Below are 72089 nucleotides of genomic sequence, written 5' to 3' on the forward strand. Positions count from 1 at the left end.
TAGAAGAATTTTCACCAACAGTATTCTAAATAAATTACTCCAAGAATTACCACTCACTTAACTCCATTGCTATTAAAGTGAAGCCAGTAAGATTATGCCAGATGGGTGGAGAAACGGGAAAATTCCACAACCAACTGCAGCCAGTTAAAGTCTTGCCCAGCAAGGGGCAGGTTGCCACCAGAGTTATTCAATCAGGGTGATGAATTCAGGATCCAAAGAAGTACAGAGATAAGGAAGTAAGGATTCTGGTCTTCCTTTTCTAAGGTCTAGTGTCTTATTAGATGATGGTAGAAAGTTCAGTTCAGTTCAGTCGCTCAGTCCTGTCTGACTATTTGCGACCCCATGAACCACAGCACATCAGGCCTCCCTGTCCATTACCAACTCCCGGAGTTTACCCAAACTCATGTCCATTGAGTCAGTGATGCCATCTAATGATCTCATCCTCTGTTGTCCCCTTCTCTTCTTGCCCTCAATCTTTCCCAGCATCAGGGTCTTTTCAAATGAGTCAGCTCTTCACATCAGGTGGCCAAAGCATTGGAGTTTCAGCTTCAACATAAGTCCTTCCAATGAACACCCAGGACTGATCTCCTTTTGGATGGACTGGTTGGATCTCCTTGCAGTCCAAGGGACTCTCAAGAATCTTCTCCAAACCACAGTTCAAAAGCATCAATTCTTCATCACTCAGCTTTCTTCACAGTCCAACTCTCACATCCATACATGACAACTGGAAAAACCATCTAGCCTTAACTAGACAGACCTTTGTTGACAAAGTAATGTCTCTGCTTTTGAATATGCTGTCTAGGCTGGTCATAACTTTCCTTCCAAGGAGTAAGCATCTTTTAATTTCATGGTTGCAATCACAATCTGCAGTGATTTTGGAGCCCCCAAAAAATAAAGTCAGTCACTGTTTCCACTGTTTCCCCATCTATTTCCCATGAAGTGATGGGACCAGATGTAGCCCTTGTTTCTCTGACAGTCTCTTACAATAGATCAGAGTTAGAGACACCCCTCCCAGATGGGATTTCATCTGGAATTCCAGAAACCTGTATTTAAGATTGTCTTCCAAATTCCTAAGCTGCACAGCATGACACATTGGACCCTCCTTTGGAATTCACTTATCTAATATATGATGATAACATACATATGTCCCAAAATGAAGGTCTTAGGTATGTCAGGGGCACGTTGACTGAACTGAGTTTTCTCTTGTTATTAAACCCTGGTGATTATTTTTATTTTCTTCAGATTTATTAGTCGTTATAGTTTCTAATAATCATGCAATCACAGGAGTATCAGCTAAAGACAAAACTCATCAAAGAAACCCAAATACATAAAGATTTCCCCACTAGCCTTTTACCATATTTAAAATTTCATGGTTTGTTATATTGACCGCTCTCCTTCTTTTTGATGTGATCTTGGACACGTCACTTAAGCTCTCGGGATCTCAGTGATCTCATCTATCTAAAAAGGGGACCAGACAAGTTGTTCAGTAAAATAATATTATTCTACACCAAGGGTTAGCAAACTTTTTCATAAACGTTTTTGGCTTTGCAGGCCATATAGATTCTGTTGCTACTACTCAACTCTGTTGTCATACTGAAAAAGAAGCTAGAGACAAATGTGTAAACAATGAGCATGGCTGTGCCCCAATAAAACTTTATTTACAAAAACAAACCAGGCTGGATTGGGCCTTCTGGCTGTAGTTTGCCAACTCCTGTTCTAAACGTTAAAATTAAGTCCTTCCATTTACAAAGTTGGACCTCTTAGAATCACCTATATCCCAGAAAAGGTAAATTATGCAATTATTGCCAGCCATGATGTGAAGGGAGTCACAGTCTTTAGCCTACACACTGCAAATGAGAAAAGCAGAGAAGTACTAACTAAGGGTTTGTATTTTATGGGTAAACACTCTGGTTTTCTTCAAATGGTAGGTGCAAAAGAATACACAGAGAATCCAGTCAAACTTAAAATTCAGTTAGATCCAATAATTTAAACAATCTATTTTAGAAGTAATTAACATCTTTTGGTTACAAATTCCCATTATCTTTGAAAGCCTCCTTCCCTTGTGTAAATATATGAGTGAATGAGAAAGAGGAGCGTGACTTGTGGGATCTCAGGGTCCTTAAGGGAAGAACAGGGTCCTCAGGAGCAGTGCCCCTCCTTCTGCCTCTGGATTATCATCTGGGTCAACATGGGTGCCGCCTGCCCTGCTAGCATGCAGCAGTTGAGGGCTGTGGGCAGTACAACTTTGCATCTAGCCAGTCTTACCTTGGACTTGGTGATCCTTGTCTGTGGAGGTGGTGGTTTAGTCACTAAGTCGAGTCCAAATCTTGTGACCTCATGGACAGTAGCCTGCCAGGCTCCTCTGTCCATGGGATTCTCCACCCAAGAATACTGGAGTGGGTTCCATTTCCTTCTCCAGGGGATCTTCCCAAGATAGGAATCAAACCCAGGTCTCCTGTATTGCAGGCAGATTCTTTACCAACTGAGCTATGAAGGAAGCCCAATCCTTGGCTGACTCTGTGTCATCTGTGCTGTTACTGGTGTTAGAGAACCCTTTGAGGTCTGGCTGTGACTATCATTAGGCCCTGGGTTAAGAGGTCTTCATTGCAACTCTTGCTATAAAACCATTTCACTCTTTTCATTTCTTAGCCAGATTCTCAGCTCTTTTTGAGATCTGTCTACGCACATGAGACCAAGCATGGCTCAGAAAATATCAGCTTCGGAGCCTGTCTGCCTGAGCTCGCTGCATTATCAGGTCTCTGTGACTATGACCAACTTGATTTAAAGCAGCCACAAAGGTGGCTTCCTCTCCAATCCCAACTTGTTTCTTGGAGTTCCCTTCAACTTACCTAATGATAAAGAAGGAGAAAGGTGTCTGACTGCTTTACTCTCTCTCCTCTTCTCTTTCTCACAATCTCTGGAGTCAAAAAAGGAGCTGGTTCTCCCTAGACTGTTCTTCCATTTTACCCTTCTGATGCCGTTGTCGTCGTTGTTCTTTAGTCACTGAATCATGTCCAACTCTTTTGCACCTGCCATGGATCTGCCTAAATATCATAAGTAAAGACCTATCTTTTCTACACAGGAGGAGTAATCACAGTGCATAAGCCCTTTAGGCTAAGTTGTAACTAAAAGGGAGCAATGAAGAGATTTGGAGAAAACTTTCTTAATGCCAGGTTGGCCCTCTGGCCTAATGTTTTGTTCACAATCTATTTCGTATGTTAGAAGCTGACTGATTCCTATCTTTTTCACTGAATTCCTTATGCAAAAAATTAGAATCTCCCCTCAGGTTAATGGATGGATGAATGCATGCAAAACACTAGGATGAAGATCTTATATTCTAAGAGATAAAATGAGGAGTGCACATTTCCAAAGTTTTTTATTATTGTGCATTTAATTTCTTAATTTATTCAATATTTATTCAATAGCTTTTCCTATGGAGACAGCTGAATAAGGGCAGGTTCTTGATAAAGCTAAGTTTAGGATGGAGTTGGTATCAGTGCTGAAGAGTATGGAGAGGTACCTGGCAGTGTGTCAAGGGAGGCATGCTGAGTGTCCAGGGTACAGTCCATGACCACACAACAGAGGGAAAAGGGGGAAAATTGTAGAAATGTATTTCACAAACGTATCTAGGACCAACATAGGCAAATATTACCAAGGGAAGAAAAGAAACTGAAGCATGAATCCATCTGCAGTCCTGGGAAGAAAGTTGAAGTAATAAGCTAGAGCAACGATGTTGCATTAAGACCGGAGCTTTGAGTCAGTGTGTGTGTATGTGTGTGTGTGTGCATGTGTGAGTACTCAGTCATATCCAACTCTGTGATCCCATGGACTGTAACCCGTCAGGCTCCTCTGCCCATGGAATTTTCCAGGCAAGAATGCTGGTGTGGGTTGTCATTTCCTTCTTCAGAGAATCTTCCTGACCCAGGGATTGAACCTGCTTCTTTTGCTTTGGAAAGAGAATTCTTTACCATTTTCACCACCTGGGAAGCCGTTAAAAGTCAGTAGCTTCAATAAAATAGTGCCAAAGAACATAGAACCTTGTTCAGAAATGGGGCAGATTTATTTAGTTGATTGTCCTTAGGTGCTTCCCTTGACCATGGGACCTGACTCAAAACGGAGGAAGTATTAATGGTGAAGGGTCCATAAGAATGCCCCCCAAGAGAACAGCTCAAGAGAAACATATGTGAAAATATTTAGCAACTGGATAGAAAGTTTATATTTCACTACAGTTTGGATAATTGCTTATGGTCAGAAACCTTTACCTACAATTTAAATACCATCTTGCTACCTAAACAGCCAAGGAAAATGCATAGGTAATTTACTCTTGACTTTGAATTGTATTATATAATTTTAGAATCATATTTTTTCCTAATTTTGTCCTCCCTTGGCTGGTATCAGCATTTCTTGACATGCACTGACTAGTAAAGAGATGGAAGAAGGAGTGAGTGAAACAAGTCAATCTAGCATTAGAATGCTCCTCAGAGAGTAGAATGTGTGTTTCATTATTGACTCCAAGTACGATTCACAAAACAATCCCAGGCACTAGGGGATACAGAATAAAGATTACACTGATTCCAGTCCTCAAGGAGATTAAGGCCTAATGGGAGAGAAATAAAATACATAAAATCATCATAAATACATACAGATGTGTACAACAATTACAAGAGTGAGATGGTCATATGGAATCAAGAATTAGGCTGATTAGTAGGGGAATGATTAGGTAAATTCCAAAAAGATACATGAGGGAAATAGAGCTATAGTATTCAAGGTTGTTATCAATACAGTTTCACAGAAAAAATTTAGTTTCATGATACTCCTGGAAGTCTAAATCTGTAGCATGCTACCTCCAACATCTAAGAAACTTTATTTCTAGGACTTACCATCTGGTACCCAACATAACTGCAGAGTTTAAGGATCTGTTACCAACCCTCATAGATTACTATTTCTCTAGTAAAAACATCTCAGTTAAATATGAGAGTTTGCTATAGTGTGAAAACAGATATATGTATGTATATAAGCAACTCGAACTTGTCAGGTACCCACAGGTGTAGGGTATTTGCCCAGTGGGTTATCTCCAGTCAAAGAGCCAAAACTACTTCCTTTGGCCCTGCCTTCCTTCACCATAACACAGCGAACATCATCATGAGTAAATATTTGTGCACCAGGACAGGTGCAAAAAATAATATACTGTGACCTACTCTGAAGCCTGATATAAACAGGTTTTTAATACTCCACTCCCTGGGGTCTTCCGTTCTTCTTCTCCAAGTCAGAGGAATTCGAATTGTCTGCCTGTCGGTGAAGAATGCTTTAGATATAATTTTCAAGAAGAGAGGTATTAAAAGCAGAGGCCACTGAGAAATCATATTCTTTGCCCAAAGATGGAACCAGAAAAGATATCTCATTAGAGAAAAAAAGGAACCAGAAATAAAAAATACATCAATATTGCAGAGTCTAGAAAGTGCTTAGAAGGCTCTGGAATCCTACAGGCTGTTGCAGTCATTTGCCTTGCCAAAAACCCACCCAGTGGTTCTTTAAAAAAAAAAAAAACATAGCCCATAGGGACTGAAAACGTTGACTAATAATTCTTGAATCCATCTCCACAATATTATTCATCTCTGCCAAGGTCAGTTTTGGTCACTGCATGGCTGGAGGTCTGGGCTTGCTGTTGCAGTTCTATTTTTACAGTAGTTATGGAGCCCTCTATATTTGCAAGGGCCCTCCTGTCACTCCTTACCCACCCATCCAGACCACCCACCCACACTCCCACACAATACATCCAGACACACCCACAAATACCCAGATTCTTTAAACCTTATGGTGATTCAGGCTACAGGAAAAGTGTTTGCTCCAAATAACTTGTCTCTACATTCTCAGAGTTCCCCAAAATAAATGTTTCCCCTCTTGGGGACCCATTTGTAAGTCTTTCCACTTGGCAAACATTTACAGAACACCTACTGTGCGTCGGGTACCGAAGGGTGTAAGAGTTAAAGGAAGCTACCCAGGAGGCAAGGAAATGCAGGAGCTCCCAGCTGCCCGCTGTTTCCGGGTAACCAGATGGCAATGGGGGGAGGGGAGAAGGGGGAGTTAAGGCCACATCTAACTGGAGAGACCATTTCTTTCTTTCATCCACTTTTTCTCCTTCTTTTTTCTTCTTTATTCATTTCCTCTCTTTATCTCTTCAGCTTTCATGTCTCTCTTTACTCCCTTCTCACACTCTTTCTTTCTGTTTTTTCTACTAAGATAAAACCACCTCAGAGTTTCCATCAGGCTTGGGCGCTATCTCTGTGCTTCTCCTGCCTCTAAATAAACTACTCATGACAGTAGCAGACCCTGTGGCTGTACAAACTCTCAAAACATAAAAGTGGGTGGAAATACTTGTCCTAACTCAGAAAACCTGATTTTGGGGAAACCGCATTCCTCCACTCCCTGACGTTGGTGTCTGCCTATCAGAAAGGCTGGGAGCAAGAAGACAGGCCTGAGTATAGCCGGACGTCCAGCCTTCTGCAGCCTCCCGGGCCCTGAGCCCTTATGATAATTTATGAGGTGTCAGGATATTCTGACCACAAGGTCGGAATAGAATGGTTTTTACACTTCAGCTGCCATGAAAGAGAAACAATTTAATTCTGTTTCACTCTGGCACTGTCTGTTTTCACAATGAACAGGGGATTTAGGTCTCCTGGAGATTATTTGTCTAAGCACAGAGCGTGACTGCTGCTGCGACTTAAAATGTCTGATTTTGACTCTCCTTCTCCTTCCTTCTCGGTGAAGGAAGGAGGCACTTGCCTACCCTATTGTCCCCGAGTGAGCCAGGAATCCATTTCACCGTGGTAATAGTTATGTGCTAGCGACTAAACCAGACTTCAGAGTCACTCCATCCTCCTCTAACTTTTAGTGGGAAAGAGTGGTTGGGGTAAGTAAGGGGTATGAGATAGCCCTCTCCAAAATTCAGCAGGCCCCAGAGTCTTGGCCAAGTCGTGGTCTTGAGTCTGAAGCAGTGTTTCCCTTGGCCGGCAAGCACAGCCTCCTGGCTCCTCCTGAAGCTGCAGAACCAAAGACATTCCACGGAGCAGCCCGAAGCTCTGCCTGCCAGCAAAACCCAACGTCTCCTCGGAGAAATCACAGAGTAGGATTGCAATACTCCAACGACAGAGCAGCCAAGACACAAATGCAAGGCAAGTTTGCTTCTCAGGACCCCACCAACCCTCTCCTCTAAGCCAGACAGGGAAGGTCATCGAATGCGACAGATAATCACATTACAGAGCAGTCACCCAGGAAGCCCACTTGACAGAGAGGGGCTCCTGGATTCTTGGGCCTGGAAGCAACAGACCTTTCTGGACAAGTTCCTGTGATCTGCTCTGTTAAACTCATCTTCCAGGGTTTGGCCACCTGACAGGCACTAGAGGAGTACCAGAATGAAATAGAGTATATTTCATCAATCTTTTAAAGTTTAACTATAATTAAAATGAAAAAAGTAAAACTCTACATAATAGGCAATAATTTTAAAGAAACATTAGTGAGAAAAAGCAAGGGTACAATACAATGAAAATAATATGCTACAATGTTTTTTAAAAGAGGCTGTTGTATATTAACATATTTTAAAATAGATATTGTTTAGGAAAACAGGAGAAGCTTGTTTCGGGGTTCTTTAGAAAAGGGAACCAGAAGCCCGAGGGTCAGAGTTCAGATGGATATTTTCTTCTCACAATGTATTTTTTTTAATTTATCTAAGAACTAATTGTTATTAATTTTCCAATTAAGAAACAAAGTAAAATTCTTGAGAATAGTAAAGAGAGAGAAGCAAGAAGAGAAGCAAATGATTCCAGCTTAAAATGCAACCTACTGTTGGGCCAGACAATTCTCAAAAAAACCACTCCCCTAAATTTAAGCAATGAATTCTTAGTGGGAAGAGTAAAGGAGCTATTTGGTAAATAACCTCTTTGAGTTTCCTTAATAGTAGTACCAAAGTGCATATGGAAGAATTCCTTGCTTTCATGTGGGTGAGAAGATTACTCCCCCCAAAAGGATTTCAATCAATAAGATGGAGCCTCCTGCAATTAGCATCCAATAAGCTTCAGTTTCAAGCAAAGTGCTGAGTCAAACTGGTTTGCCCTTCCCTCTTCCCTAAGCCAAAGTTTCTGACGTCCTTTCTCTATACAACTTGTCCCAATAGTAATCGTTCTTTGCATTTCCAGAGAATGTCATTGACCCAGGGAGATGGGTGTGTGGGAAAGAGCATTGGATCCTGGGTCAAACAACATGTGTTCCAGTATTAGCTCTCTCTGGGGAAAATTGATAAATTGTTTAATCTCTCTAGACTTCAGTTTTCTCATCTGTAAAGAGAAAGATTTGAATGAGATACATTGCCTTAAATGTCCTAAATGCTACACATCTCTGGTTCTATAAAAACACAGTCATCAGACTGCATGCAGATGGAGCCTGGTAAGTATTGCAGGCCTGTCATGCGTTTCTATGGTTCCACTTGAACTTTGGGCAGCTGCATATATGAAAGTGCTTTCTGATTTACTTCTTCGTTAAAAAGGGATAATTGAATTGCTGTCCCAAAATGCTGTTCACCACCAGACCATGAAAACAAGATTCTGAAAGTACCTTCAGCCTTGCCATGTGACAAGCAGAAGAATCTGCTACATTATGAACTAAGCCTCAAAGGTATCTTGGTATTGCCTTAGGACCATGGCTAGCTGGCTCACTGCCCCATCCATCATCTGATAGGGAGAGGCTGTCACTGGGGGCTATATCCCCGGTTAGACAAGAAATGCTTCCAAAATGAAGACCTCTCTTCCCATTCGTCCTCATACAAAAGGTGTCTGGGCTATCAGAAAGTCCTTTCTCCATGTCAGGACAAAATACTCTTTTAGAACAGCTTCATAGTGATGTCGTGGTCATGTGAACCACTGAGTCCAGAGAGATGGTGAGAGAGAACGTATAAAAAAGTTGCCAGGACAACAACCCCATTAACCCACTCTACTCTCAGGTGGGAAACTTAAGAACTCAGTTGGTTAGCAGCCGACCTGAAATACATCCGATTATTTCTCTGTGACTTTCTCCTTCTGCAACATGTTTCCATTCAAAATATAACTGTTCATCATTTCTTTCCCCAAACCTTCTAGTTCTTCATTGCCATGTGTGTCCTATTCTTCTCAATCCCATAACACCATCACTGGTCTTTCCTATTTGGCTGTATTTTTTCATTTATAAACCTGCTACAATTTTAGTATTCTAATTTAGTGGTGAAAAACACAGATTTGGGAGAGAAAATATAGGGTAGGGGTTAAGAACATGAACTCTGGAGATAGAATACCTGGTTTAAAAGTCAATCTCTAGCCTTTACAAGATAGCAGTGGCTAGATGAACTGTTAGGGACTAGTAGCTTTGGAGGTACCATTCATGAGGGAACATGAGTTATTGTACTGGGCCCAGCTGTATCACAAGAAGGTTGTTGGTTATTCTAACAACAGAGGATTCTAACAATGAACAGCTCCTTGACAAGACATCCAAAAATGTTTGAACTAGACTGGTGAATGCTCCTGCTGATTGTAATGTAATGAAGTTATAGATTCAAGTGAATGAAAATGTAAAACTTACAACTGCAAGGTTTAAAATATTTGGTTGTGATTCTGAAATTGATCCAAGCTCATTAGTCTTCAAATCAGTGAAAGGAAAAGGGTTGAAGAAGCCATGACTATCAAAAGCATAGGTGCTGCCAAGGAACCATGCCTTCCTCTCAAGAAATTGCACTGCTCCATGCCAACTGAAAATGCAATCATGATGTCCCTGGTACACTCTAAACTGAAAAGTGATCTCAAGAAACAAGAGAGACTAAATAAGCCAGTGGATAAACCTCCAATGAATCAAGTCCTTTGTCTTCCTAGCCTCAGAGTAATCACCGTAAATGTCAAAAGGCCCATTACACTGTCATTAAGGATTATGAGATAATATACAACATTTTGCCATTCAGATTATTGTTCTGATACAAGTGAAATATATAGATTAATTGTTCAGAATAGTTTGATTTATTTCAGTCTGCCTGTATTGCCTTAACCCAACTGATGTTTACTTTGAATTATGTGATTGTGGTTGAAACAGCTCCTTGATAAAATCAGCACTAATGATTTCCAAAGCGTGCTTAAGAGTAATTATTCTTGTTGTTTAGTTGCCCAGTCATGTCCGACTCTTCACAACTCCATGGACTGCAACATGCCAGGCCTCCCTGTCCCTCACCATCTCTCAGAGTTTGCCCAAGTTCATGTCCATTGCATTGGTAATGCCATCCAGCCATCTCATCCTCTGTCACCCTCTTCTCTTCCTGCCTTCTATCTTTCCCAGCATTGGGATCTTTTCCAATGAGTCCGCTCTTTGCATCAGGTGGCCAAAGTATTGGAGCTTCAGCTTCAGCATCAGTCCTTCCAACGAGTATTCGGGGTTGATTTCCTTTAAGGTTGACTGATTTGATCTCCTTGCTTAAGATAAAGTCCATAAATAACCACATTTTCTTGTATCTGTTGTTAAGGAACGAGATGTTATTAGGCCTCTTGATGTGATTATTTGAAAGAGCCAATCATTGGACATAAAACATAAAACAGATGCACGTGAATAATACATTAAAAGAATGTAAGAAACCAAAAACAACAAAACACAAACTTGCCTTTTACTGTGTAAGCTTGGGAAATTTCTTACCCTGTCTATGCCACAGTTTCCTCATTTGAAAAATGAAATGATAATAGATACCTCACAGTGCAATGTCAACAGTTAATTGACAACATAGATAAAGTGCTCAAAACAATGCCTGACACATAGCACTATGTAATAATGTTGTTGTTGCTGGTGTTGATTATCTTAGATATTAGATTAGCCTTGAGGCCCTTGGCTCACTGTGTTGGGTTCACCAAAAAAGAATAAGAAGGCTATTACTGAATCTTTCAGGACTTTTCTGAGCCTCTGACTACTTCACCCCTTTGTCCTGACTGTCATTAGCTGTTTCTTCATGTGCTGTGGCAAATGTAAAGCTTCATCCATCTTTAGTGACACATGTTTACTTACTTACATACCTATCTCTCACTTGTCCATATCCTCTCAAAAAAATAAAATTTTGAATCATTCTCCTCCACCTTCCTGTTCAAAGCCCTCCTAGTATTTAGATTGGAATAAGAACAGAATAGCTGGAAGTTTGAAAGGAAGAGTCAAACTAACTATAATATTTCATGGGATTCTTGTTTCCTCACCATCTTTGTTTTCATTAGGCAAAATATTCCATTTGAGTCTGCTCTCAGTTGAGGGAGATTAAGGAAGGCATTTTTCCATGTGAAATAAATAAGGTAGTATAGCAAACACTGTTAATTATTTACCCAACATCCACCTCCCCACCCCTTACCTGTTAAATAAACTCCAAATGTAATTTTGGTAGCAAGCAGACTCCACACTTCCGAAGAAGTTTAGCCCCTTCTCCAGCCCCACTTGCTATTCCATTCCCTTTGCTAGAGATTAGAGGTTGTCATGTGACTCAGCTCTAGCTAACGAAACATAAGAGAAAGCCTGCTGGGGGACAGGTAGGGGGAAGTTTCTGGAAACTATTTTCTTTCTTAAAAAAAGAAGACAAAAATCACACAAGGAAGAAAACTTTCCTTCTATTCCTAAATGTAATAAGATGAGAATGTGAAGCTGGGAACTGTGGCAGTTATCTTAGCATAATGAGATACAAGTCTAAGGACCAAAAGCCAATATGCTGACAATGGTAGAGTAAAAATAGAGGGAAAAATGGGTCTTGATAACATAACTGAACCATTCCGACTGCCCTGGAAAAGTCTATCTCCAGACTTCTTTTAGTAAAGTGTAAAGCAGCTACAATTCGGTCTTCTTTTTTTTTTTTAATAGTTTATTTTTATTTAGCTGCGTCGAGTCTTCGTTGCAGCACACAGGAGTTGTGACATGCAAGCTGTTAGTTGTGGCATGTGGGATCTAGTTCCTTGACCGAGGCCCCTGCATTGGAGTGTGGACTCCTAGCCCCTGGGCCATCAGAGAAGTCCCTGGTCTTCTGATCTTGATAGCTGATCATAATTTATGCAAAGAAATTAGAAGAATTGTTAAGTCCTTTTTAATAGCACATTTATTCATTCTTGAGAATCTACTGTGAGATTTAATAAATAATTTTTTTTTCTAATTTTATTTTATTTTTAAACTTTACATAATTGTATTAGTTTTGCCAAATATCAAAATGAATCCGCCACAGGTATACATGTGTTCCCCATCCCGAACCCTCCTCCCTCCTCCCTCCCCATACCATCCCTCTGGGCCGTCCCAGTGCACCAGCCCCAAGCATCCAGCATCGTGCATCGAACCTGGACTGGCAACTCGTTTCCTACATGATATTTTACATGTTTCATTAGCCATTCTCCCAAATCTTCCCACCCTCTCCCTCTCCCACAGAGTCCATAAGACTGTTCTATACATCAGTGTCTCTTTTGCTGTCTCACACCGGGTTATTGTTACCATCTTTCTAAATTCCATATATATGCGTTAGTATACTGTATTTATGTTTTTCCTTCTGGCTTACTTCACTCTGTATAATAGGCTGCAGTTTCATCCACCTCATTAGAACTGATTCAAATGTATTCTTTTTAATGGCTGAGTAATACTCCATTGTGTATATGTACCACAGCTTTCTTATCCGTTCATCTGCTGATGGACATCTAGGTTGCTTCCATGTCTTGGCTATTATAAATAAATAATTATTTATACTTTTAAAGACCTTTCTGTATTTCAAGGTATTGTCGCACCTCTATGATTTCTTCTTTACAGTTTTTCTCTCAAAAGATACTTATCCTATAATGTTTTAATTATCTCAGCTCATTTTACTTCAAATTTTCATAAGTAAAAATGTTTTTATTTTCTAAAATTGCAAATTTAAATAATTATTTTTTATTTTTTTCTCCCCCCTATACTTATCATCCTTTCTTAGGGAAAATCTTGCTAAAAGCATTGACTTGGAGTCAAAGAGACCCACAGTCACACCTACTAGCCATGTGGGTGGGTAAACTACTTATTTTCTTTGACAATTTCTTCATCTAAATATCATATTTAGGACTATTACCTAGATGAAATGAGATGACATGGTAAAATGCTTCTCTAAATCTTGGCACAGAATGAAGACTTTACAAATCATAGAGTAAAAAAGGAAGAACTGGGGATGGGGAAGAAAAAGTGAAGGAGGAGGAAGAAAAGGGAAAAGAGGAAAAGAAAAATATAAAGAGAAGAAGAAAAAGAAAAGAAGAAGGAGGAAGGGCAAGAGAAGTAAGGGAAAAAAAGAAGAAGTGGAAAAAGAAGCAAGAAAAGAAAAAAAACAAAAGATGGAGGAAGAAGATAGAAGAGGCAAAATAAGGGGAAAAGACAAAGAAGAATAAGATGAGAGGAAAAGTGATGATGATGAGGATGGTGATAATGATGATGATTTTAATCCAAAGAAGAACTGAGAGTTTAAGGTAAATTTTACAGCCCAGACAAAACTCCCCTCATTCAAGTCTTAATACACTGTGATTTTTTGTCCTCTAAAGCTTTGGTATTATGTATGGCTGACTCTAACTCTCATGCAGCTTGAATCTGGTTACTCCAGTATCACTACAAAGAAAATTATAAAGGATTATAAATTTGGGCAGTAGTCCTCATATTTCAAAGAAGGGGTCGATTCATTAAGATTCCAGTGCAATCAAAGAACTTGAAGAAGTCCCTGGAGTTTGTTTTTGTCAAATGTGAGGTATTGCTAAATTAAATGAGTGAAAAATGAGTGATTCATTAGATTTCTTCTATAATGACCAGGTGTCCTTCTTCTTCAGTGATGATGGAACAGGAGGAAAGAGGCTTTTTTTCTGACACAAGAGAGAGGACTTCTTGACAGTGAGGGCTAATAAAAACCTTTTAGTTACCATCCCATTGGTTAGAAGTCATTTCCTACAATGTCTAAAAAACTGGACCGATTTTACATAGTCAGGGTAAAGTACAGGGCAAGTGATGATAGGTGGAGGACAAGAAAAAGCTCTCAGGGAACTTCTTTTTGTACTGCAGCCAGTTCCCATTTATTTTCTACTATGGGGGGTTGGGGAGAAGGAAATGGCAACCCACTCCAGTAGTCTTGCCTGGAGAATCCCATGGGCAGAGGAGCCTGGTGGGCTACAGTCCATGGGGTTGCATAGAGTTGGACATGACTGAGTGACTAACATGGGGGATTGGTGAAGGGGGTCTTCCTTTCACTTCTTTAGGTTTGTTTGTGAGCATCTGCTCTCTCTCCTCGTCTTCCTGTCTCTCTCAAATGCTGACATGGGTCCTACATCTGCAGCCCTCGCCTTCCTGCTATGAGAAACACACCCACCCTTCCCCTTTTGTCTGTCCTTCCCACTCTACCCGGTTGTGTTTCAAGCTTTCGTTGGTATGCATTCAAGCCTGAGACTGTCTGACTTTCCCAAGTAACACATTCCCACCCATATCCTCCTCTGTTTCAGGTTGTGTTGACATTAGCAACTGCTTCTCAGAAATGTCCTTTGATATTATTGCTATTTCTCATTCTCACCTCTGTTAGGTTAGAACTAAGGCTATCCTTCATCGCCATTACCCTAACCATCACCCTCTAGCCCTGATGCTCCTACCTTCCACATTTAAGCTTTCACTTTGGAATTTTGCTACCTTGCTTCACAATTCCAGCACAGTGATTTCACCCAAGAATGGCAATAGAAGGAAATGCTTGCATTGGCCTGAATTAATAATGAAGAAAAGGGAGAAGTCTAATGTTTTCAGTGCCAAAGATATGTATACTGTTTATTGTGAGTAGCCCTTGGGGAGAGACAGGTTTCAAGCTCAGCATTTATGGGCACATTTTTCAATTAGACAATATGCTGTATGGCATTTCCCTTCCTGCCCCCACCCCTTCCCTTTTATTACCACATGACTTCATCTCCCCATGTGACTGACAGAGCCCATTGGGCTCAACATTGATAAAAAACATCTGGGGGAGAGAAATTGCAATTTAGAAAACAATTAAGTACATCAATTTCAATTCATTTAGTCGGCCAGAGAAAGAAAAGTTCTTTCAAAGAGGTAACTTGATCTACAGTGGTCATGGATTAAAGGGCACACAGATCTGTTTTCACCAGGTCATAGTGTGGAGGAATGCATCTTAGCCCAGAGGTTTAAATGCAGACATAAACTCCTATTTGCAATTTTTAATGAAGAATAAACCTCTGAGGATTTCCTTAATTTTCTCATTTCTTCTCATTTCTAAGACATTTTCCCCCTACTCTTCCCAAATTCCCAAAACTTAAGAGTTTCCTCCATGGATGTGTGCTCCTCTCTCAAATGCTCACCATATGCTCATTTGTTATGGGAGCTCTGCAAGCGAACCACGGTTTACTGTTAAAGACCCCATTTGAGGTGGGGTGTTTATGACCTCCCCATCCACTTTCCTCCCTAACTCTATGAACACTCATGGGTCCATTAGGGGTTCAGAACCTTTATGAATCAGGATATACCTTTTTGTTCACAAACCTTAAAGAATTTTTTCCAGTTTTACTAAGAAATAATTTATGTTTATCACTGTATAAGTTTAAGGCATACAACATGATGGTTTGATTTATATCTATTGTGAAATGATTACCACAATAGTTTTAGCTAACATCCATCTTCTCATATAGACAGAGTAAAAAGAAAAGAATGGAAAAAAGGAAAAAATTTTCTCTTTATGGGTGAGGACTCAATATTTACCTTCTTAACAACTATTCTATGTATCATTCAGCTGAGTTAGTTACAATCTCATGTTGTAATTACACTGGAGGGTTGTGCATTTTGATCACCTTCCTTTAATTTTCCCTTTGTCAAACTCACTCTTCTGGTAATCACAAGAGCTTTTGCTATGAGCTTGGTTTTGTTTGGCTTTTTTTTTTTTTTTCTTTTTTTTAGATTTCATACATAAGTGAGATCATATAGTATTTGTCTTTTTCTGACTGATTTATTTTGCTTTGCATCATGCCCTCAAGTTCTAAATGGTAGAATTTCATTTATTGGCTGAATAATATTCTGTTATGTGCATATATACAGTTTCTTTATCTTTTTATCCATTGATGTACAGTTGGGTTGTTTCCTTATCTTGGCTGTTGTAGGCAGTGCTGCTATGAACATGGAGGTGCAGGTATCTTTTCAAGTTCATATTTTTAATTCCTTTAGATATATTCCAGAAGTGGAGTTTCTGAACTATATGGAGTTCTATTTTTAATTTTTTAAGGATCTTTCATACTGTTTTCCATAGTGGTATCTTGTCCTTGAATAGATGTTAGTCAGTTTCTTAAAAGGCGGAGCAAAGTTAGAATTAACCTATGTCATCATCTTGATGATGTCACCCCCCAAGTAAAGAATTTTAGTACCAATACGTTTTGGCTCTGGGTGCCTCCTCCCTTGCCAGAAACATATCTAGGTAAATATTATAACCACTACTCTCATTTATTAAGCACCTACCATAGAACAATCACTGTAATTCCCATCTTGATCATAATATCTAATTTACTTGTCACATCAATACCATTAAATACGTATTAACATTGTCAGACTTTACAGATGAGAAATTGATGACCTTATTCTAAGACATTAAGATTTTTGTCCCCATAAAAGAGGAAAAAATTGAGCACAGATTCCTCAGCTTCTTAGGTTCATGCTCTAAATATCACATACAGAAAAATAGCTGTTGAGGAAATAAATTCCAGAAGGTAGAATTCATTGGTAACTTTGAATTGTAAGTCTCTAGCCACATGTAATTAAGAGAATGTATGTAAAATAACTAGTTAGTGCCTGGCCTGAAGTAGTTCCTCAATAAATGAGAGCTTAATTATTACATAAAACCATCTCCACTTAGTCCCCAAACTTTACCCCCAAACTCTACAGTACACTTGGGATTAACATGTACACTGCTGAGATTTCCTTACAGTCTCCACTTAAAATCATCACCTATGTAGTCTAAGGACCTAAAAGCAAGATCCAGAAGCAGGTATTTTATGTGATCTGACAGAGAATTATTAACTATCAGGAAATCCCATTCCAAGTAGAGGCCAATGGGTGGAAAAGATCCTAAAGGTGACCTCGCTCATTTTCTATTAAAGTCTGCCTTGGGAACCAGCTTAAAATGTACCCACTCTTGGGATTTCCCTGGCAGTCCAATGGTTAAGGCTCCACCCTTCTACTGCAGGGGGAGCAGGTTCGATCCCTGGTGGGAGAAGTAAGATCATACATACCAGGCGGCAGGGCCAAAGAAAAAGCATCCATTCTTATAGCATGTGTTTCATTTTGCCTACTGTAGACAGAGAATGCAACTGTAATAATATCATGAGGCCATATGGAAGTATGGGGTTAGAACACATTCTTTTCGTGATGAGCCAGAGGTGACTGACAGGATCCCCCAACAAATGGCACTAGGAGGGCTGATGGCTGAAAAAACATGAACAAAAAGCGGATTTGATGTTAGTGAATAGATGGTAAAGTAACAATGAAAAGGATGTGTGAATTAGAGGCATTTGAAAGGCAGGGGGAGCTGGCCACTGGAGGGGTTTGCAGTTGAACCAAGGACCCTACAGGCTACTGAAATTCAAGGGCTTAGTCTCTGGTGTAGGAAATCAAGGGGTGATCTGGCAGCTCAGGAAAGTCAGAAGGTTTCTGTGGAAAGTTTATTTGACTTAATTGTAACAGTAGAGAGATGGAAAAAAATACCTAATTCCAACAGAGTACTTGGGTCCCTGGAAAATCTTTGCTCTAAGTGAGAAATGGGGACATCATGGTGAATTGGAAGGTTCAAGGCATACCTGTCAAAAGAGGTCTCTTGGTGGAATTTGATAAAATGAGAAGAAATCAGAATGGCCTTAAAGGTGAACAATTAAACAACAGCAGGAAAGCAAAACTGGGCACGGTGACAGCCAGGGAAAGATGGAACGAAAAATGTATTTAAAGATTATTGAATCCCTCACCATCCTCCACTCCATCCTGAGTCCAGTAAGTAAGCCATGAAGAAATCTTGTGCTTGGTTTCTTGATGAAAATAGGATGAGAACAGTTACCTCCTACTGGCTCAAATTTGCTTGCAGAGAAAGGAAAAGGTTCTTCATGATATCTTGGTTTCAGTTTCTGTTTTTATTTTTTGTTTCTTTTGGCTTGGTTTGGTTTTTAACCTCCCCAGGTCAGCTTGGGACAGTAAGGCAACTCGAATGGAAAGGTACTGCTGAACTTATCAGAACCACTTGTCTTCTTTGACTTTAAAAGCCAGGAAGAAAATGTTGCAAAATAAGATTTCCAGTCTTTCTGGCCCCTGTTCCTGCCAAGAATGCCCCATGACTGCCCTCTGAGAGGTAACAGCCTTTCAGATGGTCAGGGTACCCTGAAGCTTGCTAATAAAAAGAAAATGATTTTCCATACAGAGTAAACAGATCCCTACCGCACATCTGAAAGGGCTTGGCTTTAGATGCGCGTGAAGGTTTGCAATGGAGTTTTAATTTTTATATTACAGAAGCTCATTCTGAGCTTGAATAGTCATGTTATTCTTCAAAGCACAACAGAACCCCCTGTCAGGAGATATCCAGCAACTGCATTCTTGTGGAACAGCTGTACATTAGTCTGCTTTTCGTTTTCTCTTTCCTTTCCTCTTCAAGAAAGGAACTTGAGTTTCCTTTCGGGGACCCAGTAAACACCCTCTAGGAAGCAGGAAGTGAAATTTAGAGGATGCATGCTGTTACCTAGAAGCTTGTTTCGATGGAATCTAGTCTTCTCTAATTTCCCCCCGAAAGCTGAAGCCTACTTTTTAGCAGCAACAAATCATAACAGGCAGATTCTGAACCAGAAGAACCATCTTCCTGGGCCACATTGCTTTGTCATTGCACAGCTGAGCAGAAGGTTTGTACAATAAAATTTTCCATGTGAATTAAAAAGAAAAAAGAGAATAATTTTCTCCAACATCATCGTTTTATTTATAAAACACTTCTGAGTTCATTGGCAGAAAATCACAATCTAATATAACATACAGGGTGGTCCATTTAAAATAGTCCCCTTTAACACAGGATAGTTTTAAGTGTGGCCTGTTCTAAGTGGGTCACCAGATGTATTGTTATGTCACTCCTTCCTGGCATTGTAAAAATAGGGAAGGCTTTCAGGGGTTGGGAGTATATGTGGAAATGCAGGGAAGCTGACTGAGCTTTAGAACTGTGAGAAAACAAGGAATTTATAAGGAAGCCTGATACCCGGGATATAAAAGTACAAGAAAATAAATAAATGTGTTCAATCATAGGACCCTTATTGTCACATGCAAGGGTTTTGGTTGTTATTGTGTTTTGTTTTGATGTTTTAGGTTTTTTTTTTCTAAACTACTCTGATGGTTGCATTTCATTTACTCATTCAGAAAATATTCATTGGTCATCTATGTTGGGACAGCCCTGTACTAAATGTTGCAGATAACAATAAAACAGCTAAGGCAATGCTTTCCAGAGCCTATATTCTATTGTAGAGAGATAAACAGATATATCCATGGTATATTGCTGACATAATGTTAGATACTGATAATGCTTTGGAGAGTAATACAGAAAATGAGGAGGAAAGGAAAGAAAGAGGAGAATTAAGGAAATCCCCTTTAGTAAAATAACTTTATAGTAGAAACCTGAAGAAAGTAAAAAGTTAAGTCATGTGCACATACCAAGGAAGGGAAGAGTAAATGCAGAGGCCAATAGGCAAGAGTGTGCTTGGTCTTTTCAGGAATGGCAAAGAAGGAAGAACCTAGAGTATAGGTCTCTGGGAGACTCCAGCTTTATTTAAACCTTCCTAAAGTTAAAGGAGGGAAGTGGAATGGGAGGGAACCTGGGTTACTGTTACTCAACTGAAAGTAGAAATTGAAGGTGGTGCTAGTGGTAAAGAGCCTGCCTGCCAGTGCAGGAGACTTAAGAGATGGAGATTCCCTGGATCGGGAAGATCCCCTGGAAGAGGGCATGGCAACCACTCCAGTGTTCTTGCCTGGAGAATCCCATGGAGAGGAGCCTGGCTGGCTGTGGTCCATGGGATCACAAAGAGTCAGACATGACTGAAGCAACTTAGCACAGCACAGCACAGAAATTAAAGTAAGGGGACAACAACTAACCTACTTTCCAAGCCCCCCAGGAAAGTAATCACAGAGGATGGAATATGGTTAGTGGGATTTAAAGGGTGAGGGAAGAGAAAAGAACTTTGCCCACTAAAGCAAATGGGGGCAATCACAATTGGACTGAAAATGAGGTGACTGTCATTATGCTCTACAAGGAAGGCATCTGTAGAAGGGATCACATTTCAGATTAAAAGCAATGCACCATAATTTCCCAGGGACATTTAGATGTAAATATGCCTATTTGTCGGAGAAGGCAATGGCAACCCACTCCAGTACTTTTGCCTGGAAAATCCCATGGACGGAGGAGCCTGCTAGGCTGCAGTCCATGGGGTCGCTAAGAGTCAGACACGACTGGGCGACTTCACTTTCACTTTTCACTTTCACACATTGGAGAAGGAAATGGCAACCCACTCCAGTGTTCTTGCCTGGAGAATCCCAGGGACGGGGGAGCCTGGTGGGCTGTCTATGGGGTCACACAGAGTCCGGACACGACTGAAGCGACTTAGCAGCAGCATTCCTATTTGTATACTGAGTCACCCTTATTCCTGATCACCATGGTTTGAACCCGTGAGGTAAAGAGTGACACATGCATCATACACCCAAGCCCCAGATTACAGCCTGTGTTGAGTGTTCATCTTTCCTTAGTCAAGGAGCTAATCCTCCACTGTGGACAATCTGGGCTCCTGGTTCCTCAAACCATTTCTTCTGAAGCCAAGCTTATGGTCCCAGGACCTGCTCACATTCCACAGAGGGTTAAGGTTTCTCATTCATCTGTCTGGGCCCTGTCCTCAGATTAGCAACCACTGAAACATAATCCTTGTGATAAGGAATGGAAAGCCTTGCATAGAAGATGTGTGTTTGGCATTTGTTTGTTTACTTATTTTTTAATTTATATTTATTATTTTATTGAAGTATAATTGATTTACAATTTTATGTTAGTCTCAGATGAACATATATATATACACATATATATATTCTTTTCAGATTCTTTTCCATTATAGGTTTTTACAAGATATTGAATATAGCTCCTTATGCTATACAGTAGGTCCTTATTGTTTATTTTATATATCAGATCAGATCAGATCAGATCAAATCAGTTGCTTAGCCATGTTCAACTCTTTGCGACCCCATGAATTGCAGCACACCAGGCCTCCCTGTCCATCACCATCTCCCGGAGTTCACCCAAACCCACGTCCATCGAGTCAGTGATGCCATCCAGCCATCTCATCCTCTGTCATCCCCTTTTCCTCCTGCCCCCAATCCCTCCCAGCATCAGAGTCTTTTCCAATGAGTCAACACTTTGCCTGAGGTGGCCAAAGTACTGGAGTTTCAGCTTTAGCATCATTCCTTCCAAATAAATCCCAGGGCTGATCTCCTTCAGAATGGACTGGTTGGATCTCCTTGCAGTCCAAGGGACTCTCAAGAGTCTTCTCCAACACCACAGTTCAAAAGCATCAATTCTTCAGGGCTCAGCCTTCTTCACAGTCCAACTCTCACATCCATACATGACCACAGGAAAAACCATAGCCTTGACTAGATGGACCTTTGTTGGCAAAGTAATGTCTCTGCTTTCGAATATGCTATCTAGGTTGGTCATAACTTTCCTTCCAAGGAGTAAGCATCTTTTAATTTCATGGCTGCAGTCACTATCTGCAGTCATTTATATATAGTAGTGAGTATATGTAAGCTTCCCTCATAGATCAGTTGGTAAATTATCTGCCTACAATACAGGAGACCGGGATTCGATTTCTGGGTCAGGAAGATCCCCTGGAGAAGGAAATGGCAACCTACTCCAGTATTCTTGCCTGGAGAATCCCATGGACAGAGGAGCCTGGTGGGCTACAGTCCATGGGATCACAAGTGTCGGACATGACTTAGCAACTAAACCACCACCAGTATGTATATATTAATTCCAAACTACTAATTTATCCCTTCTCTCCACTTCCCCTTTTGGTAACCATAAGTTTGTTTTCAATGTCTGTGGGTCTATTTCTGTTTTGTAAATAAGTCCATTTGTATCATATTTTAGATGCCACATATATTAGACTGGTGCAAAAATAGTTGCAGTTTTTACATTGTTGAAATTTGCCATTTGATATTGGAATACATTCTTAAATGTGGTTATGTTATATATCATTCTGATGTGCATTTCTTGCTTTATGGTTTTTTTGCTAACAGCTTATTACTTGCTGTTTATTTTATATGTATTTTAGACTATGGAAATTATGTTAAAAAGCAAATTTGAGTGATTTTCTTATTCAAGTTCAAAATGGGTCATAAAGCAGTGGAGGTAACTCAAAATATCAACAGTCTATTTGACCCTAGACTTCTAATGAATATACACTGCAGTGGTGGTTTAGGAAGTTTTGCAAAGGAGACAAGAGACTTGAAGAGCACAGTGGCCAGACATCGGAAATTGACAATGACCAATTGAGAGCCATTATCAAAGCTGATCCTCTTAACTGCTATATAAGAAGTTGCCCAAGAATTCAATGTCAACCATTCTATGGTCATTCAGCATTTGAAGCAAATTGGAAAAGTGAAAAAGCTTGACAAGTGGGTGCCTTGTGAGCTGATCACAAATCAAAAAAAAAAAAAAATATCATCAATTTGAAGTGTCATCTTCTCTTATTCTTACAACAACAAACCATTTCTCTATTGGATTGGATTGTGACATGTGATGAAAACTGGTGATGACCAACTCAATGAGGGGGTCAAGAAGACACTCCAAAACACTTCTCAAAGCCAAACTTGTACCAAAAAAATGTCATGGTCACTGTTTGGTGGTCTGCTACTTGTCTGATCCACTACAGCTTTCTGAATCCTGGCGAAACCAGTACATCTGAGAAGTACACTCAGCAAATCAATGAGATACACCAAAAACTGCAATGCCGGCAGCCAGCATTGGTCAACAGAAAGGGCCCAATTCTCCACAGCAATGCCTGACACCACATAGCAACGCTTCAAAAGTTGAATGAATTGGGTTACAAAGTTTTGCCTCATCCGCCATATTCACTTGACCTCTCACCAGCTGACTGCATCTCAACAACTTTTTGCAGGGAAACCACTTCCACAACCAACAGCAGGCAGAAAATGCTTTCCAAGGATGTGTCAAATCCTGAAGCATGGATTTTTATGCTACATGAATAAACCAACTTATTTCTCATTAGTAAAAATGTGTTGATTGTAAAGATTCCTATTTTGATTAATAAAGATGCATTTGAGCTTAGTTATAATGATTTAAAATGCATGGTCCAAAACCGCAAATATTTTTGCACCCACTTGGCAAGTGATATCATACAGTATTTCTTTCTCTTTCTGACTTACTTCACTTAGTATGATAATCTCAGGTCCATCCATGTTGCTGAAATATAGATATATTTATATATTTATCATCTTTTGGTAGACATTTATGTTGCTTCCAGATCTTGGCTATTGTAAATAGTGCTGCTATGAACATTGAGTGTATGTAACTTTTTGAATTAAAGCTTTCATCTTTTTTAGATATGCAGAGGAATAGGGTAGCTGGATCATATGGTAGCTCTTTTAGTTTCTTAAGAAATTTTCATACTGTTCTCCATAGTGGCTGCACCAATTTTCATTCTCACCAACAGTAAGAATTTATCTCTCCAGCGTTTATCATTTGGAGACTTTTTAATGATGGCCATTCTGACCCATGTGAGGTAATAACTCATTGTAATAGTTTTGATATGCATTTCTTTAATGTTTGCTTATTTTTAAATAAATTAAAAAAGACTGTTTCCTATCTCACAAGACTGTTGAAAGAATTACATGAAATCACGGAAATAAAGAACGTACCATTCACTGAGTGTTTATTACTATTATTATTTTCCACTTCAAAGGAAATTTCAAAGAGTAGAATTGAGGAAGCGACAAAAGAAAAGTACTTCTCATATACCTTCTGAGCCAGGGAAAGGGCCGAAGGGCTAATATTCCAGAGACAGACTAAAATTTCACATCAAGAAATGGTAGCTTGACCCAGTGCAACACCCAGAGAGGCCTGATGAATGGGAATCAACAGGCCATTGGATATTTCATTGTTTGGTGGGCGGGCTCTCATAATTTAAATTCAGTTTTTAACAATATATATTGTCAGAGAACATCTGGCAGACACAGAAGGCCTGTCTGCTGCATTCCTTTTTCCTTCTTGACAAATATTCCTAGAGGGGGTGAGAACCAGACATTCTTCCATGACATCCTTTTTATCTTACAATAACCCAAATCCTTTCTGTATACAAATTTAATCCAGTGGTGCAGAAAAATTGCAGCCTTCTTCATCTGGCAAAAGTCCCAAGTGCAGGTGTTGGCTGCCTTCCCAAGATTCTCATTTTAAGAGTCCCTATCAAGAGACTGCTTCATTTCATCTCTAGTGCATAGCATGAAGATGTTACAAGATTTAAAATTTTCTTATTATTTCCTGATCTCAGTTGCTGAGGACACTCAGACACTGAAGACAATTTGGAGTATCTTCCCAGCTCTGCCCCTCTTTTAACTGTGTTCCACAACTACAGCCCACAGTTTGGGGTGGAGAGGATTGGATACCCACAGTCATATTTCACAGCTTTTTATAATATTACACGTATTACACACATATTACATATTACACAGGGACAAGAAGCGAGACTCTGATCTATGTCAGGTCATTGGGGATTCTTTCCAGTGAAATGAGAATTGAGAGCAAGATCAAGGGCTACTGAGATCCAGAACACAGGAGAAGCAAGAAGCAACGGTTGCCCATGTTTTCTGTTATGCAAGGAGGAAGCAGAGAATGCCACCCACAGGGAAACAGAAAAATGAAACATCGAAGGTGAATCCAGCCTCTGTACCTTGACACTCAATTAAATCTCAGAGACAAAGTTTTGAGTGAAGTAGAAAATAATAGCTTTACTGCTTTGGCAGGCAAAGGGGGACACAGCAAGATAATGCCCTCAAACCTGTATGTCCCAACCTGGAGTGGGAAGCAAGGATTTTTATAGCAATGGTTCAAATAGGGCATGATCAGCTCATGGGCATTCTTCTGATTGACTGTTGATGAAGTAAGTGGGAGTCAGCATCATCAACCTTCTGGTTTCAACTGGTCCGGGGTCTAGTTCTTATGGGCAATATATACAGTTAACTTCTCCCACCTGGTGGGGGTTTCAGTCTCTGCAAAAGAGCTCAAAGATATTGTTAAGTATATCCCTTGAGGGGGAACCAGGACACTGCCCCAAGGCTTCACTATTGTTTCTTTTGACTGTTTCTCCTTTGACTCTGCATCCCCTCCCTTCCCTAATTAGCAACTGTTTGAATTTGCTCTTTGGAATTCAGGGAAGGTCAAGGAGGCGGACTGAAGCTTATTTCCTGTTACCAAGAAATGGCAGACACAGAAAGGTTTTAGTGCCCATAAGCACCATAGGACCCTGGTGGGTTTCAGTGTATGTGTCTAGAGAAGCAGAGGCTAAAGGTGGACAGGGTCTATTTCCTGGTTCCCAGTGGCTTTCTTACCTCTGGTCCCATCCTGAGGCCCAGTTGTACTCTGCCTTGAGTTTTACAAGGCACCCTTGCATCCATATACTAAACCTTCTCCTTTGTAACCCAGCTAGGAAGTGATCTAGTATATTTCTTGAGTCTTCTGTCTTCCATTTCTCTCAGTGCCCTGACCCTGCATTTTGTATACAGGGAGGGAGAGGCACGTTCTCCTATTTAGTTAGAGCTCACAGATGACTAAGCTACTTAACCTGCATTTATATTCCCATTTTGGGAATGCTTATTATTCCATCCCTCAATTTGCATGGAAAAAAACATGCGTGTGCATGTATACTCAGTCTTCGTGACTTTATGGGCTCTAGCCAGCCAGGCTTCTCTGTCCATGGAATTTTCCAGGCAAGAATACTGGAGTGGGTTGCCATTTCATACTCCAGGGGGTCTTCCTTAGCTAGGGATTGAACCCAGGTCTCCTGTATTGCTGCATTGCAGGTGGATTCTTTACCAGCTGAGCCACGAGGGAATAGGAAGGCACAAATTTCCATTCCATTTTCAGGAGAGATCAGTAGGGGAGGAAGGGAGCATTTCTGCCCGTTATCCACTTCTAACTCATGCTTTCACACAGAAAGAGCAGTAACTTCTCTCATTGAGATTGGGAGAAGTGACTGAACTCCCAGTGTAGGCATTGTCTTCTCTTTTTTGCTCTAGTTTCACTATGGAAAGAAAGTGTAGAGGTCTGACAATCCTTTCCCATCAGTCCTGCATCCTCCCTGGGTCAAGGGAGACTGTAGATCTCCTTGCAAATGTTTTGGCAAATATCAACTCTTCAGATCTGATTCTTTACTGCTGAGGTGAAATGCAATGGGTAGATGAGGGCAATCAAGTCCCAAGATCTAGACTTGTGGAGGGGAGACAGGGCTTGTGAGGAGGGCTTATGTGGGCTGTAGATGTATGATACATTCTCTTGCTTTATACACAGTAAAGTAATATTTGGTTCCTGAGTCTATTCCTAAATTGGATAAGCCATTTAGAGGAAAGAATATGATCGGTCCCTCAGAATCCTCACCAGTCTTGAAGATACTTTAAAGAATGTTGAGTTCTATGAAAGAAATAAATACCTAACTACACAATAACTACACAATAACGCATACTCATTAAGGCTTTGCTTTGTGACTGCCTATTTAAAGGTGGGTAATCTGTCATGGTATCTTAGTTGTTCTCCTTTATTTCCTAAACTGGTTAAAAGTAACATATTTATATATAGTTAATAATTAAAGTCTTATTTTAATTAATATAATATATATTATATTATATTATATATATAATATAATAATTAAAAATCTTCTAGTCTTTCTTGACTCCTTTCTTTCTCTCATTGGTCTTATTGTTTATTTGCCAAGTGGTGTCAAACTTTTTTGCGACCCCATGGACTGTAGCCCATCAGGCTCCTCTGTCCATGGGATTCCCCAGGCAAGAAAACTGGAATAGTTTTCCATTTCTTTCTCCAGGGGATCTTCCTGACCCAGGGATCAAAGCCACATCTCCTGCATTGGCAGGCAGATTCTTTACCACTGAGCTACCAGGGAAGCCCCTCTCTCTCATTAACCGCATCAAAATCAACAATTCTTATTTGTTTTTACCTTCCGAGGGTTTCCTCTGTTCTTATTAATGGGCATTATTTAAGTTCAGGTCCTAGTTTTAATTACTGCTGAAGCTTTCTGGTTGTCTTCTTTGCCTCCAATAACTTTCACACTGTAGCAAGATTTACCTTTATGAACCAAGTCTGATGAGGTCAGTGCCCTGACTAAAAACTTTAGATAGTGCTACAACTGTTTGAAAGTGAAAGTGAAAGTGAAGTCGCTCAGTTGTGTCCGACTCTTTGTGACCCCGTGGACTGTAGCCTACCAGGCTTCTCCGTCCATGGGATTCTCCAGGCAAGAATACTGGAGTGGGTTACCATTTCCTTCCTACAACTAATTAGGAAGAATCTGAGTGTATCAATATAAGACATCACAATTTGCAAATTTAAGCAATCTACAAATTTCAGCAAGTTCATTTTCTTGCAACATGCCTTATGATATCTCAGCATCTTTACATCTGCAGCACCATGCCCCATCCTGATACCCCAGCCAAATTTATATAATTACCATTTCTTCGTACATGTTATTAAATACTCAACAACTTCACTATGCCTGTAATATTCTCTTGTTGGCAAGGCCATAAGAATAACAACTTACCCTTGAACTCTCAGCTAAAAGTTTAAATCTTATGTGAATTTGGTTCCATCCATGCTCCTCATTGCTATTTGCAAATCATTCTCATTCTCTTTCCTCCCTAGACATTCTCAGGATAGAGTTGCATATAAATAAATTATATTACTCATTATCTGTCATTGTTGATATCACTAATGAATCCCTAGAAAATATCCCTTTATTTTCCACAGATTTATGTTCTTTGTTCACTTTCCCTAATGTCTTAATTCTTTGATGATTGCAATATACACAGTAGATGACTTAAGTCAGCACTTCAGCCTCTCAGTTTCTTAAACTCCTCTCTTCAAGGAATCCAGTCCTCCACATCTTACAGGCCTTTCATTCATATATTCAATAACCCTATACCTTCTCATTATCAATAATCCCTCCATGATCTTAATTTATTTTATTCTCTGATCATAACCTCCATTCATCCTTCTATTGCCCCAATTCCAACTTCACCAGTATCTCCAATCCATTGATCTTTCTATTTTTTCACTGTCTCTAACCTTCTTAATAGTCTCTCTTTCTCCCCTACTTACTCATCTTAAATTCCACAATCAATCAATATACTCACTTCTTTGTATATACCCTCAATTCCTTGTTGTATTCACTTGACAAAACCACAACCCTGGTTAAATTCATCTTTTTACCTAATTTGTGCTTTCATTCATGCAAAAAAATGCACTGAAGACAAATGCTCTTGATTATGAAACTCAAGTGAACCCATATGCTGCTTGATGATCATATAATACTATTTTTCTCCCATTTAAAGTCAATTCCTTCACTTGAAAACTAGATCCCATCTTGTCTTACTTACTCAATAACATTGCTCTAGCAATTCTCCCATTTCCTCTCCTGAATCACAAATGTCTCCCTTTCTACCAAATTTTTCCATCAGTCTACAAACTCAATCAAACTATTTATCCCACCTTAAAAACAAAAACAAAATACCCTCCTCTTAGCCCTACTTCTCTTGCTTGATGTTGCCTTATTTGTTCACGAGTGTTTCCCTTTCTAGCAAAACTCCTTGAACGAGTTGTTTATATTCATTCTCTACAATTCTTTTCCTCCCATATTCATTAATAAATGCTCCAACCCAGCTTTTGTTCCTACTTACTTATCAAAACTGCATGGTCAAGTCTCAGTTCTCCTCTTACTTAAATTACTAGAAAGAGTTGATAGCCAATTCCTTTGTCTTCCTTGATATACTTCCTTTGCTTGGCTTCCAGAATGCTCCACTCTAGCTTTACAATATTGTTCACACTTTAGTCTCCTTTGCAGTTTTTCCTCTTCTTCCCACTCTTTTAATGTTTAACTGCTCCTTTGTCATTCTCTCTATTTTCACTCATTCTTTTATACTCTCATCCAAGATCACGGCTCTGAATATCGTCTCTATGCTAATTTTCCACTTCTCCTCAAACTTCTCTCCTGAACTTCAGACCTGCATATTCATTGGGCTTCTCAATATCTTCACTGGGGGTCACTGTCATTTAAAAACACACAAATGTTGAGCTTAAACTGTTCTAATTCCTGATCTCTCCATGCAAACTGTTTCACTATCAACTTTCCTTATCTCAAATGATAGAAACTATGTTCTGGTTCAGGCCAAAAAAATGTATACTCATCTTTGACTTCTCTCTATTACATTCCCACACACAATCATTTAGCAAATAGAGTTGGCTGTAATTTCAAACACTTTTCAGTATCATCAGTACTGCCACCCTGGTCTGAGCCACCATGACGTTTCTCCTGAATTTCTGCAATATGATAATTTAGGGATTCAGTTCAGTTCAGTCACTCAGTCATGTCCGACTCTTTGCGACCCCATGAATTGCAGCATGCCAGGCCTCCCTGTCCATCACCAACACAGGTTTTTTGTTTGGTTCGTGTGCGTGTGTGTGTGTAAAGGCCATTTAGTAAATTTTTCTGCTCTGCAGGCCATGTTGTCATTGTGGCAACTATAGTGCAATTAGGTGTAGCTGTACTCTGATATACATTTATTTACAAAAAAGCAACAAGTAGATTTGGACCATTAGCCATAACTTACCACATCGTCATCTATCTGGTCTCCCTTCTTCCATCCTCACCCCACTGTTACCTTTTCTCAACATAGCAGCCAGAGGAATTAAAAGCACAGGTCATATCATGTCCCTTCTCTGCTCAAAACTCTGCAATGTCCTCCATTCTTGGTCAGTACAAAAGTCCTTTCCATAACCTACCAGACCCTGTGTGATCTGGCCCCAGGCATATCCCTAAAGCTCCTCTCTTACTACATTCTCTCCCTCATCCACTCAGCTGCAGCTGCACTAACCTCATTGTTTCTCAGATAGCCCAGACACACTCAAAACTTGGAGCATTTGCACCGGCTGCCCATTCTTCCCCCAGATATCCATATGGCCAATGCCCTCACCCTCTTAACTTGGTGCTCAAATGTCACCTTTTCAGCAAAACCAATCCTGGCCACTATTCAAAATTACAGTCTCCCTCCATGACTCTCAATTCCCCTTACTTTCCTCTATTTTTACCTGTTCTTTTTCCAAAATTTGCCACTTTCTAACATTAAAAAATAATTTACTAATTTCTATTTATTGTAATACTATCTCTCCTAGAATACATGCTCCACAAGGCCAGCGATTTTTGGCTTTTACTCCCTGTGTATCCTGAGACCCTAGAGCAATGTGTGGCACATAGTAGGCATTCATAAAATATGTGCTGAATGAATGGAATCTGTGTGAACTCCTTCCAATCCTAGAGATGTAGTGAGTCACTCTATTCTCTATGTTATTTAATTCTTCGTACACACTATTATTTTAGTCTTTTTATCCTAATTTATTATTATTTTTGTATCTCTCTTGCCCATTACAGAGTCACATTCTTCTTGGACATCTCCTACATGTTTATTTGCAGTAAGTAATACAGCCTGTCACCTAGCAAAAGGACAAACCATGCCAACATGAACATAAAAAGGTGCTATATATGCGTAGTTCTCTGATACCAAATCACTAACTCTGCAAGTCAGTTACTATTTTAACAGTATCTCCTTAACCCCACTCCAGATGCATGTATACACACACTCTACTAATTGAGATAATTTTAAACTATTTTTCACATATTTGCTTAATTAGCTTGCAGTGACCTCTGTGAAAACACTGGCCTCTGATGATTATAAGAGGTATTTTTCTGGCATAGACACCAAAGCATCAAAGAATCAGCTAGAACGAAGGAAAGCAATAACACAACTGGTTTTAATTACTCCTGACAGGCAGCTGAATATATCTGACACAGGTCTTCTCCCCAGTACATCATTCAAAACAGGCCAGTTATAGGAAATGGTGGAGTTACAGAATGGGGCCAAAATGTGTCCACAATATAAAGCAGCTCATCTTTCATGTGGGTGACCTTATTCATTTTGTTTTATATTTTTATGATGATCCTGAATCCATAAAATTGTTGACCCCTTGAGACTTGGCATGCTTCTATACTATTGCTGAGGAGTGGTGGCTCAGGTTCTCAGAAGAGGAGGTAGGTGAAGACTGCACCCTTTCATGAATCACTGGATAAACTAAGGGGTCCTCCAAAGTTCACCTACAACTGCAGACATGTTTGTGATTAATTCATCTATGAAGTACAGGTGTGCACTTTCCACTTCTCTTCAATTTTCAGAAAAGGATTGACTTCCTCTAAGCCTAGCTGCTCCTTCGGACTTGTTGCTTTGCAGGAAGCAGATGAGGATTACAAGTCGCTTTGTTAAGACCTACTCACAATTTTAGGGCTTCCCTGGTAGCTCAGATGTTAAAGAATCCGCCTGCAATGCAGGAGACCCAGGTTTGATCCCTGGGTCAGGAAGATGCCCTGGAGAAGGGAATGGCAACCCACTCCAAAATTCTTGCCTGGAGAATTCCATGGGGTCTCAAAGAGTCGGACATGATTAAGTGACTAACACTTTCACTTTTTTTTTTTCAGTTGCACTCACAATTTAACATGTCTCTCTTATGAGGTATACCTTCCCACCTAATGAAACTATGGGTCTTTGGTTAGCCATATCCTTGAATTGGCTGCTATTGAAAAAAGAGATTTCCTAACTAGGCAGGATTTTGCCCCAAGACCTAACTTTCTTACTACAGTCTTCTCCCATACGTCTGACCCCTGAGCTTACTGCTGCCTTATTTCTGTGCCTTTCCTGGTTCTTGCCAGTTTGCATTGTTTGGTCACTCCTTGGACCTGTCTTGTACATTCCAGTGCTCATGGAACTTTAGAAGCTCTTGGTTTTTCCTGCTGCTTTGCTCTGATTCCTGTTTGATGCCTCTTAAAACAGACTGTCCCCTGAGTCTCTCTACTTAACATACTTTCAGTAAAACTTGGACTTCCTTCAGTGTAGTAGTCGGGCTTCCCTTGTAGCTCGGCTGGTAAAGATTCTGCCTGCCATGTGGGAGACCTGGGCTCGATCCCTGGCTTGGGAAGATCCCCTGGAGAAGGGAACAGCTATCCACTATAGTATTCTAGCCTAGAGAAATCCATGAACAGTATGGTCCATGGGATCGCAAAGAGTCAGACACAACTGAGCGACTTTCATTTCACTACTTCACTTCAGTGTAGTAGGGGATATAGGTTTCCCTGGTGGGTAAGTGGTAAAGAACTCACCTGCCAATGCAATAGACATGGGTTTGATCCCTGAGTCAGGAAGATCCCCTGGAGAAGAAAACGGCAACCCACTCCAGTATTCTTTCCCGGGAAATTCCATGGACAGAGGAGCCTGGCAGGCTACAGTCCATGGGGTCTCAAAAGAATCAGATACAACTTAGTGACTAAACAACAACAACTAGGGTGTATGCTAAAAACTGAGGCTCTAACATGAATGTCCCATTAAGGAGCTCAGAGTTAAATAGGGGAAATGACAGGTAAGCAAGTAATTACAGTGCCACACAATAAGTGCTGTGACATGTCAAGCAGATGGTATGAGGGTGGCACATAGTAGGGGCATCTAACCCAGCACCTGGAAGGAAGCTTTCCTAGAGTCAGTAACATTTTTGCAGTCTGAGACAGACAAAAAGAATGGGAGATATTCTGGAACTTCCCTGATGGTCCAATGGTTAGAACATGCATGTGAACTTAGTTGCTCAGTCGTGTCCAACTCTTTGGGACCGCATGGCCTGTAGCCTGCCAGGCTCCTCTGTCCATGGGATTTTTCAGGCAAGAATACTGGAGTGGGTTGCCACTTTCCTCCTCCAGAGGATCTTCCTGACCTGGGGATTCTGTGTCTCCTGCATTGCCCATAGATTCTTTACCCACTGAGCCAGCTCAGCTTCAAACAAGGGGGCAATGCTGGGTTCAATCCCTGGTCAGTGAACTAAGATCCCACATGCCATGTGGTATAGCCAAAAAGTTAAAAAAAAAATAAAACAAGAATGAGAGATAAGGAAGTAACATCAGTAAATGCCATGTCCCAAAAGTCATAGCTCCTTGAGAGATCTCTAAGTAGTTAAGCACAATTTCAAGAAATGTGGGAAAACCGAGGCTGGAGAGAGAAGCCAGGGCTGGATCACAAAAGGCTTTATGTCAGTCTACGGTGATGGGAATTCATCCTATCAGTGATGGGGAGTCATTGAAAGTTTATACATAACATGGTCAGTTCAGGTGTTAGAAAGCTAGCATTGGTGTGGAGAATGGATTTCTCCATCCAGCTACTTCCTTGAACCTGGCCTGCGTCTTGCCTGCCCTATCTTATCTTCCTTTGACTCTGAAGAGCCCAGCTCCACACCTCTTTTATCAGTATCCTCAAAAGTAATGATCAGAATCAGTTTGAGATCTTAAAAAATACAAGTTATTTGGTCTCATTTCACAGAATCAGATTATCATGGGGACAGGGCCTGGGAATCTCTATTTTATAAAAGCTGCCCAAATGATTTGGGGGCACTTGGACTATGAACTAATGTAGATTGTCACTTACCATACAACACAGATGTGTTGATAAACATCAGATATATTTTTGCCTTGTTGAAGACAGCTGGAGTAGGTCTCACTCCAAATGTCTTCCTTCTATAGCATCCTTGACTCTACTCAGAAGACCAGAAAATTCAGCCCCTTCCTTGTAACCTCAGATCTTTCCATTATTCTTTAAACACATCCTAACCTTCACATTAACTATCAGGCAGCATGCTCCGACTCTGATGGCCTCACCTCTCAAGCTACTCTTTCCTTTAGTTGCTAAATCATGCCTGACTCTTTTGCAACTCCATGGACTGTAGCCCAGGCTTCCCCGGTGGTGCTAACAGTAAAGAACCCACCAGCCAATGCGGGAGACATAAGAGATGAGTGTTCAATCCCTGGGTCAGGAAGATCCCCTGGAGGAGGGCATGGCAACCCACGCCAGTATTCTTGCCTAGAGAATTCCATGGACAGAGGAGCCTGGTGGACTTCAGTCCACGCATCCCTGCGTGCTGAGTCGCTTCAGTTGTATCCACCTCTTTGAGACCCTATGGATATATAGCCTGCCAGACTCCTTTGTCCATGGGATTCTCCAGGCAAGAATACTGGAGTGGATTGCCTTTTCCTTCTCCAGGGGATCTTCCAGATCCAGGGACCAAACCTATGTCTCCTGCATTGGCAGGCAGATTCTTGACTGCAAGGCACCAGGAAAGCCCACTCTTCCCTTTACCTTGTACTAGTTATTAACTTGTTATAGAGAGGAGATATTGGTATAATTTACTTCCTAATTTCTGCTTTATCAATTAAGTGAAAAATAGATATGGAGTTGGGAATTTTTGTGGCACAATAAAGATCTGGACGTTTTCTAAGAAGAACAGAAAATGACATAGGAAGAGAAAAGGGACTGCTGATCTATTCCAAAGATTCAGCTGAGTTAAAGATTATGTGTTCATATTAATGGGGCAATTATGTTATTTCCTCCTTGAGCTCAGGAACCAGGGTGCTGAGGAATGGACAACTGTGTCGATCAGCATGTGAGTACTTGCAAAGCAGAAAGTCAAGAAGTAAGAGAATAGGGTGCTAAGTGTAAAAGAAGCAGAAAATGCCTAGGATGGGCTGAAAAGGAAGATTTAGTTAATTTTTTCCAATACATAGAGGATGAAAACATGAGAATTCTTGTTTTGTCATAATAATTCTGTTTGGTAATGATTCATCATTTTATTTAATTTTGGTCTCTGGTTTCTCCAGCAATGATTTTAACTCACATTCTGTTACATTACCCTAAAATGTTATGAATAACATACTGCAGCTGGAAGGTGCCAGTGGCAGAGTGACATAATTTTCCAGGACATAAAATCAGACTACTAAATCATGCTATATCAACATAGTGTTTTATAATAATTATTTTCCTCCTAATTTAGAGCTATCACTTATAAACATGATTTTAGGGTGATAGCATATGCATTTAACAGACTTTCTTTACTTAAACTGATTGTATTTCATAGAAGACTCAATATATAATACATCAAAAGACAAATCCTTCACATGAAGACTTTAGAGCATTTTAAATAAAATAGAAGTTATATTTAAACATTCTGCTAATAGAAATTAAGTTACATTTTTGTTTTTGAAAGATTTTAGATATTTTTAATTAAACTAATGCAGTTAGTTCAGTTTTCAGGTTTACCATTTCCTATCTCTTTCCAGTGTACATTCTTATCAATCAAGGAAACAGGAGCGACTGCAATGAAGCAAGTTGTGTTAGAAGCCAGTGACTAAAATTAGATTATCAATGACATTCACTTACATGTTCACAGCTGAAATTTCAAGGGTAAAACATTTTCTCCTGAAAGGAGACACTTCCCCATCACTGAAATGCAGACTTCTGTTATGAAATTGCATCCATATTACATCATTGGGCAGCGAAACTGACCCAAAATAGAAAGTGAAACCACATTTTTTTTTTCTGCCAAAGACAAAATTAAGTAATGGAATTGTTTAACAAGGTTATTTTGACTGGTGCTTTCTTAATTAAGGGGAGATTTTTGTCTGAGAGAAGTAATATTCCCAAAGAGGAAGGAAGTATAAAGTATCTAGCATGAGGGCAGAGAAAGGTGGTCTAGACTTTATCCCACCCACCTTAAACTACTCTTTAATGCAAATCTTCAGAGACCAATGCGGTTTCTATTTTGTGACTGTTGCTCCCTTTCCTGTTTTTATGGGTACACTGGTACAGTTCAGATGTTTTTCCAGATGTCACATTCCATTTATCTTTTGGAAAAGTCACAGCGTGTGTGCATGTACTTACATAATTAGTGGAAACGTGACATCAACCATTTTAAAACATACATTGCCTCCCTTCTGTTCATTCCTCCGTGGATCACAAGGGGTGTAACTTGTGAATCAGAGGAGAGCCACTCTTCCCAATGCACCTTTGTGCAGTGCAGTCGTTCACTCCGGCAGCTGGTCAGGAGCTTCCATCGCTGTGCAGCGCAAACATCCACACCGGGACACATTGCTCTGGAAAGCCGTCCTGCTTCTGCTGGCCTAGCACCACCAGCCCACTCTTCCTAATGAGGGTCTGAAGGATGTCCATGTCCCGAGTCACGCTGCTGTCAGAGAGATCGAAGATGCAGCCCTTCCGGGCCACATTGTCCTTCAGTATGATGATGCCATTTTCCTTCAGGCCATCTCGGCACCGGGAAAGAAACGCAAGAAGGTCTTTATCGGTCAGGTACCCTACAGGTGAGGCCAAGTAAATGGGGGAACAGGATGAAAGGGTGGGTGGGGAAGGAGGTGAGTAGGCAAGACTGAACGGCCACAAGGCTACAAATCGGGAGCTTGTTTGTTCATTCATTCATGAATTATTTCATAGCCTGAATTGTTTTGTTGTGGGAGGCTTTGAGAATTTAGGTAAGAGGACAGGTATCCTCTTTGAGGAGAATCAGTGCACGTTCTGTAAAACAGCTATTATACCAACCTAGTCTATCTACCTCCCAGGCACAAAATAAACCACTCCTCATCCCTTGGATTCACTCCATGTCTGCTGAACAGCTCAACTCTGCCATTATTCCTCTGTGTCTTACACACACACACACACACACACACACACTCACACACACACACACTCACACACACACTCAGACCAAAATCTCATTCACTGCTATCTCATTTCCTGAGAATTTAAATCTAAGAAAGCCAAGGTTTGTCAATAATGGAGATACACTTTTTAAAGTTTTTCAAATATTCAGTTTTCTTCTAGGATTTAGGTTGGCACAAAGACACTCCATCCTAAGAATGGGAATCACCAGCCTTGTTCAGTGGATGTTAGGGGCAGAATCCAGAGGACCAGAGTTTGGGGGGAGTTTGCATTATATGTTAGACTAGCTAACTGTTCTAAGTGCAGCTAGAGCCAAATATCCCTTTGTGTCTTTGCTCTGCCTCCACAAGTCCTCCAGTTAGTGGGGAGAAGGGAAGATGCAATGCCATGCAGAACTAACCAATGACCCACTGAATCCAGATGACATCATATCTTCCCAGTGGGGGTGTGAATTCCTGCAGGCTATAGCAGTGGTAGCTTTCTACCTTGTCACCTTTGACCTGCAGGTAGTTCTGTGCTTCGAGGAGGAACGATTCCATCATGTCCACCAGTTCCACAGTGTTGAAAACCGGCAACAGGACATGCTTGCTCACTCTTCCTATCCCAGAGCCGCAGTCCAAGGCACAGTCCGTGCCAGCTCTCCGGGGCCCCTGCAGAAAGGTACCTTGTGGAACATTCCAATGACAGACATTCTCCCTGAGTCTTGACACTCAGTTACCTCTTTAAGTAAACTTCATTTAGGTCAAGTTCATATAATTAAATGTGGGTTTCCTTGGTGGCTCAGACAGTAAAGAATCTGCCTACAATGCAAAAGACCTCAGTTTGATCCCTACATCAGGAAGATCCCCTAGAGAAGGGAATGGAAACCCACTCATTATTCTTGCCTGGAGTATTCTTGCCTGGAGAACTCCGTGGACAGGGGAGCCTGGCAGGCTACAGTCCATGGGGTCACAAAGAGTGGGGCATAACATAGCAACTAACATACACACACACTTAAAATTTAATGTACTGTTTTAAATGTACCATTCAAGGAGTCTGGACAAATGTATACAGGTAGTACCCACCACCGTGGACTTCCTAGGTGGCACTAGTGATAAAGAGCCCCCCTGCCAATGCAGGAGACATAAGAGACATGGGTTCAATCCCTGGGATGTGAAGATCCCCTGAAGGAGGGCATGGCAACCCACTCCAGTATTCTTGCCTGGAGAAACCCTTGGACGGAGGAGCCTGGCAGGCTATAATCCATACCGTAGCACAGAGTCGTAGCACTGAAGCAACTTTAGAATGCCTGCACCCACTGCCAGAGTCAAGTTATAAAACATTCAATGACTTTTTTCAAAACATATCCAAACATGTCTAGTTTTTGCCTTCTTTATTTTATCCAATTATAGGTCTTTCAAATAATTAAAAAATAAGATTTTACAAAATGTCTTAGGTTTGAGAACTAGGTAATGTTTTATAAGAAGTGGGCCATTTAAAGTCCTATGAAAGTAGAACTTTGCTGCTGCTGCTGATGCTAAGTCGCTTCAGTCGTGTCCCACTCTGTGCGACCCCAGAGACGGCAGCCCACCAGGCTCCCCCGTCCCTGGGATTCTCCAGGCAAGAACACTGGAGTGGGTTGCCATTTCCTTCTCCAGTGCATGAAAGTGAAAAGTGAAAGTGAAGTCGCTCAGTCGTGTCTGACTCCTAGCGACCCCATGGACTGCAGCCCACCAGGTCCCTCCGTCCATGGGATTTTCCAGGCAAGAGTACTGGAGTGGGGTGCCATCGCCTTCTCTGAAGTAGAACTTTGTTAATTGCCAATTTGAGTCAAATCCATAGCAAATGGACCTGCACTGTAGCTTATTGCCTTGTAGAAAAAGAGAGAGAGCAAAGCAGAGAGAATCTTTCAGAGGTTTAAAATTGCTTTTCAAACTCATGCAGTGAACACATTTCAATTCATACTGGGGTGGATGATTAAAATTTATGTTTTTCAAAACTGATTTTGAGGGCTCTGAATTATCTACTATTCTTGTGTGGAAGATAATTTTTAGGACCTGAGCTGAGGAAACGCAATCTGTTCCATTCTCAGGCCAGAATTTCACTTCAAACTCAACCTCTATGGCATATAGCACATTTATGAGGATAAAAGGTAGTTGCAGCAAAGTCCCCCTGTCTCTTTTCATGCTAAAAATTGTTTCTGCTTTTGTATCAGAAATCACATGACTTATTGGACAAAAAGCCCTTAAACTTTTTAAAAGTAAAATTCTGAATTAAATTAACTGACAGTGAAAGATGAATAGTTAGTAGAGATAGGAGGATATCAGCCAATGAAAACCTTCTCAAATTTGCTTCTATAAAGTAATATACATACACACACACACACACAACCAGTATATATCTATGAAATAAACATGTGTATATATGTATATATATATATGTATATGTGTGTGTTTATGTTGTATGATATTTGACTGTAGCTATCCTTGAAACAACAGTTTCAAAACAATATACAAAACAATTGGCCTTCCCAGGTGGTTTTAGTGGTAAAGAACCCTACTGCCAGTGCAAGAGACATAAGAGACGCAGGTTCAATCCCTGAGTCGAGAAGATCCCCTGGAGGAGGGCATGGCAACCCACTCCAGTATTGACTGGAGAATCCCTATGGACAGAGGAGCTTGGCAGGCTACAGTCCAATGTGTCACAAAGAGTCAGACACGACTGAGGTGACTGAGCACATTTGTACGCACGAATACATAAATATACAAAAACTGTTATATAAAAACACAAAAGATGCCTTTTACTCAAATCTTGTGCACTTTTGCCCCTCACCGCTACCGCCTAGTTGTCTTTATTCCATGCCGTTCCCCATGTTTGGCACAGCCTCGCATATCCTGGCACCAAGTTTTTTCCTCTTTCTCTCATCCTCATGCTGTGCCTCTGAGAAGAGACATTTAAAGACTGACCTCTGGGACAACATCTCTACTCTCTTGGACACTCTGGCTGCTTATTACTGTGCTTGGATTGAAATTTGATGCACCTCCGTGAATGTGACCAAAACCACATAAATGTGTGATTTCAGAACTTTAATTATCTTATTATTTATTATCTTATTATTTATTATCTTCATAGTTTTGGATTTATATAAAATAGTAAAATACTCTAAGAAATTTCATTTTCATTTTGATTCTGCCTATGTCTTTTGTGTCAAAGAATATTATTTTACCTTCTTTCCATTGGAGTTTGAAAATAAAGTGTTAAATACCACTGTATAAAAACCGTGAAATACAGTTAGCCCCCAATTTTTCAGTCATCCGATCTCTGAGAAATATCAAGAGATAAAACCATCAAATACCAATTCCTTTTTATAAATTTTTACTTTCCCCTCAAAAAGCTAAAAGTAAGGAATGTTATCAGTTTTGCCACTGATATTATCTTGGTATCGTTTGTTTATTTGCTAAAGTAAGCACATTTGCAACAAGTTTAAAAGTGTTTTCCCACTGTCCCAGATCACTAAGTGTTGAAAGGAAAGCAAAACTTTAAATTAAACAATCTGCCTTTTCCCAGTTGACATAAGGATAAATCATGTCAGATACTCATGTTCCCAAACTCCTTGTATCTTGACCTGGATACTAATTTAGCATATTATTAAGGTCAAAGTACCAAAATATCATTTCTTTAAAAAGACTATGTTTGTACTTTGAGGTCACAGCTTCACAATGAGCCTTGTCTACTAAGAAGGACTCCTTATATTTGTTTGAAAAAAGCAGACTACTCATTTCCAACATAAATATGCCAGCAGAAGCCTGTTTCCTTTCCCAGGTCTGTGGGCCTGTGTATGGGCTCTGTCTGACCAGCATCCCTGTGGTCAGTTTGGCATTCCACATGGAGTGACAAGACAGCCGGATTACTAACTAAGCTTCTGAAATGCACTGGGATCAAAGTCAGCCTCACCTCGAGGCGAGCAGGAAGGATTGCTCTTCGCCAGATTGGGGGAGAGTTGAGGTCTGTGGTCCACACACACACACACACACAGAGCAGGGATTTTTCTGCTTCATGAGACAAATAGAAAAAATATGTCGTGGATAAGAGCTGGGAATTTGGTATCAGACAGACCTTGTCGGGCATGAGTCCCAGATCTGTCTCTTACCAACTGTGTAACCTTGAAAATGTACTTAATCTCTAGAAGCCTCAGTTTCCCCAACCATGAAAATGAGAAATAATAATAGTACTTACCTCCCAAAATTATTATGAAGAACAATAAGATAGTACTTCTAAAGTGCTCATCAGAGTGACTATCTCAGATAAAGTGCTCGGTGAAGTCAGTCAGTAACACTGATTTTAAAATATTCCAGGTTAACCTGATCTATAAATAACCCCAGCCATCATCTCTAGTTTTGTAGTCCTTTATGGCCACAGTTGATGTCCAGACACTTTGCCCCAATGAGTGCTCCATCCTGATTCTATTTTTCTATACTCAGGCAAAGGGTACTTCAGAGAAAGTTGGATAAAAAGTGAACCTCACCTCAACACTAGAGAAACTATTAATATTATGCTTCTAAATAGGTTGACAACTTAATCCCAAATATTTGTAATATTCTTAATGGTTCCTTCATCAGAATAAAATGGAGTCCAAATTTCAGATGAATAACTTCATAGTGAATTGGAACAAAACCTGTTTGCTAGTTAGGACTTTGTTCTCAGTAGAACCAACAGCAGCTTTATTATGTGGGTTGTCTGTTCTAAAAACTAAATGAAAAAGTGAAAGTAAGTCATTCAGTTGTGTCCAACTCTTTGCAACTCTGTGGATTGTAGCCTACCAGGCTCCTCCATTCATGGAATTTTCCAGGCAAGAGTACTGGAGTGGGTTCCATTTCCTTCTCCAGGGGATCTTCCCGACCCAGGGATTGAAACTGGGTCTCCTGCATCGTGGGCAGATGTTTTACCACCTGAGCCACCAGGGAAGCCCCAACTAAATGAAGCTCCAAAAAATACAATGACTGAATTATATGAAAGCTTGTTAGTAGTAGTAGCAATAAATGAGCTCTATTGCATAATAATTATGTGCACTAAAGTAAATATTTGACATATATTATCTCATTTGAGCTTCACATTATCCTACAAGATATGTTCTGTGGTTATACTCTAGACACAGGTAAGAAAATTGAGGTTTAAGAGAATTTAAGGAGTAAACCCAAGGTGGCTTACACTGTAAGAAGAACCATAATGACTCTGGGGCCCAAGATTCTGGCCCCTAAAGTATATGACCCATCTCCATGTGGCCTGAAAGTATGGAAGTGGAGTTTTACCCAACACCAAATCTATAAAGGGATCACAGTTTTTCAAGGCAATGTCTCAAGTGTGTAGAAAACAATATAAAGATATTCTACTATACTTATCATTTTTAAACTAAACATAAGCCTGCATTTCCCTACAACATTGAGTTTTTATTACAGAGACTCAATAAATCACCCCAAGATCCCAAATGGCATGATTTCTCATCGGTCATCTGAGTGTCAACTGCTTATCTATGGGATCTGAAAGAGAAGTCTTCTTAATCTACTACTTGTAATATTAACACTGCTAGTTCACCTTCCCCTGAAGCATAAGAAATAAGCTGGTGCTAGGAGAGTGATGCCAACTAGGATAAACCAGTCATTTAATGTGCCCCATCCTTTTTGAACCTCTTAAAACAGGCTTTCACACTAAACCCATGGCTCACCCATTTGGCTTTCATATGACTGAAGCAACAACACAGAAGCCTGTGAGCTCATTGTTTGCAAGAACTTTGCTTCCTAATCAAACTATAGTTGGATACTCACCCCAACAAATTTCCTGAGAAATTTCTGAGAGGCCTGGATATCTGGGTTGGACAATTCAATGAAATTTCCCATCATACCCTCTTCTGTAGCTGGTACTTCTTGATAGAAGAGTTTAGCTCTGGCATAGAACTGCATCTCACCATTGATTACTTGACTTGTTAAAGCATACAATTTCACTGAAAATAAAACATTATTAATATTTAAGTGACAGAACAAGTTCATTCTTATCATGCAGCGAATTTCCTCTTGGAAGCCTGCAAATCTGTGGTATGGAGGAAAGGGTATTCATTTGATGTCAGAAGATCTGGGCTTGAGCTCTAGCTCGGTTATTTACTTGCTATTTAACCTTGGGTAAACTTCTCAACCCCTATGATCTTCAGGTGGGTCATGTATAAATCACAGTCGTGGCATTTTCATGATTTAATAAACCTAGAGTTTAATTTTAAAAATAGCTTGTCACTGTGTTTAAAAGTATTCAATAGTGTTTGCTACAGTAGAATAAATAATTTCACAAGTTTCACAGTAAGTTTTATCTTTGACCTTAAAATATTTTATGGAAATTTGATCACTAATCCTTACTTCTAACCACAAGGTAGATTAGGGATAGGTATTTTTTTCATTTCTTTTTCAAGCAATTCATACCCATATATCTCTTTGTACCAACATGACAGAAAATGTGCTTGAGCCCTAAGTTCTGAAAATAAAATACTAAAAAGTATAATATTTTTTGAGCAACTATTTTGTACTAGGTATTATACTAGGCACATTCACATATACTACGTCATTATTTCAGAAAAGAAGTGAGGTATTATTTTTAAACATTTATTTTTATAAAAACATGTGTTCCCACTTCTGAAGGGTAAATGAGTATGCACTTAAATGTGATTTGTAAATTAAAATGCATCCTTGCAGATATAAAATATGTTCATTAGAGAGCATTCAGAAGGAAATGATAGAAAGTGAGATGAAAGGGAGAAATTTCTTGTTCAAGATTATAAGCTGAATCCATCCATTTGTCTTCTCTCATTCCCAATACTCCCCATGAATTGTTTTAATAAACTCAATCTGTAACAATGAAGAAAATGAGGAGGGACCGCCAATAAATTCATGATTTCAACAAATTTCTGGAAGACAAAAAGCAGATGGAACAAAACTATATAATTTACAGCTCAGGACATCTGCAAAGGAAGTAAAAGTTAATTTAAAATCTGCCTGCAGGCCAACTGGGAGGTGACCAATGTACTTCCTCCCAAAAGTGACAAGCAGCACAGCTATAATCTAAGGGGGGGTAAATAGTCTCTTCTCTAAAAAAAGAAAAAAAGGAGAACTAGACCCATTAGTGTTGGGATCCTAAAATAGTAATTCTGGCATATAGAAGGTTCCAGGCACCTCATCTGCTTACATTCATCAGAGTCTGGTAAAGTCAACTGGCATATGTAGAGCTCCTGGGCATCCTTTCTATTCAGTGGAGAAGTATGTAACACAGGAAATCTTCTCCACCACCTAAACTCCTTTACCTTGTCCTTCATCCCTAACCATGGATTAAAAAATGACTTCCAAATACATGAGGGTGAATGTCTGAAAAACAAAAGAGAGATAAACAATCAAAACTGACTTCAAAGGAAATAGAAATAATCCAGGAAATTAATGAGAATTTAAACCAAAACCAAGCAAAAATTTTTATCCATGAGGAGATATGAGAACAGGTGCATCATAAATTGAAGATAAGATGTCAAGAAAATGGCAATGTAAAACATAATAAAGAATTCTTAGAAATTAAAATTTTGATTACCAAAAACTTTGGAGTTAATATTGAGTAAACATTTGGAGGTAACATTGAGTAAACAAATCAGGACATAAAGGAAAAGGTAGATTCAGAAAACACAAGTAAAAATATTAAAGCTATAAAGATTTAACTCAGAAGACCCAACATCAAGCTAATTAAGATTCTCAAAAACAGAAAATGAAGAAGAATTACAGAAAAAAAATTAAAACAGGTTCCTTGCCTCTTTTCCTACTGGAAGATCAGATATTTTTCTCTTAGAAAAAAAAAAAAAGAGATAAAATTTCTCAAGGTCCAAGGTCCAAGAGCACTAAGCAATATGGATTTTAAAAACCTCGCTGATTCACGTCACTGTATGGCAAAAACCACCATGATATTGTAAAGTACCCTCCAATTAAAGTAAATAAATTAATTAAAAATACTTAAATATACTTTATTTAAATAAAAATATTTTTATTTATGAAAATTTTTATCAAAAATAATTAATGTCACATTCATACATATCTTTAGGAAATTTCAAAACACCAAGAGTAATGAGAAGATTATTAAGTTATTTACAGGGGAAAAGTTTGCTGACTTTCAAGTAGGGTTGCCAGAGTTAGCAAATAAAAATATAAGACATACAATTACTTTTGAATTTTAGATAATCAATGGATAATTTATTAGTATAAATATGCTCAAAATACCACACATTGCATGGGACATACTTTTACTAAAAAATTGTTTGTTGATTATCTTAAATTCCGGACTAGGCAATGGCACCCCACTCCAGTACTCTTGCTTGGAAAATCCCATGGACGGAGGAGCCTGTTAGGCTGCAATCCATGGGGTCACTAAGAGTCAGACCCGACTGAGCGACTTCACTTTCACTTTTCACTTTCATGCATTGGAGAAGGAAATGGCAACCCACTCCAGTGTTCTTGCCTGGAGAATCCCAGGGACGGGGGTGTCTGGTGGACTGCCGTCTATGGGGTCGCACAGAGTCGGACACGACTTAGCATATCTTAATTTCAAATTTAACTGACCTCATAGTTTACCTGGCAGCCGTATATTCAAAGGAGTAGACTCAGGCTTATAACACAGATCTCATCACAAACACTGAAAAACAGTGTCATCAATATTTTAAGGGAAAATTATTTTGAAGCTAAAATATATTACCATTCAAATGGTGAGAGAATATTTACCTCCCATATTCATTCTTCAGAAGTTTCTCAAAGCTATATTCCAGCTCAGTGAGGGTTAAAATTGAGAAGATATATCATGAAAGACAACAAAATTAACCCAGGAATCCAATGAAAAGAAATCCCAAAATGGTAGATATTATTAGATCTAGAAAGAAATCAGTTTATACTACAACAGAAAGCATTGGCTTCAAAAATATCTTCAGGAAATAGAATGAACTGGATTCTGGGCAATGGATAGTAGGGAAGAAGTGAGAAGACATGAGTAATATCCTTAGGAAGACATATTTTTAACCTCAACAAAAATAAAAGACAGTTGAATGCTCCAAGTAAAATATACAACTGTATAAAAGAATGTTACAATCAGGATATGAAGCAAACCAAAATATGACATAATTGTACATAGAAGGAGTATAAGAAAAGAGAATCTATTTAAACTTTACTAGGAACACCAAGATTGTGACGGTGGATTAATGTACCACATGGCTCTGAATTGAATAACGGTTACATAGTTCCAAATTTTTATTCTAAAAGTTAAAAATCCAATAAACCCTACTTCTATCCATTGTAGTATATTTCATCTGTGGAGTTACATCATTATTTCCTACCTTGAAGACGCTGAGGCCAATATTTGGACCCTTGAGTGATCATGAATTTGCTAAAAGGAATATAGGAATCAGAACCCATGTATGTTATTTTCTAGAGATTAACAATATTATATACTATATTTCCTATATATGTTAATTATACAATAGATTGTCATTTTAAAAACACAAACCTTTTAAAACTATTAATAAATAGTCCAGTAGTCATGTATGGATGTGAGAGTTTGACTATAAAGAAAGCTGAGTGCAGAAGAATTGACGCTTTTGAACTGTGGTGTTGGAGAAGATTCTTGACAGTCCCTTGGATTGTAAGGAGATCCAACCAGTCCATCCTAAAGGAGATCAGTCCTGGATGTTCATTGGAAGGACTGATGTTGAAGTTGAAGCTCCAATACTTTGGCCACCTGATGTGAAGAACTGACTCATTTGAAAAGACCCTGATGCTGGGAAAGATTGAGGGCAGGAGAAGAAGGGGACGACAGAGGATGAGATGGTTGGATGGCATCACTGACTCAATGGACATGAGTTTGGGTAAACTCCAGGAGCTGGTGATGGACAGGGAGGCCTGTCATGCTGTGGTCCATGGGGTCGCAAAGAGTCGAACACGACTGAGTGACTGAACTGAACTGAACTGAACAATAGATTGTCATTTTAAAAATACAAACCTTTTAAAACTATTAATAAATATATAGATTTTTTGACATTTTATATACAAGTGAGCATCTGATTGAGAAAATATAACTTTAAAAGGAATGCCCTCATGTTCAAAATCATTGGGAACCGACACCAGTCCCCCTTCCCTAGCACTCAGTAAAGTGTTATGTCAACAATGACATATAATGAATAAAATTAATGCTTATAAATTCAACAGGGACAGAAAAAATTAAGCATCACCATGCCAAAAAAACATGACTGTTTCAAATTCGTCTGGATGTCTCAGAAAATGAGGTTAAGAAATCACAGCTCACAAAGTCTTCCCAGAGACGAATGCTTCTGGGGCAAGCCACAGGTAAGCCACAGCCCAGTGCTCTCTTGTTGATCCAACCAAAGCAGCAAAACAACCACTCTCATCATCACCTGCTTAAGTCAACTAGTTGGTGGAGTTTATTAAAACCTTTAATCTGGAAATGGGAATGGTCCATTATGCCAGCAACGTTTAGACCACAAGTGAATGCCAAGCTCAGCAGGGGTCAGACTCAATAGGTAAGTTTTTATGGTTATGGGCTTGTCACCTAATTGACAGGAACATTTCACTAAAAAGATATATGAGGTGTAATGTCCAGCCCCAGGTACTCCCCTCCTGATAGCTCCTGCAATGGTGCCAGTTGATTGATAAGGTAATCAAACATCAGCCTATATCTTTTTATTATAGAATACATCTAGTGGCTTATTCTTGTGGGATTGCAATGTTTTTGTGACACCTAGTATAGTCTAAACCAGAGGCTAGACACTCTATTAGCTCTTGATATAACATGGTGCTTATTTCTTGACCTACATTATAAGCTGAACTTCCAAGCAATTTCCAAGGTTACAAAAAGAAAAATAAAGTACATGTGAATTTGCCCTGAAGAAGAACAAAGATCTTGTGAACTCTCTAAGAAAGATTTGTTGAGAGCATAGCGTTTATGCTTGCTGAGTACCTTCTCTATTTTCCTTTTTTGTTTGTTTTTTTAGTAGAGTTGGATGTAACTCTTTTAGACTTTATTCTAGATATTAGACCTGTTTGTCAACTGGAAATTGACCTAAAAGTCTTCAGAGGATATATAGACTAGATTTAAACAGTAAGTTTGAAATGATTTGAGATACAATACTGGATCAAGTTAGTCTTTTATTTATAAGAGGAAAGAAATGGAGATGTCTTTAGGAAGTATAAGGTCTTCCATAAGAGAGATTTGTAGGTGATCACTTCTCAATTTAGCCATTAAAGAAGTGACAGTAAAAATTTAACGAAGGAAGGGAGGAAAGATAAAAGGAAGGGAGGAAGGAAAGAAAATGTGTCTAGGCACAATAGAGTATTACTCAGCCATAAAAGGAAGAAAATTCTGCCATTTGTGACAGCATAGATGGACCTCGAGGGCATTATACTAAATTATATAAATCAGACAGAGAAAGATAAATAATGTATGATCTCACTTATTTGTGGAATCTAAAAAACACCAAAGTCTTGTCAGTTTTCTCATCCACAAGAAAGGGTAGGAGGGAGTGGAATTTTATCAGTGTTCCTGGTAGAATCCAAAGGTCTGTGTGTGCCAGAATGCTAGAAAGTCATCATTAACAAGCCTTAGAATTACACTGAGAGTCCCTCTAGGTTTTATTTCTTCCCTGAATGCTTTAGGAGTCGGGGGTTCCTTGCCTGTAAAGTAATGCACTCTCAACCCTGAAAGTTTTAGTGGGCTTTTTCTTTTTCGACTGAGGACTATTTCAGGGCTTCCCAGGTGGCTCAGTGGAAAAGATTTCACCGATGAATACAGGAGTCACAGGAGACACAGATTCAATCCCTGGGTCAGGAAGATCCCCTGGAGGAGGAAATGGCAACCTGCTCCAGTATTCTTGTCTAGGAAATCCCATGGACAGAGGAACCTGGTGAGCTACAGTCCATAGGGTCACAAAGAGTCAGACACAACTGAGCACACAAATCCTTTTCAGCCCTCAAACACAAGTAAAGAAAGGTGAGGAAGGAGGGAAAATACACTTTCCCCACCCCAGCAAGGATGTATACAAGTTCCTGCTGCACGTCATGTCCCCTGCCCACTTGGCCAAATGGCTTCCTCTCTAATTCCTATTTCAGTGTTCTACCTAACCCGCTGTTGAATGTGAAAAGGTCAGAATACAAAGATACTGGGGACAGAGTTTTCATGGTGAGATTCTACATCGGAAGAGTCAGAAGCTGATCCAGCAGTCACCAGGCCTCCTCTGGACCTCCCTCTGCAGCATCCTGTAGTGATGCCTGTCATGTCCCCACGTTCCACAAAGATTATCTGTGCGGGTCTCTCTCCTACATTAAACTCTCAGGATAAAGTTCATCTTATTTTCCTTATAACCCCAGGACTTACCATCCTGCTGACCCACAGCAGGCCTCCTTTGAGTGTTCACTGAATAAATGAATATTGTCTAGTTTTTCGTTCTTTGGATAACAGGTTCAACAAAGTAGTGGATGGATATAGGGAATAGCCAACCCACTCCAGTATTCTTGCCTGGAGAATTCCATGGACAAAGGAGCCTGGTAGGCTACAGTCCATGGAATCGCAGATAGTCTGACACAACTGAGCACATGCACGCACACATGACATAATCACACATAGGTCACACTTTTTGTGGTTAATGAAAAACTATAGGAGGATAAATTGATTTTCCTAATTAGGCAAACCTAAATAATAAACAAATAGTAATCATCACTGATCAAACATGTATATATGTACTATATATGCTAGCATTTATATCTCACTGAATATATAAGATAGACGTGACTATCTACAGAAGAAAAGAGGGCATCAGGAGGTTAAAGAAATTGCCAAATAGTGAGTGACATAACTGGGATTTAAACCTAGTTCTATTTAAATTCAAAATCCATATTTTACCCATTTAGTACTGTGTATAGGACGGTCTGCTAAAGAAAGGAAAACGATCCACTTCTTCATTTCTTTAAAATGAAAAATGGTCTTACATAATTGGTATTGCAAAGGCAACAATAAACCTTCGGAAAATGTATCACTGCACAGTGAGTTGTGCAGCCATGCTTTCCACAGGGATGAAATCAACTTGAAAAATGCCAAAAGTTGTATGCTGAGTTTCATTTGGAAGTTACGGGGGGAGCCTGGTGGGCTGCTGTCTATGGGGTCACACAGAGTTGGACATGACTGAAGTGACTTAGCAGCAGCAGCAGTGTATTTTAGGGAATGTTTTTATTAATTCTAGGTTTTAATTGTGACAGCAAAGTTGTGACCATTGTTCTCAATTTCTTCCTCAGAGCCTAATTATTTTAAAAGGGTAAGTGAAGGGGAGTTAATAACCATTAATAGGTACCTCCCATGTGCCTGACGTTATGCCAAGGCACTTTCATGTCATCTCTCTTAGTCCTCACAAAAACTGGAATTGTAATCACTATTTTACAGGTAAGTGATGAAAAAAATCTGAAAAATTTAGTAACATGCTCCATATTACGGAGAAAAGAAGTGTCACACCAGGTCCTAACCCAAATTATTTAAATGCAAAGCCTTTGTTCCTTTTGCTAAACTGCTTGGAAGTATTATTCTAAGTGCGAAGGTAGACTAAGCCTTTAACAATGTCCAGGAGTAATAGATTCTTGCACAATATATAGTGAATAAATATTCACTGACTTCTGTGTCCTTAAAAATATGCTGTGGATAGTGCTGGAAGAATTACTGAGGAGTTGGCTTATGTGTACACCTCCAAGTTGGATTGTATACAGGCCCACACTGTTATACAACCTGGAGATTTACCTAAATTGTTTTCCTACTCTACTTCCCATTTGTTCACAAACAGCCACCTATGACAAATTCATTCACTCCAGGCCTCTAGCTGAATTTGGGCTGGTATAACTAGATTATATGAACCCATTCACTGGCTCACCCATCTTTCTGATTTCTTCAGTAGAAAGCCAGTGCTCCTCATGGACTGTTTTTTATATTCCTGTCAGTTGGAAAATTTTGGTAAAACTTGTAGTGCTCCCTTCACTAGTCAAGTTGCCATTTACACTGAGAGGCAGCATGATTTTGTGGTTAAAAAGCTCAACTGGCCTGGCTTCTAATCCTGCTCCACACTCATCACCGTGTGATCTTTGGCCAGTTACTTACTTCCTCTGTGGATCAGTTCCTCAGATTCAGGAGAGAGAAAATAACCCCACCACCTAATACAGATGTTGAGAGGATTAGCAGACTTCCCTGGTGGCTCAGACGGTAAAGCATCTGTCTACAGTGTGGGAGACCCAGGTTTGATCCCTGGGTCGGGAAGACCCCCTGGAGAAAGAAATGGCAATCTACTCCAGTACTATTGCCTGGAAAATCCCATGGACAGAGGAGCCTGATAGGCTACAGTCCATGGGGTCGCAAAGAGTTGGACACGACTGAGTGACTTCACTTCACTTCACTTCACTGAGAATAGTAACAAGCATGTTTCCATTTCTTTGTGAAGACCTGTCATAGTCAATGGCATAGCTAAGAATTCCATTGGAGACTTTGAATATGCATGCTCTTGCTTCTCCAGGAATCACTGAACTTAGCCAGGGATATTTCAACAAGCGTCCCCATGACTGAATGTCACTTCACAGTGAGCTGGTGTGAGGCTGACTGCTTAACGCAGGCAGTTGGAGGGAGGAAGGAAGAAAGAAGAAATCAAAGAGTCTGGTTAGCCGCCATTCTTCCCATAATTACTCCAAACAACAAACTCTCTGTGTAGATGCTACAGTAGGGCTCCCCAGTCTTTTAAAAGAAGGGCTTTATTTTCATTTCTATGAAGTCTTGAAATCATCAAGAGGAGGGGAAGCCAACTCTAAAACACCTCAGTGGGGGCTGGGGAAGGAGTGCTTCCACTGGCTGAGTTTTACTTCCAAAGTGAAAACATTAATATCCACTGGAGCCTGAAAACTCTCATACAGCGAATTAAGCTTATCATTGGTAATGCCTGTTCTAAGGAAGGCTGTGTGGTGACTTTAAAAGAGAGCTGGTTCTAAGGAAGGAAATGAAATGCTACTGCTTACTGAGCATTGATGAGTTTCACATATATAATTGCATTTAATATTCCAACAGCCCCACAGTTTTGAGGAAAATGATGCTCAGAGTTTAGCAACTTGCAGGGGTGATTTCTCTATCAGTAGCAGTGCCAGAATTTGGACTCAGGATGTTGGAAACTTGCAATTAATTATTAGTAAGGGGCCATTTAATTTTTCTCATAAATATTTATTGGGGTCTTTTAAATTCATCTTTAGCTACTTTCAGAGATGGGGTTTAATCTCTAATAATTATTTTTAAAATTTGGCAGTCATCTACCCCTTAGCAAGTCTCTCATAAGTTATTGAATTTATATATTTCGCCAGACTAACGCAACATGAGCCAACAAGCTACTGTTACTGAGATATCGTCCAAACAGTGTCTCCAGTGGTCTGACAAAATATATGGAGTGGTCAGAACATCATCATCTTCCAAATAAACTGCTCTAATTTTTCCATTTGGATACAGATGAGATGTCGACTATGTCCTAAAGGAATTACTTATGGGTAGATCAGAGAGTTTGGATCCTAAAGCAGGTTGAGCACTGAAAAATTGATGCTTTTGAATTATGGCACAGGAGTAGACTCATGAGAGTCCCATGGACTGCAAGGAGATCAAACCAGTCAGTCCTAAAGGAAATCAACTCTGAATATTCATTGGAAGGACTGTTGCTGAAGCCGAAGCTCCAATACTTTGGCCACCTGACACAAAGAATGGACTCGGAAAAGATCCTGAAACCGGGAAAGATTGAAGGCAAAGAGAGAAGAGGGTGGCAGAGGATGAGATGGTTAGGTAGCATCACCAACACAAAGGATATGAATTTGAGCAAACTCCAGGAGACAGTGAAGGGCAGTGGAGCCTGAAGTGCTGCAGTCCATGAGGTCACAAAGAATCGGGAACAACTTAACGACTGCACAACAAAATGTGATCTACCAGAAAGAGCCCTGGTTCTTGCTTTGGTATCTAGGTGAGACCTATCTAGACTGATCTCATCATCTCTGAATTTTCTTTTCCTCATTTTAAAAAAATAGTATAGGGGACAGGAGTGAGAAGGTGCATAGGAAAGTAATAATACTGACCCTATCTATCTCATCATGTGGGTATGAGGTTCAAATAAAGTCATAAATGAGAAATTTGTATAAGGAATATATATATATGTATATATGTGAGATGAAGTCATTTGTATATCTAGAATTAAAGATTCCCCTCAGAAATGGACTTAGAAAGTGACCTTGGTAGGCTGGTAATATAGTCTTGAATGCAACACAAAGAATTATGTAGCTCCTTGCCCATCTGGAAAGCCTGCCCACATCAAGTGTACAATGGGGCTTTCAGCAACCTTAAGAAAACAGACTGGGGTGAAACATACTGCTCCTGCTTTCATTGGGGGAATATAAATCAAAGGGGATACTTCACTCTTTAATCACAAGTTATTTCCTCTTCAGGGCTGTTAAGAGTGCGCTTAACTAACCACTTTCACACAGGCTGAGAAAAGCAGTGTAGACAAACCAGATAAGCTTTATGTTGCCCTATTGTCCAGTTCCCTGAAAACTAGAGGAAATAACTATAATGGAGACAGACTACTGCCCAGTTTTTTTCTTAACATTCAAAGATCACACTAAAATCAGCTCCTTTAAGCTCTCAGACTATTATTGTAACTCAGAAAGGCCAGAAAGCATTATGTGGAGTGTGTGCTCATGCATACACATGCAGACACACACTCACCCCAACAACCTTGATCTATTATTGTTCAGCCATTCTTTTTAATTGTGAGTTGATATGCTATTGCATTAATATTCTCATCTTTGAGTTACCTAGTTTACTCACCTCTAAACTTTTGCAAATATTAAAAATGTCCTTTCAAACTCAAGAAATTCATTTCTACAAGGCTGATATTCAGGCAGCCAACACCCAGAGAAGCAAGTTACTCATGTCTGTGGTGCATGGAAATCCCAAAATAGAGGCTTGACCTTCCAGGCAGCACTTGATTTTGCACTCTCCATAAAAGAATGCCATTGAAATATTTAAGCCCATTTAAATGGTTGTGGGTCCTTTTTATCTGAAAAGTGTCCTTGTTCTAATTCCTTTTGGAAAAGCCCCACAACCTCACATAGTGGCTCCAGTCATTTCTTATCCCTTATCTAGGAGCTCTGACTCACTTACCCAGGGGAATATTTTCCAGCAGGTAGAGATAGCTCTGAAAGAAGTCATTGCAAATGGCTTTGTGAAGAATAAAGGACATGCTATGTCGACAGAGTTCATCATCGGTCTTCTGCCAGCGGGATCTGAAGGCAAAGTGGGCTCCCAGGTGGGCCATGGTGAAAGGGGATAATAATTATTCCTACAGAGAGAGGAAGCTTGCCTGACAGTTTCTTTGAATTAACTTTCTCTTTCTACACGAACTTGAGACTGTCATTTTAAACCAACCCCTGTCCATCTATATCAGGAGAAGTGTCATGGGGCTGGGGGGAGGGGCAGCAGACACAGGGAGGTCAGACTCTTGGCACGTCTACTGTCTGATTGCTCGGGCGACACCACTCCTGGCCAGCAGGTGCTAAGTAAAGATGAAACCAGGCTGAGCGAGATCCTGCTTCATCCAGGGAAAAGCACACCTCCCTCCTTTAGCTGCCACTTCAAACAAGCAGGAGCACAGCCTGCTAACACCCTGAATACTTTCTTTAATTTGATTCCTAAATTGGAAGAGCCTCATTTCCATTTCAAAGAGTCGTGAATATTTTGCGGGAGATCCAGTTCCCTGATTTCCATCCCTCCTCCTGGAACGCCAAATCCTCAAGTTACAAGTACCCTTCAAAGTCATCTTAGCTACCCATGCTTCTTTCATCAGTATAGTTTTGCCCAAATCTTTTCATAGAGATGGATGCATGTTTCCCATTTTTGAGGATCTTCAAGAGACGCAATTATATGAAAGCCTGTTCTGATGTTAAATACCTTTCTCTGTCAGCAAACTCTTCCATCTAGCTTGCACTAAATAATACCTAGTCATGGAGGACTGTTTCTTCATCTTTCCCTATTAAAGATAGGATTTTCCTCATATGCACTCCTTTGAAATCTGTACTGGGTATCTTCTCACTGTCCTCCTGGTCTACTCTATGCTGTTCCCACATTACTGTGTGTGGTTGGAGACTGGACTGTATTGACCATATTAGTGGATGTCTTGCCTTCTGGCTTCTGGTTGAGTTCTGCCAGTGGTTGGTACCAGCAGAAGGGTAGAAGAGAATGATTCAGCGTATTTATTCCCCTGGCACCCTCCCTGTTGATATGCCGTTGGCTGACTACTTCATAAGGTAAAAAGTCATGGCTTCTGTCCCAGGGTCTTCTCATACAAAACCCTCTCCCAGTTCTGGTAACCGCTCCTTCCTCATGCCGCTTCAGACCTCAGGAGAGTGATACACCAAGCTGTCTCAACCTCTCGGGTAATGCACTATTCCTTGTAATTTCTCTGTACCTAACTTACCACACCTTTGGAAATAGTCACTTTATTAAGCTGGCTCAAATTCTTAATTTGTAAATATCATATGTTTCCTGTAGGGACAACTATCATTTTAACTCTCCAATACTCTTAACAGGAAAAATTCCTAAGAACTCGTACTCTTTCGGCCCATGCCATATGCAACCACTGCCCACCATCCCTAAAACACACATAAACACCCACCCACCCACATACAAATGAACACATTATGTTTGCTTTTTTTTTTGAAGTCGATAAGTCATGTCCGATTCTTTTTGTGGCCCCACAGATAGGAGCCCTGTCAGGTTCCTCTGTCCATGGGATTTCCCAGGCAAGAATACTGAAGGAAAGTTGCATGGCTCAAGGTAACCTGGAATTAAAACTCGCCTCCAGGTCCTCCCCACCATTCTAGGCAAAACAAAGAACTCTCTCACCCAAAGGAAAAATAGACATTAGGTTGATTACGCCCAGCTCCAAGCCGGCCCAGCCTTTGGCCCATCGCCAGAACTCCTTGCCCCAGCCGTTTAAGGGATAACTACTCCCAGCAACCTTGGAGAAGAACAGGCCCCCTTAAGACAGTAGCGTTCTACATACATGCCTATATATACTTACTTTTTTCTTAGATAAGTGCAGTAGCTTGCTAATCTGACTGCTGCCCCTTCTCGCCTCATTAAAGGTGATCTGTTCCTGTAGAGTGCCAGTCTCATTCTTTTTCTGAACCTCGCCTACTCTACCTCCATACCTTACAAATACTGGAGTGGGTTGCTATTTCCTTCTCCAAGGAATCTTCCAGACCCAGGGATTGAACTCCCATCACTTTCTTTGGCAGACAGATTCTTTATCACTGAGCCACCTGGGAAGCCCACACATAGTAGGCAGCTTCTAAGACGGCCCCATAGATCCCCACCTTATGATTGATTTTCACACTTCTCTCTCTTCTTTCCTGAGAAAAGGATAGACTTACTGACTCACTTCTAAAGAATAAAATACAAGTGGAAGCAATAGGATGTCACTTCCAAGATTAGGTTATAAAAAGACTGTCCTGGACATTTTCCTTTGCTCTCTTCCTTGCTTGCTCTCAGGGAAGCCAGCTGCCTGCTGTGAGCTGCCCTAAGGAGAGCCCCACATGACAAGAAACTGCCTCAGTGCAACAGCCTAGGAAAAGCTAAATTCTACCAACAACCATGAGTGAGCTTTGAAGATCTTTCCCCAGCAACCTGATAAAAAGCACTGAGCCAGCTAAGCCGCACTTAGGTTACTGACTCACAGAAGTAAGTGCTTCTTTGAAGCAGATAAATTTTAGAATAATTTGTTACAATGCAGCTGTGCTGTCCTTAGTCATTCAGTCATGTCCAACTCTTTGTGACCCCATGGACTGTAGCCCACCTGGGTCCTCTGTCCATGGGCATTCTCCCAGCAAGAATACTGGAGTGGGTTACCATTTCCTTCTCCAGGTGATCTTCCCAACCCAGGGATCGAACCCAGGTCTCCCATATTGCAGGCAGATCCTTTACTGTCTGAGTTATAGGGAAGGCCACAATGCAGCTAATGGAGAGCTAAGTCACACATTGTCAGTGGAATTCTTTTAAGATTTGGGATCTAACCATGGCAACCCACTCCAGTGTTCGCCTGGAGAATCCCATGGACGGAGAAGCCTGGTGGGCTGCAGTCCATGGGGTCGCACAGAGTTGGACACGACTGAAGCGACTTAGCAGCAGCAGCAGCAGCATGATCTTTCTTTCAGTTTAATGTATGTGTTAATCTTTTAGTGGGAAAGGAACTAAGGATTCCATTTGTTTGACTTCTTTTTCTTCATTTCCCTGTGCTTCTATATTCCCATTTCCCCTCTCCCCACCTCAAGGGGCAGCCATTCGATTTCGATGGGATTTTTCCCATCCCTGGCTTCAGGAATTGACTAAACTGCAATCTCAGTTATCCATTTTCCCCTTGCCACAGTGTGTCGTTCATGGATGGGTACATGATCCTGTCCTGAGCCAATGATGTTCCCCCAGCTCCAGTTTTCATGTGGAAGTGGGCACATTATCTAAATCTGTTACTAATGCCAACTTGAGCCAGGCTTTCTGTGCTAGCAATATGGAATCTTATCTAACACAAATATCATCCTGCCTCATTTTTACTCAATTCTCATGAGGACAGAGATAAAGTAGATGATATTAAACAGAACAGGGAAACTTCAAGTGAGAGTATTTCAAGGTATTAAGAAGGAAGGCTCTTAACTATAATTCAACATATTTGACTAAGTTAGAAACTCATTTCCACCACTTACATATCTGGAAAAATTAACAAATTCTTAGTCTTTCTGAGCCTCACATTTTTCTTGGGCAATATGAGAGTAATAATAATAATATATACCTCATATGATGTGTATTGTAAGAATTAAATATACTACATGTAAAACACCTCAGTGCCTGGAACACACTCCATGTTCAATAAGTGCAAGCTATTATCATTACAATCTTTGGAGGAAAGTTGATAAGTTATGCATCCTAAAAATACTTTCTGTCATCTGGCTCTTTCAGGGTTATATTTAATGTGACATTGTCTCTTAGTGTGAAATTTCACTGTATATCCAGGAGATTTTTTGCACTCTAGGCATTTGAAAGATGAAAAGAAACCCAAATTAAACATGCTATTGGAATTCATTCATCTATCCAACAGAACTTTCTGTTGTTGTGGGAAAAACTAAGCAGCAGAAGAAGAAGACTCAGGGAAACTCCTTTGTTACTTGACTTGTCAATGCATCTAACAGGAGGCAAGTTCTTAACCTCAACATTTTAGTAGTATTTTGATAACAGCTCAAATATTGAAAAGGTTAGAATGTATGGTCCTAGGAGGAGACTGGCAATCACTGACTCCAGCTACTCAGTATTCTTTATTTAGCAATTGATACTAGCAAGTTTCTCCATCTTCCAGTTCAGTCAATCACTCAGTCATGTCCAACTCTTTGTGACCCCATGGACTGCAGCACACCAGGCTTCCTTGTCCATCACCAACTTCCAGAGCTTACTCAAACTCATGTCCATCGAGTTGGTGATACCATCCAACCATCTCATCCTCTGTCCCCTTCTCCTCTTGCCTTCAGTCTTTCCCAGCATCAGGGTCGTTTCCAATGAGTCCTTCACATCAGGTGGCCAGAGTATTGGAGCTTCAGCTTCAGCATCAGTCCTCCCAATGAACATTGAGGGTTGCTTTCCTTTAGGATTGATTGTTTTGATTTACTTGTAGTCTAAGGGATTTATTAGCATAAAAATAGCTTAAAAAGATTTCTGAAGCAGAATACAGAGTCCCTAAACAAGCCTATTCACATACATTAAGTTGATATAAGATAGAGATAATATTGCAGTAGAAAAAAGATACTTTCAATAAGACCCATGATGTTGGCACAATTGGGTCCCCACCTCATATCCTACACAAACTAATTCCAGGTGAATTGAAGACATAACTGTGAAAAGCACAATTCTATTTTTTTTTCTTTTTTTTTTTTAATTTTATTTTATTTTTAAACTTTACATAATTGTATTTGTTTTGCCAAATATCGAAATGAATCCATCACAGGTATACATGTGCTCCCCATCCTGAACCCTCCTCCCTCCTCCCTCCCCATACCATCCCTCTGGGTCATCCCAGTGCACTAGGCCCAAGCATCCAGTATTGTGCATTGAACCTGGACTGGCATCTCGTTTCATACATGATATTTTACATGTTTCAATGCCATTCTCCCAAATCTTCCCACTCTCTCCCTCTCCCACAGAGTCCATAAGACTATTCCATACATCAGTGTCTCTTTTGCTGTCTCGTACACAGGGTTATTGTTATCATCTTTCTAAATTCCATATAATGCATTAGTATACTGTATTGGTGTTTTTCCTTCTGGCTTACTTCACTCTGTATAACAGGCTCCAGTTTCATCCACCTCATTAGAACTGATTCAAATGTATTCTTTTTAATGGCTGAGTAATACTCCATTGTGTATATGTACCACAGCTTTCTTATCCATTCATCTGCTGATGGACATCTAGGTTGCTTCCATGTCCTGGCTATTATAAACAGTGCTGCAATGAACATTGGGGTACACGTGTCTCTTTCCCTTCTGGTTTCCTCAGTAGAATGGAACTGGAGGAATCAACCTACCTGACTTCAGGCTCTACTACAAAGCCACAGTTATCAAGACAGTATGGTACTGGCACAAAGACAGAAATATAGATCAATGGAACAAAACAGAAAGCCCAGAGATAAATCCACGCACATATGGACACCTTATCTTTGACAAAGGAGGCAAGAATATACAATGGATTAAAGACAATCTCTTTAACAAGTGGTGCTGGGAAATCTGGTCAACCACTTGTAAAAGAATGAAACTAGAACACTTTCTAACACCATATACAAAAATAAACTCAAAATGGATTAAAGATCTAAGCATAAGACCAGAAACTATAAAACTCCTAGAGGAGAACATAGGCAAAACACTCTCTGACATACATCACAGCAGGATCCTCTATGACCCACCTCCCAGAATATCGGAAATAAAAGCAAAAATAAACAAATGGGACCTAATTAAACTTAAAAGCTTCTGCACATCAAAGGAAACTATCAGCAAGGTGAAAAGACAGCCTGCAGAATGGGAGAAAATAATAGCAAATGAAGCAACTGACAAACAACTAATCTCAAAAATATACAAGCAACTCCTACAGCTCAACTCCAGAAAAATAAATGACCCAATCAAAAAATGGGCCAAAGAACTAAATAGACATTTCTCCAAAGAAGACATACAGATGGCTAACAAACACATGAAAAGATGCTCAACATCACTCATTATCAGAGAAATGCAAATCAAGACCACTATGAGGTACCATTTCACACCAGTCAGAATGGCTGCGATCCAAAAGTCTACAAATAATAAATGTTGGAGAGGGTGTGGAGAAAAGGGAACCCTCTTACACTGTTGGTGGGAATGCAAATTAGTAAAGCACAATTCTAAAACTCTTTGAACAAGTTACAGGACAATATATTTATGATACCAGGGTAAAAAAAAAAGATATTTTTTAAGATGCCAAAAACATAAAGAAAGAGAGCTAATTAATTTAACTGAATTAATATTTGAATAATGAATTTCTGGCCATCAAAAATACATGAAGAAAGTGAAAAGTCAATGAACAAAAAAATATTTAGATCATCTATAATCAACAAAATTTGTGTGATAAATACCTGAATAGTTCCTGTAAATAAGTAACAATACAAACAATCCTATAGAAAAATGGAGATTGCAAAGTATATTCCTGTTCAGTCCCTAAGTTGTGTCCGATTCTTTGTGATCCCATGGACAGCAGCATGCCAGGCTTCCCTGTCCTTCACTATCTCCCAGAGTTTGCTCAAACTCATGTCCATTGAGTCAGTGAAAACAAAAAATAGAGAGAGACATAGAAAACAAACTTATGGTTACCAAAAGGGAAAGAGTGGAGGAGGGATAAATTTGGAGTGTGGGAGCAACAGATACAAACTACTATATATAAAACAGATAAGTAACAAGGATTTACTGTATAGCACAATAAACTATATTCAATATCTTGATATCTTGTAATAATCTATAGTGAAAATAATCTAAAAATATAGATACATACACATATATAACTGAATCATTTTGCTGTATACCTAAAACTAACACAATATTGTCAATCAACAACATTTTGATTTTTTAAAAAGTATATAGAATTGGGGCTAAAACAAGACTGAAATAAAAGTACCTGGATCAACATTCCCAATTCCAATCCAGGGAGGTAGATCTAAAAGACTAAAATAATAGGCCAAAATCAGCTGAATTAAATTTAGGATAAAATCAATATATTTTATTGTATACAGGTTTTAATGAAAATTAGTGCTGAGAATACAGAATGAGTAATTATTGCTTGATAAACTCAGTGTATCTTTGTACTAAAATAGACTTTTAAGTAGACTTTAAGCTTAGAATGAGACAGTAGTGTGAAAAATGGTAGAAATAGGTTTTAATGAGCAGACCACTAGCTCTCACGTCATTCTATACTTATAACCTCATATGAAGTGTTTGCCTCTTTCTTTATCCTATTGTGTTTAAAAATCAGGCACCCAATCAAGATTATCCCTGATTATAACTTGGAAATCATTAAGAGAGTTTACTACCCTATATGGGGTTTCCCAGCTGACACAGCAGTAAAGAATCCACCTGCAATGCAGGAAATGTAGGTTTGATCCCTGGTTTGGAAAGATTCCCTGAAGAAGGAAATGGCAGTCCACTCCAGTATTCTTGCCTGGAAATTTCCATGGACAGAGGAGCCTGGTGGGCTATAGTCCATGAAGTTGCAGAGTCAGACATGATTGAGCACACACGCATATACATTACCCTAAATGTGCTTAGAATATATGGTACAAGAGGAAGTTTGGATAACTATTTTCATCCACTGTAGTGCTTCATATGGTACAGAAAAGCTGTCCATTGGGCATATGAACCAATTCGATTCAAGGTCAACAATCAGATTTCAACTTAACAGTCATTATTAAACAAAAATGTGGCTTAATGTAAATGACCTTCACAGCTGAAGAAATATTTAAACTCATAATTTTCAGGTTAAATCATACAGTTAAACAGACAGAAAGGCTGGAGTAGCCATTGAAGGACTCCTTCCTGTTGTACTGAGGAGGAGAGAATTTAATTGGGAGGCTTGGTTCTAATTAGGGGTTTGATTCCCCTAGCATTTAGATTTAAAAAAATACATTCACATCTCTAACTAGGGGAAATATGCTTTTACCTAAAACATCTGTGTGTGTGTGTGTACTTTTATCATTTCTCATTTATGTTAATTTAAGAAATTATAGGGCTTCTCGGGTGGTCCACTGAAGAGTCTACCTGCCAGTGCCGGAGATGTAGTCTCCTCTTGATCCCTGGTCTGGGAAGATCCCACATGCCACAGGCAGCTGGGCCTGCAAGCCCGCACCCTTCAGCCCATGCTCTGCAACAAGGGAAGCACGGCCATGAGAAGCCCATGCACTGCAACTGGAGAGTAGACCCGGATCACTGCAACTAGAGAAAGCCCAAGCACAGCAATGAGGATCCAGCACAGCCAAACATTAGGAAAATTCTCTTTTTAATTAAAAAAATTATAAAACATTCAACTGCATTTCAAATTCTCCTTTTAAAATATAACAATGCTTGATTTCACATAATTTCCATAACGCAATATTTCAATATGATTTCCAATAGCTAAAAATGCACACATAGAACACTATCTAGGCAAATTAACTTTTGCACATTTTCCCTAATTAAAAGATATCAGACAATTATTAATAAAAGAAAATCAGATTATCTTTTTATTTTATCTTAAACAATTAAGAAGTATGATGAAGTCTCAGGTTGCTATCTTAATATTTCAGTTTTCCCTTCAGTGTATCAACTCCTATTTTCCTTTTCAGTAGGAAGGAAGATTGAGGGAAGAGGTAGGAATGTGAGTTGAAATGTAAAGAGAATAAGCCTTATCAGTACTACTCAGTTTCTGTAGATAGGGGCAGAGCATGATGAGGTGAACAAGCAGTGGGGCTCTGGCCTTCCCCACTCACATCTGCCAGAGGGGTAGATTATAATTTTTATATAGAAGAATTCTGCATAGATTTTCACTTGAAAATTCAGTGTTCTGCCCCCATCCTTTCCTTTCATCCTGTGCATGTGTGCTAAGTTGCTTCAGCCATGTCTGACTCTGCAACACCATGGACTGTAACCCGCCAGACTCTTATGTCCATGGGGATTCTCCAGGCAAGAATACTAGAGTAGGTTGCCACGCCCTCCCCCAGGGAATCTTCCCAACCCAGGGATCGAACCCGTGTCTCCTGCGGCTCTTATATTGTAGGTGGATTGTTTACTGCTGAGCCACTAGGGAAGCCCTCCTTTCACGCCTCCCCTTTAACTGATATCTTTGCTCTTACTCAACTTGTCTTTGGCTTTCTCCTCAACAATGTTTTCATATGTATATAGCCTCTACAATTACCTTACTGGGCATTTCACAAGCTAAATATTGGGATAAATATTCTATTCTCTTCTGTTTTATGGAGAGGGAAATGGCAACCCACTCCAGTATTCTTGCTTGGTAAATCCCATGGACAGAGGAGCCTGGCAGGCTACAGTTCAAGGCATTGAAAAAGAGTCGGACTCAACTCAATGACTAAATAACAAACTGATTTCAGCTGAAACTGAACATGTATCAGTAGCAGGTATAAATTTTTTAAGAGCTGTAAGTAAAAGAATATGCTGTCCAACCCACAATATGTAATACAAAATAAAGTTCCATCTGTTTTGTCTCTCAATTTCAATCCCTACCTGCCCCCCTCCCTCTCTTTCTCTCCCCAGTGTCCTGCCACCCCTCAAGCCTAGAAACTTGTATTCATGGTGTCCTTTGGATAGCCCGGTATTGATAACAGAGTTTCTCAAAGTGTGAACCTCATCCAGTGAGCTTCAAAAACTTCTGGGGTGTTTATTTGTTCCAACTAAAAGCTGGAAAAAAATAGATACTTTCTTCTCTGCCACAGTTATGTTTTTTATTTCCTCATTTACTGGATTTTGAAAATTCAGCCTTATGGAGATTTACAAAACAAGCATTCATGTTACCATCAAATGTTAACAAATGTTTTATTATGCTGTATAAGATTTAGATTTGTTTATCTTTCTAAGAATTAAACAGTCACTCAAATACAGTTGGGAGCTCTTCCCTACCAGGATTGCTCCACTGCCTTTCTGAGAAAGTGAAAGTGAAGCTGCTCAGTCATGTCCAACTCTTTGCGACCCCATGGACTGTAGCCTGCCAGGTTCCTCCATCCATGGGATTGTCCAGGCAAGAACACTGGAGTGGATTGCCATTTCCTTCTCCAAGAGATCTTCCTGACCCAGGGATTGAACCCAGGTCTCCAGCATTGTAGGCAGATGCTTTACCATCTGAGCCACCAGGGAAGTCTGCTTTTCTCAGAAAACACATGCCAATTTGAGATATGCATCCTTCCTATCTAGGTGTTTGTATTTTCAGGATATATGTACTTAGCCATAAATTGTCTTGCTAATTTTTAAATGGATACAAGTTGGTATTCTGCAATTCACTTTACTGAGTCAACTATACGTTCTTGATATTTTATCCAGGACATTACATATTCAGTGCACAATGGGGAGAGGGGGAGCCAATACACACACATTCATTCATTCATTTTAACTACAATATAGTATTCCATTATATAACTGCACCACTTTTAATCTTTCCTTATTAATGAACATTTAGGTTGCTTCCAATCTTTTACTTTACCACCATCTTTCTAAAAGCCTCCTGGTCAACTCCAGAAAAATAAATGACCCAATCAAAAAATGGGCCAAAGAACTAAATAGACATTTCTCCAAAGAAGACATACAGATGATTAACAAGCACATGAAAAGATGCTCAACATCACTCATTATCAGAGAAATGCAAATCAAAACCACTATGAGGTACCATTTCACGCCAGTCAGAATGGCTGCGATCCAAAAGTCTACAAGCAATAAATGCTGGAGAGGGTGTGGAGAAAAGGGAACTCTCTTACACTGTTGGTGGGAATGCAAACTAGTACAGCCACTATGGAGAACAGTGTGGAGATTCCTTAAAAAACTGGAAATAGAACTGCCTTATGATCCAGCAATCCCACTGCTGGGCATACACACTGAGGAAACCAGAAGGGAAAGAGACACATGTACCCCAATGTTCATCGCAGCACTGTTTATAATAGCCAGGACATGGAAGCAACCTAGATGCCCATCAGCAGATGAATGGATAAGAAAGCTGTGGTACATATACACAATGGAGTATTACTCAGCCATTAAAAAGAATACATTTGAATCAGTTCTAATGAGATGGATGAAACTGGAACCTATTATACAGAGTGAAGTAAGCCAGAAAGAAAAACACCAATACAGTATACTAACGCATATATATGGAATTTAGAAAGATGGTAACAATAACCCTGTGTACAAGATAGCAAAAGAGACACCGATGTATAGATCAGTCTTATGGACTCTGTGGGAGAGGGAGCGGGTGGGGATATTTGGGAGAATAGCATTGAAACATGTATAATATCATGTATGAAACGAGTCGCCAGTCCAGGTTCGATGCACGGTACCGGATGCTTGGGGCTGGTGCACTGGGATGACCCAGAGGGAGGATAGGGAGGGAGGAGGGAGGAGGATTCAGGATGGGGAATGCGGGTATACCTATGGTGGATTCATTTCAATATTTGGCAAAACTAATACAATATTGTAAAGTTTAAAAATAAAATTAAATTAAAAAATAAAAAAAAAAAATAAAAAGATGCCCAAACTGAAAAAAAAATAAAATAAAATAAAAGCCTCCTGGTGCACAGGTATGAGAGTTGCTTTAGAGAGTGTGCTCTAGTGGAATTCGTGGGTTGTAGACTATGCACTGGAGAAGGCAATGGCACCCCACTCCAGTACTCTTGACTGGAAAATCCCATGGATGGAGGAGCCTGGTAGGCTGCAGTCCATGGGGTCGCAAAGAGTTGGACAGGACTGAGCGACTTCACTTTGGCTTTTCACTTTTATGCATTGGAGAAGGAAATGGCAACCCACTCCAGTATTCTTGCCTAGAGAATCCCAGGAATGGGGGAGCCTGGTGGGCTGCCGTCTATGGGGTCGCACAGGGTCGGACACGACTGAAGTGACTTGGCGGTGGCAGCAGCAGCAGCAGCAGACGATGCACTTCTTTAACTTTGCTACACATTGCAAAGCTGCTTTCCAATGTGGATACAGACATTTATCATCCACCAGCAGTGTGAGACTCTCAAATTCCCTATATTCTTCCTAAACTTTGTGATACTTTTTAAAAAGTTTTTCTAATTCGCTTTTATGTGCATTTCACTAATTTTCTGGTTTAGTTGCTAAGTCCTGTCAACTCTTTGCAACCTCATGGACTGCAGCATGCCAGACTTCTCTGTCTTTCACTATCTCCTGGAGTTTGCTCAAACTCACTGATAATACTGAGTAAACTTATAGAGTACATAAATTATTCCAGGTATTATTCTATGTACCTCTTTGAGAAGGTTCTTCTTTAAATTCCCACTCTATAGATCAGAAAACTAATGCATAGAGAGGTTGTATAATATGCTCAAGGTCACAGAGTTGATAAATTGTAGGATTAGGAGTTTGAACTTAGGTAGCCTATCACAAAAGTGCATTCTCTTAAGTCTCTGCACCAATCACGGAGGCCTAGGAAGTCATTGCTAAGGATGTCAGGACATTAAAGGTCCTTCCTTCTGTTTCTAGGGTATATGCTAAGTCACAATGCAAAGAGTCAGTTGTGTCTGACTCTTTGCGACCCGATGGACTATAGTCCACCAGGCTCCTCTGTCCGTGGGATTCTCCAAGCAAGAATACTGGAGTTTCCTCCTCCAGGGGATGGTCCCAATCCAAGGATCGAACCCACGTCTGTTATGTCTCCTGTATTGGCAGGCAGGTTCTTTACCATATGTGTGTGTGTGTGTGTGTGTGTGTGTGTATCCCCTAGATGCTCTTCCCAGGTGGTTTTAGTGGTAAAGAACTCCCCTGCTAATACAGGAGACATTGAGACATGGGTTCCATCCCTGGGTCGGGAAGATCCCCTGGAGGAGGGTGTGACAACCCACTCCAGTATCCTTGTCTGGAGAACCCCATGGAAAGAGGAACCTGGCAGGCTATAGACTATAGGGTCTCAAAGAGTCAGACATGACTGAAGTGACTGAGCATGGATGTATATATATACACATATATATATATACATCCACAAATATTTTTGTATTTTCTTTTTATCTCATTGCTGGATGTTCCTTCACTGAGATAGGAGCAAGGGGAAAGAGTGAAAAACAAACAAACAAACAAACTTTGTTCTTGCATGAGCAGATGTGGTGACACTGACCAAAGATGATGGCGAAAATTTCTCCATGTACTCGGGCTGAAGGCTGAGGCCAGCCTGCAGTTAACCTTGGATGGAAGCACATTCCAATGCCTGGAACAGCCTATCATGAAGAGAGAGGAATCTGTCCCTTTGCTGCCAGTTGTCCCGTGCCCAGGGAAGTTGGAGAAAATGCTACAGGTCTTGATCTGGATCTCCCGACCACTGCCCACCCACTATGACTGAACAGAGACATGCGCATTAGGCGGGTCCGGCTGCCCTGTGCTCCAATGTTGGCAGCCGCCCCACTGGACTGTGCAGTTGTCCTAGGCTCCACATGAGCCAGAGCCAGTGCACTGAATTTGGACTGTACCCCACCAGGCTCTTGTGTCCATGGGATTCTTCAGGCAAGAGTACTGAAGTTTCATTTCCTTCTCCAGGAGACCTTCCCCACCCAGAGATCTAACCCCACATCCTGCAAATCTCCTGCATTGGCAGGCAGATTCTTTACCACTGAGCCACCTGGGAAGCCCTCGGGTCTATATATTAATCAGCTAATCCCATAGGATGCCATGGTATCAGCTCCAAATTTTCATTCTGGCTTTGAGTTCCCTTTTTGTTTCTGGTGCCTAGAAATTTCCACATCATTTTTAAGTATAAGAAAGTATTTTACATTTTTAGTTGTTGTCTTAGCTCAGATTGCTATTAACAAACTACCACAGACTGGGTAGCTTAAACATAGACATTTATTTCTCACAGTTCTAGAGGCTGGGAAGTCCAAGGTTAAAGTGTGAATTGGTAGACCCATTCTCTGTTTCCAGTAATTACTATTCTATCATTTAATCAGTATTATTGCAATTTTCCATCTCATATTATTTCAATGAGGTTCTTCTGTGAAAGAAGAAAAGAAATATCTTCAGTTGTACAAGCTGCCCCAGGCCCTGGGAAAGCAGACATGAAATGGTGAGATGGCCAAAAGTTGTCACTGGGGACTAGGGATTAGAACCTGGTCAAAGCAGCAAATAAAAAAAATTTAAAAAGCTCTTAAAGGAACCTGACAAGGGAAGCTTAAATCTTATTTAAAGGGTTGGGTTATACTAAGCCTTGAAAAATTCAATCCTCTGGAGGACTATATCTCACTAAGAAAGCTCCATGTAAGTTTATCATGTATCCAACACCTAGACATTGGACCTTGGAGACCACTAGGATAATATTTCCTCTGGATTAGCACTGAAGCTTGGAAGTGACATTTGTACGAGGCATACTTTAAACTCCAGGGCTTTTCCGATTACAAAATGATAATTCTGAAGGGAAAAAAGTGCTTACTGCAGAGAGAAATGGCCATGATTTATATGTTTTGGACGGTCTTCCTTTTTCACACAGAATAACTTCTTAGACCAAGTATGTTTTGCTTTTACTTTTGTTTTTAACTAATGCTGTCTTTTGATTGATATTAAGGGTAGAGCATATTTGTTTTAGTGTGTTTTTATTTTTACAGTTCCACCATTCCTAAAGAACGATTGTATAAATGCTAGTTACAGGTGACACTGGCAATTAAGCTGTACACACACCACAGAAACATTACTATGAAATGCCAATGTTAGACCAGGGCAACCTCTGAAGCTTCACTGACTGGTCCTCTGTGCAGACTCAATGGATCACTCTCCAACTGCTCTGGCTCTCTGATGAAAGCCAGACAAGAATAAAGTGAGGCTGAAATGCTGTCCCTCCTTTACTCTTGGTGCATCTATCAAGATCTCTGGAATCATTGTAAAAACCTCCTATTGTTCCAGTTATAAAGGGTGCTTTGAATGAATTAAATACCTAGTGACAGCCAAGGTCATAAACTGCTTGACTCTCTTGGGTCATTTTTCCGGGCTGATTTTAATCGTATTTTGGCCAGCATGTTATGCTTTGTGCAGTTGTGAATACTGATGGATGCAGTGACATGATTTAAAATAACATGTCTCTCTATTGGCACTTGCGTGTGTACATCCAGGGTATCTAGAGAGTAAGCAAGACAGACTTGCATTTGAAGCCAGATGAAGCCTTCTAACTTTTGTTCCATTTCTTAACTGCCCAGGCTGGATTCCTAATTGACTCATCTCTTTTATAAATCTGTGAAACTTGCCGGAGTGGGACTGAGTAACAGATTATAACTAGATCACAGCAAATCCATCACTTCTGGTAGAAAAACAACTCCTAGACTTGCTGACGAGGTCAGTAAAATCATCATTATACAGGGAATTCTTCCCTCTCTAACCTAAGATGAAACTTGAAGCCAAATGTCAGAAGCCAAGTATCAGAAGACAATAACATTTTTACACCCCCATATATTCTATAGAAAGAATTAGAAACCTGGTGTGAAAAAATTCCTGGCTTCACTTTGCTAATCCATTCTGTGTTCACCTTGCTTTTTCTTTCTTTTTTTTCATCACTTATTCCCTATTCCTAGGCTCACCTCCAACACTTCTTTTATCTGGATTTTGAAAGTTTTTATTAAGATCTGAAAGGTATAATATGAAAGTTTTGCACACACTCAGAGCAGTCTAATCACATTTTTTAAAAGTTAGAGTACACACACTTTTAGAATTGGTGGTTCTTTAAAGTTAGACAACTCTAGAACCACATTTAAAATCGGCTTTAGCTGAAGTGAGCCCAGAATAATATAAAATTAATATTCAAGTACAGTGATTGACATCAAGATTCTCATTTTGAAGAGCCACATGAGGCAGTTATTAAGAACTCAAGGAAAACCAACAGAAGAGCACATATACAGACCTCCTGCAATTTTGTTGAATGTGGTACATGTCACTAGATGGAAAAAGAGCAAGTTTTAAAGTTTAGAGCACTAATAATCTGGAAGAATCATGGAACTTTGGTGATTCGATAGGATCTAATATAGAATGAAAGTCAGTGGCTAAACAGACAGTTCTACACCCATGCATCATTTTAAAACAATTTTTGGAGGGAATTTCCTGGTAGCTCAGGGGTTAGGACATGGCTCTTTTGTTTCCAGTACCCAAACTTAATCTTCAACTGGGGAACTAGGATCCTGCAAGCTACATGGCACAGCCAAAAGAAAAAAATTTTTTAAATAATGATTTTTTGATCACCTACCTTGATACTGTACTAGGCCCTGAGGTCAAATAGTGAACAAAACTAATCTCAGTCCCTTGTCCTCATGAAGCTTACAGACTAGCGCAAGCAATAGAAAGTAGCCAGGTAATCACAGGCTTGTGAAGCAAGCATCTCTCTGGTGAGTGCTAAGGAGAGAACCTCCCAAAGGTGGAGATGGTCTCTTTAGGGAACACTGCCCTGAGAAAGTCACCCCTGAGCTGAGACCCAAGGAATAAGCAGGAGTTAAGGAGAAGGGAAAGACAGATGCTTCTCATTAAAGTAAATTGGACAGTGTTTCTGTTTTTTTGTTTTGTTTTGTTTTTGTTTTTAGCATAATTAATCTATTTAATAGTTTTAAGGACCAGGACTAGAAGATACTAGAAAAAGCAGTGTTAACGAGTGGTAACTTTTTTCTCCCCCTGAGCTTTACTGATGTGTTGGTGGTGGTGGTTTGGAAGCTCAGTCCTGTGGGTCTTTTTGGTGACCCCTGAACTGTAGCCAGGCTCCTCTGACCATGGGATTTCCCAGGCAAGAATATGGAATGGGTTGCCATTTCCTTCCTGGGTCTCCTGCATTGCAGGCAGATTCTACACCACTGAGCCACCAGGGAAGCCCTTACTGAGGTCCAATTGACCAATAAAAATGGTATATTTTTAAGGTGTACAGTGTGATGCTTACATATATATATATACATTGTGAAATGTTTATTAATTAACATATCCTTCACCTCACAGTTATCTTTTTTTTTATAAGAATGGTTAAAAATCCACTTTTTGCAAACTTAAAATATACAATAATTTTTTTCTTTTTTTTTTACTGTGCTTCACAGCTTGTGGGATTTTATTTCCCTGAGCAGGGATTGAATTCAGGTACACTGAATCCTAACCACTGGACCACCAGGGAATTCCCTACAACACAATGGTATTAACTATAGTCTTCTTGTTATACATTTGAGCGCCAGAATTTATTTATCCTGAATATCTGAAACTTAAATTTTTTATAAATCAAAGAAACCTGCTCAGGCCCCTTGCCTGGTCCTATTTCCAGGCTCTTTCCTCCACTGTTAGATGTGGCTTTGATCATGGAGATAATTAAGCAAAGAAAGGAGGAAAAGCATTCCAAGAAGAGGGAACAGCTTGTGCAAAGACCCTCTGGCTTAGATTGCAAGAAGCAATCTGTGCAGAGCTTTATAAACTGTGTCAAAGACTTCTGTCAAACCTAAAAATGCAAAAAGCCATTTAGCACATCTTAAGCAGAAGGGAAGAAGGTGGAGACGGGGCTAACATAACCAGGTTTGCATTTTGGAAAGATTATATTTTATCTACAATATGGAAAACAGATGGAAGGAGTAAAATGATGAAAAGTTTGATTGTATATATAACCTCTGCCTCAGAAATGTTTCTAAAATGAATGGTCTCTGTCACATTATATGGAAGAAGACTATAATCATCAGTCCTGTTTATTCATTCGAATGGCATTTACTGTGCACCGACTCTGTGCTGATTTGGAAGTGGGGCTGTATGCATAACACAATAGATGAAGTTCTG

General features: G+C 39.9%; 1 protein-coding gene across 4 annotated transcripts; it reads right to left on the reverse strand.

Moving 5' to 3' along the window:
* Positions 1-34964: 34964 nt before the first annotated feature.
* On the reverse strand, positions 34965-54433 carry NTMT2 (N-terminal Xaa-Pro-Lys N-methyltransferase 2). 4 transcript variants are annotated; one of them, XM_070384483.1, is made up of 5 exons: positions 54181-54318; positions 44125-44300; positions 42723-42898; positions 37322-37571; positions 34965-36560 (listed from the first exon to the last, which is right to left on the reverse strand). In XM_070384483.1, exons 2-5 carry the CDS (start codon positions 44249-44251, stop codon positions 36289-36291), a joined length of 825 nt encoding a protein of 274 aa, XP_070240584.1. In that variant the 5' UTR covers positions 44252-44300; positions 54181-54318; the 3' UTR covers positions 34965-36288. The 4 variants fall into 4 exon arrangements, with proteins under 4 accessions (XP_070240584.1, XP_070240585.1, XP_070240582.1 ...); XM_070384484.1 differs by lacking the exon at positions 44125-44300 and having other exon boundaries at positions 34967-36512; positions 54181-54433; XM_070384481.1 differs by lacking the exon at positions 44125-44300 and having other exon boundaries at positions 34967-36542; positions 54181-54433.
* Positions 54434-72089: the final 17656 nt, after the last annotated feature.

This window comes from Bos mutus, chromosome 16, assembly GCF_027580195.1.
Source record: "Bos mutus isolate GX-2022 chromosome 16, NWIPB_WYAK_1.1, whole genome shotgun sequence".
Lineage (NCBI taxonomy): Eukaryota > Metazoa > Chordata > Mammalia > Artiodactyla > Bovidae > Bos > Bos mutus.

Bases quoted from the DNA above. Each gene is read 5' to 3' on its own strand.
- NTMT2 (XM_005902389.2), bottom strand. From the start codon at position 54,334: ATGGCCCACCTGGGAGCCCACTTTGCCTTCAGATCCCGCTGGCAGAAG. The intron at 37,572-42,722 runs GTGAGTATCCAA...ACCTTTCTGCAG, and splicing joins TTCTCAGGAAATTTGTTGGG to GGGCCCCGGAGAGCTGGCAC. The intron at 36,561-37,321 runs GTTAGTTCTGCA...CCTCACCTGTAG, and splicing joins CTGGATTCAGTGGGTCATTG to GGTACCTGACCGATAAAGAC.